At 39.5% G+C, this 72,089-nt stretch overlaps 3 protein-coding genes, 1 long non-coding RNA gene and 1 other non-coding gene across 9 annotated transcripts; 2 read left to right on the top strand and 3 right to left on the bottom strand.

Annotated features, from left to right (window-relative positions):
• The first annotated feature begins 7,774 nt into the window (after positions 1 to 7,774).
• LOC134821949 (uncharacterized) lies at positions 7,775 to 11,355 on the top strand. The gene is made up of 5 exons (XR_010161092.1): positions 7,775 to 7,867; positions 8,806 to 8,889; positions 9,013 to 9,085; positions 9,845 to 9,995; positions 10,730 to 11,355. It is a non-coding gene; the product is annotated as an uncharacterized LOC134821949 (long non-coding RNA).
• A 2,344-nt stretch (positions 11,356 to 13,699) lies between these two features.
• Positions 13,700 to 46,324, bottom strand: LOC134822458 (NADH dehydrogenase [ubiquinone] flavoprotein 2, mitochondrial-like). The gene is made up of 7 exons (XM_063833556.1): positions 46,320 to 46,324; positions 16,493 to 16,625; positions 15,828 to 15,953; positions 15,393 to 15,521; positions 14,771 to 14,907; positions 14,446 to 14,518; positions 13,700 to 14,270 (listed from the first exon to the last, which is right to left on the bottom strand). Exons 2-7 carry the CDS (start codon positions 16,617 to 16,619, stop codon positions 14,113 to 14,115), a joined length of 750 nt encoding a protein of 249 aa, XP_063689626.1. The 5' UTR covers positions 16,620 to 16,625; positions 46,320 to 46,324; the 3' UTR covers positions 13,700 to 14,112.
• LOC134822456 (uncharacterized) lies at positions 17,033 to 61,671 on the bottom strand. 5 transcript variants are annotated; one of them, XM_063833547.1, is made up of 47 exons: positions 61,516 to 61,671; positions 61,091 to 61,214; positions 60,726 to 60,818; positions 60,319 to 60,479; positions 59,631 to 60,126; positions 58,992 to 59,131; positions 58,740 to 58,888; positions 58,263 to 58,362; positions 57,924 to 58,043; positions 57,627 to 57,708; positions 53,850 to 53,946; positions 53,441 to 53,581; positions 53,099 to 53,242; positions 52,078 to 52,270; positions 51,806 to 51,894; positions 50,130 to 50,281; positions 49,816 to 49,970; positions 49,447 to 49,515; positions 40,156 to 40,264; positions 35,026 to 35,138; positions 34,723 to 34,823; positions 34,382 to 34,531; positions 33,958 to 34,059; positions 31,050 to 31,222; positions 30,807 to 30,889; positions 30,604 to 30,689; positions 30,145 to 30,297; positions 29,784 to 29,855; positions 29,553 to 29,645; positions 28,987 to 29,322; positions 28,606 to 28,831; positions 27,931 to 28,470; positions 27,597 to 27,689; positions 27,259 to 27,395; positions 26,906 to 27,046; positions 23,814 to 23,930; positions 21,607 to 23,634; positions 21,318 to 21,446; positions 21,060 to 21,130; positions 20,670 to 20,767; positions 20,307 to 20,396; positions 19,924 to 20,083; positions 19,620 to 19,739; positions 18,651 to 18,774; positions 18,387 to 18,479; positions 17,898 to 18,098; positions 17,033 to 17,681 (listed from the first exon to the last, which is right to left on the bottom strand). In XM_063833547.1, the coding sequence occupies exons 11-47, from the start codon at positions 53,889 to 53,891 to the stop codon at positions 17,613 to 17,615; spliced, it is 6,993 nt and encodes a 2,330-aa protein (XP_063689617.1). In that variant the 5' UTR covers positions 53,892 to 53,946; positions 57,627 to 57,708; positions 57,924 to 58,043; positions 58,263 to 58,362; positions 58,740 to 58,888; positions 58,992 to 59,131; positions 59,631 to 60,126; positions 60,319 to 60,479; positions 60,726 to 60,818; positions 61,091 to 61,214; positions 61,516 to 61,671; the 3' UTR covers positions 17,033 to 17,612. The 5 variants fall into 5 exon arrangements, with proteins under 5 accessions (XP_063689617.1, XP_063689618.1, XP_063689620.1 ...); XM_063833548.1 differs by having other exon boundaries at positions 23,814 to 23,927; XM_063833550.1 differs by having other exon boundaries at positions 27,931 to 28,017.
• Positions 51,493 to 51,574, bottom strand: Trnas-aga (transfer RNA serine (anticodon AGA)). Its single transcript has one exon. It is a non-coding gene; the product is annotated as a tRNA-Ser (tRNA).
• On the top strand, positions 54,463 to 55,937 carry LOC134822260 (G-protein coupled receptor 83-like). The gene is made up of 4 exons (XM_063833166.1): positions 54,463 to 54,662; positions 54,815 to 55,000; positions 55,310 to 55,608; positions 55,885 to 55,937. Exons 1-4 carry the CDS (start codon positions 54,463 to 54,465, stop codon positions 55,935 to 55,937), a joined length of 738 nt encoding a protein of 245 aa, XP_063689236.1.
• Positions 61,672 to 72,089: the final 10,418 nt, after the last annotated feature.

Raw genomic sequence — 72,089 nt, 5'->3', positions numbered from 1 at the left:
AAAAAGCAAGTTACTTTGCTCCTCTTGATTGACTTTAGCAAAGCCTTTGACCTTGTGGATCACTCCATACTCCTGAATAAGCTCGAGCACTATGGCATAAGAGGTCTAGCTTTAAACTGGTTTAAATCATATCTTATGAACAGAAACCAGTTTGTATCAATTGGATCCTCTGAATCCTCAGCCAATCCAATTATTTACGGTGTACCCCAAGGTTCAATTTAGGGACCTCTCCTTTTTATAATCTACAGGGTGGGCCAAAAGTCAGTACCCATACGTTGGCCTTTATAGCTCAGTCACTGAGTGCCCAATTTAAATACTTCTTTCTGGTATGACTTAGTACCACCACTGGTTCGAGGAATTTGTCAACTCGAAAAATATTCGCGTTCATTTTTTTCAAATGGAGGTTCATTTTCACATTTATTTGATAGTTTGGATAGTCGGATCAAGCTAAATGTTATTGAATTGTGTTTGGCCATTCGAATTACGTTTGTCCTGAAAGAATTAGAACTGTAGCTTCTCAGATGACCGAGATATGAAGCATAACGAGTTTATTCATTACGTGTGATCAGGTGATTGGTTTACCTAATCACGTGATAAGGTCCCCCGTTAACTACCCCGTTAAACATTATGGGAATTGTTAAGGGTGCCCAATTAAGGTGTCGTGTCACGGTGTCACATAATCACCCAGTCAATTTTGTTAACGAGATACAGAAAATGCTTGATAACTTCGTCATTTCTAATCCGTTTTGCCTCATGTTTTCAGATCATATGCAACATTTGATAATCTACCGTCTCTGAAAAAATTAGGCGTTCAGCATGTTCAGAGAAAACAATATAGGTGTTTTAATATTGAATGGGCGTGGTCTAAAATATTCGAATTTTCAAATTTTGACGACGGAATCCTCGAACCAGTAAATACAGTATGCCATCTGCAAAGCAACAGCTCTCAAATATAAAACACGGCGGAGCTGTTAAGGCCAACGTATGGGTACTGACTTTTGGCCCACCCTGTACATAAACGATCTTCCTCAAATATCAGAAATAGCTAATTTCATCATGTACGCAGATGATGCAAACATTTTCCTAACAGGAGAAAATATAAACGAGGTTTATGATAAGCTCAAAATTCTTAGCGATGTCTTAGTTAAATGGGTAGATAACAACGGATTAGCTCTAAATCTTAAAAAACGAATTATATGATCTTTTCTCGACAAAGAAACCTCATTTATCGCGATGTAGTAATTTCTGGTGTCACAATCGAAAGAAAAACAGAAGCCCGTTTCTTAGGTGTTATAATAGATAACAAACTGAACTGGTCGCAACATATTTCTGCCATGAAAATGAAAATGGCCAGATACATTGGAGTCATGTACAAACTTAAAAAATATTTGCCTCTGGAAGCACGTTTACAAATATATCACAGCTTTGTGCAGTCTCACCTTAATTACTGCTCCCTCGTCTGGGGTTTTGCTGCCAAATCCCATATAGAAACACTATTTGTTAAACAGAAAATGGGTCTTAGAGCAATACTACCAGGTTTTGTTAATTACTGGTACAAAGATGGTACACCACCAGCAAGTACCAAGTCTGGTTTCTATGTACACAAAATATTGACAGTTCAAAGTATCATCGTGAAGAACGCATTAGTTTTTATACATAAGCTAAAAAACTTCCCAAGTCTAGTGCCTCCCTCTATAAAGAAAACAATACCTAACAGTGCACCAATATTTAACGTCGCCGATCCGGATTCGAGTCTTACAACTTTATGGTCAGATGAATACGGTAAACACCCTTACAATAATTCAGTATTCTACAAAGGTCCACTATTAGCAATAAACAGATATAGTGTCGCAGCAACTTCCTTGCCAAGTCTATTCAACCTTAACATCTACAAAAGGTGCATAAAAAACATGCTCATTGATCAACAAAACGAGGGCATTGCAGACGCGAATGGCCTAACTTTATGTTATACAATATAACGGGACTAAGGAAATCAGAGCGCAACATCAACCGTAATGCTAATAATAAATCTGTCTCATAAGCACGCCATCACAGAATCAAGTTCACTGCATACCATCTCAGTTACACTGCCATCAATTCGCCAGCAAAAACGGCATGACGCTATGCGACTGATAACAGTCGTTAAATTTTAAAAATTTTGGAATAGCTAGCTAGCAGTAGCTATGCGCCTGTTTCCACTCTAACAACTCTAAAAGCATATTAATATGATAATTTCAACTAAAGGCAACTTTATATGTGCTCAGCTATGTTTTGTTTCGACAAGCTCTATTATATACATTTTAATCGTTTTAATGAGATCTAATCTTGTATGAGTTTTGAGTTTGAATTGATAACACTTATTATATATATTATTTTTTGAGTAAACATTGGCTGGTACTTCGGGCCGGTCCCCAACAAAAAGTATTTGGTCTCAACATTCCTCCTTGTCTGCTAACTTGTATCAAGATATATCTGTAGTCGCGTAGTTTAAGCGTAGTTAAACTGTGATGCACCCTGTTAAAAGAGCGAGGATTGTTTAGTTCATATGATCTAAATTGTTAAATTTAAATTTGTAAATGTTCAAGTAAAAGAATGCCGTTCTAAATAATAATTCCGCTGTAGTTTGCTTGTATCAAGATACCTTGCTGGCTTGTATCAAGCTATTACTTATAGCGGGCGGGATGGGGGGGGGGGATCAAGTACTAATTGCCGTACGTGACGTTGACTAACTCTAAGTGCAGTTTTGGAATTTACAAAAAGGACCCACCCACCCCCTTTACGGTACTAACTGCTTTTTCGGATAATATTTAGGACACCCACCCCCTTTTGCCGGCTTTTGCGGTACTAACTGTTGAGAAATCACGGTACTAACTGTGTCTTGGTATATAAAATAAGATACCCACCCAGAAATTGCTTTAAACAGCTCATTAAACATTTGAAAATGGGCAAATTGTACCCACTATTTAGTAGGGGTTTTGTTTTCAATGTAGTCGAATTAGATAAATGTTACAAAAAACATTTAAAAATTATAAAAAACCCAAAAAAATTCAAAAAAACCTCAAAACCCATTCCCAAGATTGAAATTTGAGGTAAAATGGGTTTTTTTTGGGGTTGGACATCCCCTTTAGTACCATGTACTAACTGTTTTTTTGGGAAATGAGCAGCATACCCACCACTTAGTACACAAGTACTAACTGCGTTTTGGAAGAAAATATGTGCATTTTAGGTCAGGAATGGTCATCAAAATAGGTTTATAACAAGGTCGCAAATTTTGTCAATTATTAGATGTAAAGTACAGTGCAGCTGTACTTACACTTACATTCACAAGCATGCTCTGGTGACGTCATAATCACGTGACCCCAGGCTCATAATCACGTGACCTCAGACCCAATCAACTGGGTTCTTACCCTGACCCTGACCCTGACCCTGACCCTGACCCTGACCCTGACCCTGACCCTGACCCTGACCCTGACCCTGACCCTGACCCTGACCCTGACCCTGACCCTGACCCTGACCCTGACCCTGACCCTGACCCTGACCCTGACCCTGACCCTGACCCTGACCCTGACCCTGACCCTGACCCTGACCCTGACCCTGACCCTGACCCTGACCCTGACCCTGACCCTGACCCTGACCCTGACCCTGACCCTGACCCTGACCCTGACCCTGACCCTGACCCTGACCCTGACCCTGACCCTGACCCTGACCCTGACCCTGACCCTGACCCTGACCCTGACCCTGACCCTGACCCTGACCCTGACCCTGACCCTGACCCTGACCCTGACCCTGACCCTGACCCTGACCCTGACCCTGACCCTGACCCTGACCCTGACCCTGACCCTGACCCTGACCCTGACCCTGACCCTGACCCTGACCCTGACCCTGACCCTGACCCTGACCCTGACCCTGACCCTGACCCTGACCCTGACCCTGACCCTGACCCTGACCCTGACCCTGACCCTGACCCTGACCCTGACCCTGACCCTGACCCTGACCCTGACCCTGACCCTGACCCTGACCCTGACCCTGACCCTGACCCTGACCCTGACCCTGACCCTGACCCTGACCCTGACCCTGACCCTGACCCTGACCCTGACCCTGACCCTGACCCTGACCCTGACCCTGACCCTGACCCTGACCCTGACCCTGACCCTGACCCTGACCCTGACCCTGACCCTGACCCTGACCCTGACCCTGACCCTGACCCTGACCCTGACCCTGACCCTGACCCTGACCCTGACCCTGACCCTGACCCTGACCCTGACCCTGACCCTGACCCTGACCCTGACCCTGACCCTGACCCTGACCCTGACCCTGACCCTGACCCTGACCCTGACCCTGACCCTGACCCTGACCCTGACCCTGACCCTGATGGTTACCAGATCATATGACTGCATAATAACAGTACACAGACTTGCTTGCGATGATGTGAACCGGCCCTTGACAAGTTGACACTGAATCAAGCAGGGTTCACATCATCCAAAGCACGATCAACGGTTGGTTCTCATAATCTTTTACTTGAACAGTGACACATTTTAATTCAATTTAAATTTATCACAGATCATAGTAACAGACTGAAGTGTAGCACAGTTTACTACCATATTAAACTTAAAGAGAACTGAATGGTAGTGAACTGGAAGTGGAGCAGCTATATACGGACAGCTGTGCTCATCATATTTGGTCTCAACAGTCAACATTCCTCATTGTCCGCTTACTTGTATCAAGATATATCTGTATTCTCGTAGTTAAATTGTAGTTAAACTGTGCTACACTTCAGTCTGTTACTATGATCTGTGATAAATTTAAATTAAATTAAAATTTGTCACTGTTCAAGTAAAAGATAATGTGAACCAACCGTGCTTTGGATGATGTGAACCCTGCTTAAATAATTTGACATGATGTCGCCCAACTCACTTCGAACATTGGTAATTTTCATGGTACTGTGCTTTGAAAATATTCCTGTCCCGATTTTTTGGTGTTATATTATGTTATCATTTTCAATTCCCGAATTTTTCCGTTTACAAAACGATTACAATTCTAGTTAGGAAGACACAGAAAATTTGTTTATGGATAATTTGTTAATCTAATATCGGAGTTAATTGAACCTTTTTAGTCAGTGGTCATGCAACTTGAACGTGAGTAATTATAGAAATGATTTATTCTATAAGGTTACTTATGAATTTATTCGAGAAATAATCTGGAAGTATTATCGGCATCTTTTCACACATATATGACTACGAGCACATAGTCATACATTGTATCACGTGGTGACCCCCACTGTCGCTTCACTATAGCAAGGCCGACCAAGACAAAGCTACTTGTTTATGTTACTGAAGGAAGTTGGGACAAACTCTAAAAAGGAACTGCGAACCCTGATGCGGGACAGGGATATATGGAGGTGGTTTTCTGGCGTAGATTTGTATCACGTTGCGACCCCCACGGTCGTTTCACTATATGGCGATACAGGGGGAGCCGTGCACTCGTGTGCGGCGGGTCATGCAACGTATGACTTACCATGCGGCCGCACTCAGCCTGTCATTCCGCCGAACCTCTATGTTAATGAACATGATAGCCTGAGGTCCCCAGGTAACGTATGACAAGCGTAAATCGCACTTGTGCTGGCCGAAATTAGCGCTAAAAAACCATCCTACAGTCGGCACGCGCGGCTCACTGTCGATGGCGCACTACCTTAAATTAGCAAAAGTTTAAAGTTCGTTAGTGTAAATAGTTGGGCTCTTATGGCGTAGTTCGCCATTCGTTTGTCTAGCTGCCTGCTTGTGAAATGCCTTGCATTCACAGGCCGTCCCAGGTTCGATTCCGTCTTTGTCGCTAGCCATGGGGTGAGCGTCGTTATGACGCTCTGCTAAGGGTTTCGTTGGACCTATGCAGGCGCCCATCAGTCTACTCTGTATAGGTAGTGCGCCATCGACAGTGAGCCGCGCGTACCGACTGTAGGATGGTTTTTTAGCGCTAATTTCGGCCAGCACAATTTTCTTCAAACAAATAGATATTAAGTATCCTTCCCGACCTCCGATTGCAACAAAAATTGGTAAGCTTACTGATAGACTTACAAGGAAAGTGTCCGAAAAGTTTGAAGCATATCCAACCATCAAACATTATGTTACAGCTAAAAGCAGCGTATTTTGCCCCATTTTGATTACTATATCATATATCAACTCCGATATACACCAAATTTTTCGGACAGTTGTGAAACACTGCCGCGCGCAGTGTTGTGACCCCTCTTCGTCGTATTTTACAAATATTTGGACGTTGGCAATTTATTCAATTGATAATTTTAAAGTTTTAACATTTTTAATATTAAATTCTTTTTTAATATAGTTCTAAAACGATTTAGCTTGCTTTCTGTGAAAATTTAATGTACTTTCGTAAAATAATTTTGATGTGGCAGCGATTTGAAAAAAAAATTAGTTAAAAATGATACAAAAAAATTGGACATTTTTTGATATTAAAACATGTATAACTTGGGCTGTGTTGACAGTAGAAAAATAATTTAACCCTTGTCCGAAAGGTTTACAAAAGTTTTACGCGCCGCGCATAATTGCCGCGCAATTTCGCGTGTCAAATCCGTCTAAGAGTGAACATAATTGATGAAGGAGCACTTTGAGCTTTACACCTCGTGCGTTCACTGTTCGCGTCTTAATTGCGCCCAGTTCACTGTTGCCTCGCGTTATTCCATCATCCATATTTCTGCTCTTAGTTGCTTTATAATGTGTCAGCAGTAATCAGCCCTGCTGTATTATATATTGTGCTTGATTGTTGATACCTAATTAATTAACTGTTTACGATGGCAGTTATGGTGGATGATGATTAATCACTCTACAATCGCCTGTCACGTGACTTCTTCAACCCGTTCTGTAGATGGCCCTAAACAACTATTCGAAACCCGGAAACCATAACCCTCTAAGCAGATCCCAACCCTAACGGCATAACCCTAACCAAATCCTTTACAAAAGCATATACTGAAACACTATAGAGAAATTAGGCTAACTTCCTTATACGGTCATATCACGTGATCGAGACAGTTTTTCGCCAATATCTCGTTAGGGGAGAATTTTAACCTTATGTCATGGGGGTAATAGGTAAGTACTTAGTAACCTCTTTGCTTTTATTCGAGCCTTTTATTAAATCGAAGTTACAGTTCACGAGGTTGATCCTTTGGGAGATATTAAATCCTGTTTTACTATTATTTATAAATTCTAACGTTTAACTTTAATAATAATAAGTAAGTTTGGACGCAGACTAGAAACGAGTTTAATCGACTAAGTTTTTGATTTTGTGTACCTTTTTATCATACAACTTTTTAATTTCAGCAAATTTTAGTTAAAGAGTAAATCAAAGTTAGCAATCATTGAACTCAATAGTTAAAAAGGTGACTGTAAAAATAGAACTAAGATTTCGATACTTTTAAATGAACTTCTAGTTCTAATGATATAATTTTAAATTATTAGATGTTTAAATTTTCCTGATAGCTGGATCAGTCATGTAGAAATTAGGTTAAACATTGTCATGCAGAAATTAGGTTGAAATAATTTTGTCCATAGAAAACACAGTCACGCCTTACATTATTACAAGCTTTAAAGGGCTCGTGAGTCGTGTTAGTGTTACTATTACTTTTGAGCTTGAAAGCAGACAAAACTTTGCTTATTTGTTTGTTTATTATTTTGTTTGTTATTAGAGAAAGAAGACAATATTACCTCTCTATTATTTCAGGAGAAGCTAAAAGCGGTGAAAGACGCTAAAAGCGCTACAAGAAGCATCTCCCGCAGGAGCTGTTGAATCAGCACGCTGAAGAAGTACAGAGACTGGTGAACAAGCTGATAAACTCAGACAGCAGCAAAAACTTCAAGTGAGCTTCGTGACGTCATTGACATTACCGTCGTTGTGACGTCATTTTCGATGTTGATCGAATGAATTTATTTGTATTCTAGAGATTCTATTTTAGCATTTGACAAGTAACAACTTTGGCTCTGTTTACTGTGCTGTAATGCACTGAACGACCGGGATTCCCGGCGCCGGGGGAGGTGTTTATTCCCGGCCCCGGCCAATTTTGAGTTTTTGGCCGGGAATTATAGATTAAAAAGTCACATAAGAACATAAAAACTACTGTCTTATTTGACCCACAATTCATACTTACATTTACAACTTATCTTATATTGGTAAGGGATCAATTAGCCGAAGTTAAAATGGAAAGTGCCAGTTTTACTTTAAAGTCTGAAGCACTGAGCGTGAAAAGTGATATTAAAATGGACTCTAAAAGTGCCTGTGTCTTCATACTATGGTGTTCCGCCTCACTTCTATACTACTATAATCGAGCACAGGACTTGACAAGCACACTAAAACAAGTTGTGTAAAAAATACCACCAGTTCACGGCCCAACCACATTGTTTATTTATACACCCAGTGAATTATTCCTTATATGGCGCGGAACATTCCTGGCCTAACGTGTGTGCCGTGTTTCTCCGCACTATCAGTTGACTACCATTCATGTAGTTGACTGCCACTGTACTCGCATTTATGTGTTACTTTTTTTTACGTGTTTGATTTAAATTGCTCGTGATTAGACACACGTTCGGTGAATGGGGAGGGGATAGTTTTCACTTTTCAGACAAGGGAAGGGGCAAGGAAACGTGTGATTACTTGATTATTGATTTTTCACGTTTTAAGTTAATCTCGACACGTGTTCAGTAATTATGTGTTTTATAAATACCCTACTGTTTACACTTTTTAAATCCCTTTAAAGCCAACAATATAATCCACAAAACAGACTCCTGGCACTAATTTAAGGATCTAAAATAGGCCCGGGCTTTTTTTAAAGTTACTGACATGACGCTGGTCCTCACTTTTTGGAGTCTACTCCCTCATTTCCAGGTTAGTGCACTATTAGTGGGGAGGAGGTGTATTAACTTTATCAGTCACGTAACCTCATGACACTCCCCATCACGGGTAACTTGTAATGGTAACGTTGTCATGGTAACAGAAATGTGTTTTCAGGCTGAACAGGAAGCTGTACAACAACCGGTCTGACAAGTTACAAGTGGTGGACCTACATCATCTAGATGTACAGGTTCGTTCATTTACTGATTGATAGCTATTTTAATGAACTTATTTGTTTAGATTTATGACGTGTTTCTCAATTGACAATTTTATACCCTCGAGATAATACAAAATTCTATGAAGGATACATTTTTAATGTTCAATTACATAAATGACAAACTTAAGTTGACTAAATCGCTGCCTGTATTTGGATTATTTAAAAAAATCAATTTGGTGTGACCACAGTACCATAAGTCGCACTGAGCATAAAACCTGTGAGCGAATCACCATACTTAAAGAGTGTGTGCCAGCTCATGTCCGTCTTCATAACCTCTTCCCTCCACTGTCCCCATCTTGACTGCATCTCAAGAGAGCCGCATTGAACTTCACTTTCATGCTCGAGGTTTCTTTTAACTCTCTGAAGGACCTCAGCTTGTTGTTCCCGGGCGTTCATCTTCTTCCACGGTTTCTTCCATTCTCCAAAACCAATCCTTGCCCTGCTGTACGGCTGGACCATTCCTCTCACCGCTTCACAGACTAAGTCCCTCTCAGCACAATCTAGTTCCTTGTCTGGTCTCCAAACTCTCCCTGACCTGACTTGCGGTTGAATCGCCCTTATCATGTCATCAAAAAACTGCTGGTAGGACTGTTGGAGTCGACATTTCTCCAGCTTCCAAGTATCGGACAGGCTGCCGATGGGCAAGGCCACACTAGATGTTTGACTAAATAAGCAGATGTTACTCAGTTTGACCCACATGTGAAGGTCGCTAAACTAAATGTAATATTTCAGGTACAAATTCTACTAGTACGATTCGATGCAGTGGAAGAGGTTGAAGTTGACGTTTAAGCAGTCACCCTGCCGAACAAGAAATCAGTCAGGCAAAGAGGCTAGGTTGACTAGAAACTCAATCACTATATCCGTGAAACTTGCTGGAAGCTATGTGAGTTATTTTACCTCCTTATTTCAAATGACCTCCAAACCAATTACATTGAACTTTGAAGAGGTGAAGAAACCATTAATATTTACTGAATTAAATGCGACTATAAAACCGAAATAGTAATACACTGCTGACTACAAAGAAACATCTTACATGGGGCCAGGCTCATATAAGTGTTCATATGTTAGTGTTCATAGCCGTTGGAAATATGGCGGAATGACAGGCTGAATGTGGCCCAGTAGAAGAAAAAAACATTATAATTCTTTCCGACCATAATAGAAATACAATTAAACTAGAATGAAACAAAGAGTATTAAATTTTTAAATTAGTCGAGTCAACCAAATTTCACAGAGAAGCTGGACATTTATACGACAATTTAAACGCAATGTGTATGCGCCGTGATCAATGGTCACGGCGCAGAACCATTGCGCCGTGACCGTTGATCACGGCGCATAACCCGTAAGATGCTGCGCACATTTTTGATTTTAAAATGGCGGGAACACATTTCAACTGCCATTGTTATACGATACATTGAAGTGCATAGTGGAGTGTGTGGTCTGATAGTAGACAGAGGATTTATTTGAAACATTCCCGGTGCCTTCAACTGTTCTTTGCACTGACTATTTGATTGCTTAAACGAATAGGCGAGCCTTCAAAAACATTAGTTTTCATAGTTTTATGATGCAAATATGATTTTTCCATTTACTTAACTGATAATACCCCCAATATCTTTTCAGGTGTGGAGGTCGGACCGAAACTGTAATCAGACACTAAACATTAACGAGGACCAATTATTTTACTCCCTTAATGATGAATAAAGATCGCTGATTGCTTTTACTAATATATAGTGTTAAAATGAAAAAGAAACTGTTGAGACGAAAGAGAAAAACGCACTCATTTATTTATAGTTTTATGTCTTAACAATGTTATTCGAAAGCTAATTTTAAAAGCTGGCTCTGAATCCTTGCTAAATGATTTGGGAAGGTGTAAGGGCTAAATATGCCTGTAGACATCATTTTCAGTGGGTTTTATGAAGTTTATGATTAGGGTATATTTTGGGACTGAAATAAGCGCAAGACCTTCGACGTTTCTATTGCTACTGTTTTTTTAATTTAGCAAATATACAAACAAATTTTATACTGTCGTAAAGATAAAATATTTAGTTATCGGATAGAGACTTGAAAATTAAGTATTACAATAACCAAGCTAAAATATTCAATGTTAAACTCAAAAATTTTCACGCGTTTATGAAAAAATATTTAGTTCTGCGCGTAGTTTTTTGGTCACATCTACGGCAAATTTTCGCCAATTTTGTTCATAATTTCAAAATGTTATTTAGTAGACAAATTACTTTCGGACTACATCCATATTGTTTATTTAAGTCTAAAAGAAACCACATTTATTTGACTTCAAAATTGTTCAATCTGAATACGAGCTAATTACGACGAAGGGAGGTCACGACACTGCGCGCAGGAGTGTGAAAGCCCTATTGGAAGGTCGTCGCCAATTTTCAGAATGATCTCATTCAAGGAACTGAAGATATATCCAAATAATACGACAAAAATCAACGAATTTGGTCAAATTTGGTCAAATTACGCGACTTTTACAGCTAATTTTGCTCCAAAAGCCGCGCACCATCAAATATGGCACCTAGGCGAAACTCACTGATCTTTCCAAAAAGGTATGACAAATTTGGTATTGTGAAAATTCTCACAGTCTCTAGAAAACAATGGTACAAAAATTTTTAAAATCCGAGCAAGTTTATTTTTATGGTGCACGCCCTACTCTGTACTCAGCCGAATGCTCGAGAAATCGTGTGTGATCTGAGGGTTAAATGAGGAGCTGGACATGATCAATACAGTGAAGCTTCGGGCGAAGGAAGCGTGGTATAACACCTTAGTTGATACATGTTACGTATCACAAATATCAGAGATCATTTTAACCTTATGTCATGGTGGGTGATTCGGAATCAGCGTCCGAAAATACATCGATTGAAATTGGTTACAACCGTCGGGGGCCCTTTTTATTTAGAACAATCTCGAAGATCGACTGTAGAGTGATTTAGCACGCTCGGCCCGGTTTGCGTTCCTATAAAGTCAGACGACAGGATTAAACAAGTAAACATTAAGTTCAAGTTTCTCATGGAAATGTAAGTGTCGTCACTCGTCCATCAGAAATAGGTAAGAGAGAAAGAACAGAAAAACGATGCAACAGGCAAAAGCAAACCAGGCGACGGAAAATAAAAAATTAGAGGCTTCGTAATAACAATCTAACCAGAATTCTCAAAAGATGAGTTCAAAAGATTGGTAGTCACCAAACAAACAGGCAACGTCACGAAATTGTAAATTTTGGCTAATGAAGGTCCTGCAGTTAAAACGTAATAAAAGAAATTTGTATGTCCTGCGGAGTAAATCTAATTATTGCATTTATAGTGCGCGGCTTAGTGTTACAAAATTTAGTAGTTTTGAACAAAACTACAAGTTTTTACATTTTAGTTTACACAAATATTAAAACATTCACATTTTTATTTGCATGAAGGTTACAATGACTTAATAAAGTCGTTTAAATAATAAAAACAGTACAAAGATACCAAGTAAATTCACAAAACTTGCAACAGCAACGCATTTAGCTGTTTTCGTGGCGCGCGCGCCAGCTCACTCAATTACTCCCATATTTGGTCAAATAGGATAATAGGGACGCAAAATATGCGTCCCTCCAAAATGTCCGATTCCCTTTATTGTATGCCCCTTTTTCCGCCTTCGGCGGCGCGCGCTTCGCGCGCGAAAAGTGGCATGCAACGTATGTCAACACCTTAGGCTTAATAGGTAGTGCGCCATCGACAGTGAGCCGCGCGTGCCGACTGTAAGATGGTTTTTTAGCGCTAATTTCGGCCAGCACAATTTTCTTCAAACAAATAGATATTAAGTATCCTTCCCGACCTCCGATTGCAACAAAAATTGGTAAGCTTACTTATAGACTTACAAGGAAGGTGTCCGAAAAGTTTAAAGCATATCCAACCATCAGACATTATGTTACAGCTAAAAGCAGCGTATTTTGCCCCATTTTGATCACTATATCAACTCCGATATCCACCAAATTTTTCGGACAGTTGTGGAAGCCCTATTGGAAGGTCGTCGCCAATTTTCAGAATGATCTCATTCAAGGAACTGAAGATATATCCAAATAATACGACAAAAATCAACGAATTTGGTCAAATTTGGTCAAATTACGCGACTTTTACAGCTAATTTTGCTCCAAAAGCCGCGCACCATCAAATATGGCACCTAGGCGAAACTCACTGATCTTTCCAAAAAGGTATGACAAATTTGGTATTATGAAAATTCTCACAGTCTCTAGAAAACAATGGTACAAAAATTATTTAAATCCGAGCAAGTTTATTTTTATGGTGCACCCCCTAGGCTTAACCGTCGCTGGCGTTAGACTTGATCCTTCGGTTTCCTGTAAGTGCCGGTTTCATGTCGTAACTAATTACTAAATATATAGCCATGGTTGCCCAAAGTAAAGGGTGGTCATTTCACCTGATGGCCCTGCTGCAGCGCAGCTAAAACAGCAAATAAGTAAGTAAGTCTCATACTGTAGGACGCGCGCAGGTCGCTCTCGGTAAAATATGTCTATGCAATATTCGATTTTGAAGAGCACTAAATAGTGAACATCTTATGTACACGGTCTAACAAATAAAACACAACTGAAGTGGATCCCGCTACACTGCGGGAAAAACTTAATATCATAAATTATTTACAAACTTCTATCTATTTCTAAACTCATGTATCTCCTCAATCACAAAAATATGAAGATCGCGGTGTTTTTCGTTGTACTTATGATTTATGATGTCAATAACCTCAATAACTAACATAATTATCTGACCAAGTGATCGTAGTAGAAAAAAGTTGTAAATAATCTCAAAAACCCAAACTGAAAATCGCTGGTTTTTAAAGCAATGAGAACATCAACATTTCCAATTTCCTTGACTTAAACATTTCACGTTTATTCTAATCACTTATCATCTGCTATAGGCCGGGTCAGGACATGGATAAACCAACAATCCACAATATTAACAAGGGACACGATAAAGCACCAGAAAAACAACACCTCCTAAACATTACAAATCCTCTCTCATTCCGAATCCAGGACCCGTTGGTGGACTAGTTAAACTCGTGAGTCCGTTGATTGGTTCGCTGGCGAATCTGTCTATTCTGCTGCCTGGTTTCGGAGTTCTGCCCTCACGGAGCCCATCCAATATCTCGTGTACGTCCTCCTCTGTTGGGGAGCTGGCTTTTAAGGTGAACTTGAAAATTGAAAAATTTCAATATTAAACCGAGAATTAAAAATGAAAAGTAAAATGTAGAATATATTGCTAGCGATAACTTAGTTAATCATGATAGAGAAGTAGCTCAGACGGCTTTGTTACTGGTTACTATTGGTTACTGGTTACCTGATAAATCCTCGTAGTAGGCATCGTTAACCTGCATCATGGGGGCGTTCACACAGGCACCCAGACATTCCACCTGATATAATAACATTAGTTTTAATTAGATAATATGCTTAAAATATAATTGATTGAGTTAACTTAATAACTAATCTCATCTTGCAGCTGGTTCATTAGAATTTAGAAAAACGAAAATCTGAGAGAAGCAAAACATTGCGTGTCCAAGATGAGCTAAATCAGTGGTAACAATAAGAACTAGTGACCTTAATATTAAAATAAGAACTTAATAAATAAATAAAAAACAAAAATATTAAATAAACAACAAGACCACCTCGCAAACAGTGAAAAGTTTGTCAGCAGTGGTCTCTCCCATCCCGATACCCAGGTTCTCCTTACAAGCCCTCACTACCATGTCACTGTCACGTAGCATGCACGGGGTGGTGGTGCATATCTGCACGTGGTATTTACCTGGGGACAGTGAAATAGTGAAATAAAAAGAGAAGTCATGTTTACTGTATTGAAGGCGAAAGAGAAATCAGCCTCAATTGTTCACCAGTTAATATCAATACAATTCAATGTAGCTACAAATTTGAAATGGTATGAGAAATATGCTCCCTTTATACCACTTACACCCTCTTATCTTCAGTTGGGGGCCTTCAGTTTAATTAATTTGCTAACTTAATTTCTACAGTCAGTTAATAAGTTACTTTAATTCGGCTACCGGACAACTGAACCCAATTTGGACTTTTCCTAGACAGGGTAGCTTGGGAAATTAATTATAAACCCAATCAGACTACCTAATTAACTTTGAAACGACAACTGAACCCAATCGTCACTAGAAATCACTAACAGTTTACCAGGTTTCACCCAATTAAGCTGATTGGGTGCCTGTTAACTGCGTGGGAACTAGGTTCAATTGGGTTCAGTTGTCTGCCACCCTTTAATTCACTTACCAACAGGGTTTCTGTTAAACATGGTATAAAAAGTAGCTACTTCGTAGATCCTCATGGGGGCCATGTCTAGTACTGCTGCTACGTGGTTCATTGCTGCTAGGGGCAACCATCCTCCGTGCTGTCTTTGAGCTGAGATATTGATATGTTTACATTTAGATGCTTTTTTTTCGAAATTGCTGTTTACTTGCTTGAGGCAACCATGCTCCGTGCTGTATTTGTTCACTGATTTGTTTTGTATTAATTGGTAATGGTTATTGTTTGTATTTATTTATAGATAGAGCACACAATTCATAACCTTCCAGAGTTCCAGCTAGCATACTATCCGGTGATAAATGAGAAAAATTTATCGTATAACTTTATTAAAGGCTTAGAAATAAAGTATGCTATTTTCTATCTATATGATATAATTTATTACTCAAAGAGAAAGTAAAATACCGAGATCGAGAAGAGGGATAGCAGCAGCTTGCTGGTGTCCGTCAGGGTACTGAGCTATGATTCCCGTACATCGGTCCTTGTTCTCTTCCGTAAACTCCCACGCCATGTCCGCCTTATTCTCATCCTCTGAGGGAAGTGAGGGGGGTTAAATTAATTAATAAGTTAAATTAAATGTTTGAGTACGTGTATAAGTAAATGTTAAAGTAAATGTTAAAGTAAAATTATAATTTAATGTTCATGTAAATGTTAATTGATAAAGTAAATGTTAAAGTAAATGTTTACGTAAAATTATAATTTAATGTTTACGTAAATGTTAAAGTAAATGTATAAGTTGTATAATGTATAAGTAAATGTTTATGTAAATGTCCAAGTAAATGTTTATGTAAATGTTAAAGTAAATGATAAAGTAAATGTTAAAGTAAATGTTTATGTAAATGTATAAGTAAATGTTAAAGTAAATGATAAAGTAAATGTTAAAGAACATCTTGATGACCTGATAAGTCACCAAGAGAAAAATAACACAGAATAAACTAAATCATGCTTAACTCTCTCCATGCTTTTCTATCTGTTGCAAAAAGTCTTAAATGGTATAAATCGTCTGTATTTACAAGTCTAAAGTTTCTGTCAATAAATACACAAGTAAATAAGTAAATATAAGCAAATACCCTCAAGATGAGATAGGAGAGCGTTGTGAGGGCCAGCACCACTCTGTACCACACCAGTAGTGTGGAGACATCTTGCTGCCTGGGTTACTGTCAGCTTTGCTAGTCGCTTCAGGTGCGAGCTCAACATCTTGCTATTATAGAGAGTTGTTAAACTGGATCAGCTGGATTTGATAAGATAGCTACGTTTAATGTTGCTACGTTTAATTAATGCTGCTTTTATGAATAAATATAATATATGGAACTGCTGAATTTCAGTTTTCCTAGAGCTATTTGTTATGAGTTATCACATTTGAATTCATTTTTAAATTTTTGGTATATTTTTTCTAGAAGTTATGTTTTTCAGGAGTGGCTGATTATGATTTAAATGTAATAAATTAGTTCATTAGAGACACTACCCTTACGAGGGGCTTCAAATCAATCGAGTATCTCTGCTGTCATCTTATATTGTAGTGAGATTTATATTACTTTGTAATATTAATTATTATTAATCAATCATTACTAATGACGGAGAATACTATTGACAGAATAAGACAAAGCCTCTTGAAAATTCTAACATTATACAACTAAAAACGAGCTGAGAAGGGAACAGTATTATGTGCCGTATGAAAGAAATTGAAGAATGTATGTGAGCTATAAAAATTCGAAACGTTAAAGGTTCATCGCAATTAAACGGCTATTTCAAAGAAATAACGCAATAATAACTTAACAATAAGTTAAAACTGAAATAACTTAAAAGCTTTAAACATTAAAAACAAGGTTGAAGGAATAGCAATGATTTCCGAAAGACAAAGTAGTAAGCACCCCATCAAATTTCACTTCAACAAACAAAGTTTTGCGCTCTCAGTCAATAATGAAACAACCTAAAACTATATAAATTGATTATATTATCAAATATCAAGATTATTAACTATTTACAAAAGATAAAAATGTTCCTTTCATCTTTTCGTCTATATTAAAAATACTTTTCGGAACAGACGCTCCTCTGACGTCCCTTGTATCACGTGTTCATTCTGAAGATGCAAAGATCTTAAAGTCCCATACGTAGTTTTCTGAGTCCACTCTGCGACAATACCTGTCGCTAATCCGTCAATGGATCCGTAGTTTAACCCGTTTTGTTTGGCTAATTCATCCACTTTCGACATTTCTCTGTACCACACAAGCAAGGAATTTTCACATCTTCGGAGGGGAACTGAAATGAATTGAATGAAATTCCTCCTCCGTATCTAGAGCGGAAACTGACAAATATCAATTAATTTTCGTCAGAAAAAAAAACGCTCGAAAATATTCTGAGAACTATCTTGATTGTTTAATAAAAAATACGAGTAAGCACATCTCGGCCATCTAAATTTCAGCCTACCTCTGAGTTACAACATTTCTTAAATCCCGAAATTATCCCAGTTCTTACCTTATAATCATAAGTGAGCTCTTCTCCCCTGACAATGTTCCTTTCAGCGAAGATAATGATCTTCTTCTTGCCCTCCACGTTGATAATCCGGGAGTAACAGTTGGGGTCGCAGCAGTGGTTAATGAACCGGGCCATGGAGCCGGACATGGTGGCGTCTACTACTTCCTGACGGTCTATCCTGAACATGTAGCTCCCTATACCCTGCAAATAAACAAATAAAATACTAATTAGGGGACGTTCACATATTACGTAATCACTTTTTGAACAATTTTTACCCCCCCCCCCCCCTCTGTAATCAGTTTTATACACGGCTATTGTGTCAAAATTACACTACCGTCATCATTTGGAAACCCCACCCCCTTGGCTGATTACGTAATATGTGAACGACCCCTTGGGGGACAGCGACCATGGTGGTGATGTGTATTTTCATCATAACATTAAGCTTTGTTTTAGCTGGAATAAAAGGGGGTTGCCTCCCATTACGTTTACCTTGCTGTCATAGTACTTCTCTCTGATGTCACACAGACCAGGTCTGATCAGTGTCCCGCTGTATTCTATTATCATCTCTCCCATAGATATATCCTGTAAGTTAAGAGTTTAAGAATCGATATAAAGATTTCAATTTTAACATAATATACACACTATATAGGATATTCAAAGCTTTGTTATATATCAGAATCCGTTCAAAGCGTGTCACGACTTACTAGATCTTTCATCTAAGCGCTGACATTAATAACCCCACGGCCCAAATACCTGCATACAGTAGAGACCTCTACCGTGGATGTGACTAGGACATACACAGAGCACCTCCTTGACAGTCCTCATTATGTGGCGGTACCTCATAGCCATGGGCAGGTCCCCTAGAGAGGTCGTCCTCCTGGTTAGAGTGGGAGGTGAGATGAGAAGTACGTACCCTACCCGATATAAAGTACGTGCCCTACCCGATATAAAGTACGTGCCCTACCCGATATAGAGTACGTACCCTACCCGACATAAAATACGTGCCCTACCCGATATAAAGTACGTGCCCTATCCGATATAAAGTACGTGCCCTACCCGATATAAAGTACGTGCCCTACCCGATATAAAGTACGTGCCCTACCCAATATAAAGTACGTGCCCTACCCGATATAAAGTACGTGCCCTACCCGATATAAAGTACGTGCCCTACCCGATATAAAGTACGTACCCTACCCGATATAAAGTACGTGCCCTACCCGATATAAAGTACGTGCCCTACCCGATATTATAAAATACGTGCCCTACCCGATATAAAGTACGTGCCCTACCCGATATAAAGTACGTGCCCTACCCGATATAAAGTACGTGCCCTACCCGATATAAAGTACGTGCCCTATCCGATATAAAGTACGTGCCCTACCCGATATAGAGTACGTGCCCTACCCGATATAAAGTACTTGCCCTACCCGATATAAAGTACGTGCCCTACCCAATATAAAATACGTGCCCTACCCGATATATAAAGTACGTGCCCTACCCGATATAAAGTACGTGTCCTACCCGATATAAAGTACGTGTCCTACCCGATATAAAGTACGTATTTATGTACGCCTTTACACTGCTTTTATGTCAATCAATGTGCAGCTTCACTTTTAAAACGACAATTACCTCGACAGTTACTGTAACTTTCTCAATAACACAAAATTAACAAAACAGTCGAGCAAGAAAATCTTGCAACTATTTAATTAACGAATAACAAACCTGCTATAAAGATTAACACTGTCTCCCATAGCAACAGCTAGTTTATTGTCATCAATACTCGGCGGTTTTATGTTACGATTGGGATGGTTTAAAAAAGAGAACTGATCGATGTAAGACTTCCTGAAATGAGAATTAGGATTCATTTGTTTGTGATGCGAAAATATATATGTACAATTCAGGGGGGTTAAAATCCGCCAAAATTAATCACGTAAAATGCGAAGACGAACTAAAGACAAACTGAAGACAAACTAAAGACAAACTAAAGACAAACCGAAGACAAACTAAAGACAAACTAAAGACGAACCTGACGACAGGAAGTGTTCTAGCACAGCCTCCAGGAGGTACCGGCAGGACCCGGCTCATGTGGGAGCGCTGGGGGCCGTGTTCAGGGAAATGGAAACTATACTCCTCTAGTCGGTGGGTGTTTGGTAGTTGTTCTATTATGTGGACCACTGAGTCGTGTGCTGAGGAGAGAGTTAGGTTAGGGACAGTGAGCTTAAGGACAGTGAGATCAGGGACGGGGGAAGGGGTTGGTAATTAAATCAGGGTCCTTTTTTGTTACTTTCAATACATAGTATACATAGAAAATGTATCATCATCATGAACTGAACGAAACATCGAACTAATTTAGTTAATAATTAACAAATAAATCATTCTATTATAAATAGAATGGTATGTTCCTCATACCGAGTGTCCACATAGCGAGGCCATGTAATACAGATTGGTGTTTAGCATTTCGTATCCTCTGTAGCAGAGTGCTGATAATCGTCCACGCGTCTGTCGGATGTGAATAATAGTTTCAATATAAAGTACTCCTCACGATAGGATTATAAATATTTCCTTGTGTTCGAAAAGAGCATCAGTTAGCGCGTTATACAATATACAGAGAAACCCCCAGGGTCTCAATCTGATAATATAGCCAGTGGCACATGTCCCACTGGTTTAAGTACCCCTGCGCGACTCATCATCTGCTCATTCAAAGCTGATATCTTGTGCTTTATATACAATATATTAAAACATTTCCTTGTGTTTGAAATTGGGTATGCTTACCGTCTGCATCATCCGTTTCGACATAGATTCCGTCTTCTGTGGCGACGATGAAAACTGGGAAGGTTTTCTCGCTAGGGTCTCGCTCTTTTCGTTTGCATCTGAAGATAAGTAAATAAAGACACTAAATTAAGGTCTATTTTTGGGCTATTTTTGCTTATCTAAAACGGTTAAGTTTTAAGATCATCATCTCTCGAACGAAAACGTTTGACATCCTCAGCTAAGTGTATTTTCTTTACTGCAAAATTGTCTTCAGAACGGTAAAAGAATGGCCCTAATATGATGGCCCTACTGAGTTTAAAACCACAGCACCAGTCTCACCCGCCTAAATGGACGAGGAATATTCTAAAGCGAAATAGGATTTTTAAAACCTAGTTTAAAGTTTAAGTTTACCTGATATATGTCCTATTATTGGCCTGTCTGATCTGTAGTCTTAACTTAACCGCGCTGCTCTGAACTGACCTCTGAAATTGAAAGAAAGATAAGAAATCATAAAACTTCTAAAATAGCAACACTTTTTCTATGAAATAAAGAATGAGCGTTCCTGTTTTATCAATTGAATATTTTATCATGCAAATTGCACACTCAATAATCTACCCTCGACCGAAAACAAATCAGTGAAACTAATTTAGTGAAATTTACAATCATTACCATTCTTATGGGAGTTTTGGTTGGGCTCTGTTTGAAGGTGTGCGTTTTAGCGGGGGACTGTATGATAGTTGGTCTGTCACACTTCCTCTTGTTCTTCCGTTCTACCGGATCCTGGTCCAGGTCTTCATCCTGAAGTAGTAAAGTTTATGAGAAAGTGAGAATTTCATGAAAAAAAATGTACTGGATTCAGATATGTTTTAAACAAGTGAGCTTAATTTGGCTGTTGGCGACTCTTGAACGAGAGTTTGATTGTAAGAAGTCTAAAAGATCTACAAAACTGAAAACTGACCTTGTAAACTTTCTCGACCAAGTTTTGCGAGGCAATGATAGCTGATTTGCGTTTAGACCTGATACTAGAAGGACTCTCCTTTTTGACCACTGCTTCACCTGGCTCCACTTTTACAATGGTAACAGTAGGTGCTGGGTCAATAATCTCAGATTTGATTTTGAGGTTGTTATATTGGAAGTTTAGGAACTCGTTGAGGCAATGTTTTGAACAAATGTTTTTGTCAGGTAATCGTATGCAGTGATTTGATACACTTGATGGGGAAGAAGTGCTGGTTTGAGAATTGTCTTCTGTTTTAGGAAAAACTGTAGATCCAAGATTCGTCTTACTGAATAAACTTATCTGACTATCACTGCTGGATACGGATCTAGCGAGGGAAAACAAAGGAGGCGCCATGATGGTACTCTCGTGGCTAAAACTGGATGATGAAACGTGACTCATGTTCATGTTAGATGTCACGTGACTGATAGAAGGAGTCACGTGACTGATACTGGAGGTCACGTGGCTGATACTTGGACTGACTTGACTGACACTCGGTGATGAAACATGGCTGATTCTCGGAGCTGTAGATTCAGGATAAGTCTCACAAAGTTCCATGGAAGTGGACAGAATACTGCCGGTCTCCTGTAAGGACACTTTGCCAGGAGATGCCTGGTATCCAGCCTGAAGGATGGTGATAGTGGGTTTGTGCCCTGGTTCTGGACTTACGTTAGAGTTAAGTTCAGCTAATAAACTGTGCTGGTTGGAGTTTTGAGGAAGATGAGCGGGTAGCTGGTAGTTGTCAACTGATTTTAAACTTTCAGTGAAGGATAAAGGTTTGGAATGTTGACCTGGGAGTCTGGGTGGATCGTATGAGCTGAAGGATTCGATAATTTTCTTGTTTTGTTTATTACACTCTTGGTCGGGTATCGGAGTGGGTTTATGGGGATCATTAACTTTAGACTTCCACGCATTCACGTCAAAGAACAGGGTTTTCTTTATTTCTCGTTCTTTGATGAAATCCTTCAAGAGCTCTTTCACAGGAGAAGGTGCTTTAGGGGGAGCGTTGCTCATTGCTTTAGGTTGTAACTCTCTTAATGATCCTGACATTTTGTACTTTTTTTTGGCTTCTGAAACTTTTTTGCCAGCATTATACTCCGGAGGAAAGATTTCGTCCAAGTGGTCATCAACTGTTGACCGAGCCTGAATATCAACGGTTGACCGAACCTGAGCTGTAACATTTCTGGAATTCTCAACAGAATGGAAAACTCTAGAAGCTGTTTCGGTCACTCTAAGTTTAGGTTTCGCAGGTTGAACTGTCTCGAGGCCACTGGAAACAAAAACCTTTCCGCCTCCAACCGGACCTTTGTCAACATGCTTGACTCTCTTAGAGCGGTAAATAGTAACAGCATTTCCCACTCCTGGGAATAGTTTATCAGGGGTGGAATGTTGTGATATCTTCACCTGCTGAGACACCTTCTCTTCTACCTTACTGGTGAGACTTGCTCTGGAGAGGATGATGGGTTTTGATGGAGGTGGTTTTGGAATTGATCTCTCCATGATCTTGTTGGAAGTTAGAAGAGTCGGAGAGATAACCATTGGTCGGGGATCTTCCTTATCCTCTTCATCTTCATCCTTGATTGTTAGAGATTCCGGTACTTTCGCTCGTTCCATTTTCTTAAGAGCAGCGTCAAATTCACCGAGGAGGAAATCTCTTGAAGTTTGCTTGGGAATTGGCTCGATATCACCAGGAGCTTCACGAGGGTACTTATGGTCCGGCTGAGAAGCACGGTTACCAGGGTTACCAGGGTTACCAGGTTGAGCAGCAAAGAGTCTGTACTGCTCTGGTGGTCCGGTCAGTATCGGTCCAGTAATATGTATAGCACCTTCCCCTGACTTGGAGTTGTAAGGAAACCCTGTCTGCTCGGAGACAGTGTGAGGAGTCTCGCTTTCTTGGCCACGTTGTTCAAGTTTATGCGCTCGTTGGTCTTGTTCTCTTTCGGTGAGCCAGGAATTTACATCTATCTTCTCATATTTCTTGTTTTTCAATGCCTGAAATGATTCAGTATTTTTTAAACAGTTGTATGGTATTCTTCATTAAATAACGTAATATGTACACTGTACAGCATTTTTGATTCAAAATCACGAAATTGTCTGCTTTCAGTTTTCATGGCCCAATTTAGTTCACTTTGACTACACGGGACGTTATCAAGTAAAGGGATTCTTTTTACCTCTACTACAACCCAGGATGGTTTGGTAGAACTGGACAACTTGAGAGAGACGCTGGAGGAACTGGAGGTCCTGCTACTCTCATCTTCTGACTTCTTCTTGTACTTCTTCTCGCGCTGCTGGGGAGATGTTATCAGTTAAAATATCATGTCGATAATGATATCTAAGGGAATTAGTGAATTGTGGGAGAAATCTCAAATGATGGAGTAGTTCGCTGTTTATGAGTCTCATATTTGAAATACTGATAGTTGGATAATATCCGTTTGAAAGAGACAAGAACAAATAAAACAAGAAGTTAGGAATGTATGCAAATTTTCGGCGTCAACGCCATCTTCAGGCTAAAATTGGTACAAATGATAGTATACAATTATAAATGGTTCTAGATACTAGTTAAAATGCTAAATTAAAATTACACACACTGAATACAGGTTACATCGAATGGTATTCTATATTACATAAAATTGTGATGTATTTTACACTGTACTCTGTCCAAGCACATATATCTACCGAACATAAGGGTCGAGTGCTAATTGTTTAAATTTATCTCTGAATATGTTGTAAAAGAAATCCCTTAAGCTTCTCGCACTCTTCTTCATTATTGATACTAGGTTTAAATAAATTAATGTAGTACGCTTCTATCACTTTTCGTTTAACGGTGCTATACAAGTTAATTTCTAAAATATTGAAATAAATGTCTGCATCTAAGTTATTGTGAAATTCAAAATAATGAGCAGCCAACGCATTGTCAGGACTAGCAGGAACCCGTATAACCCTAAAATGGTGTCAAGACTCATGAGACTAAAATAATTATTACCTATTTAATTCGCGGTTTTGACACCACTTGGGGGTCCATAATCCATATTTTGGTATCTAAATCTCCTATTTCTAGGTCCATTTTTTATTTTTTCATGCTGATTTGGAGGCCATTAAAGCATTTGACCCAGTCAAAAAAGTTTCAGTTGTATATCGTTTACGGTTTTTGCGGAAAGTCGCGTTAAAGTTGATGCTGTGGTGTCAGTAAAATGGTACGGAACCCCCATATATATCGTCTCGCTTCATATATAGTAAGATAGGTTAAAGGCCTGTTGACTGCTCTTCGATGCTCTGAAAATCTATCGTGTGGGAGAAATCATAACAAGAACTTTATGATTATTGTTAACTTTAACTTTCTACCGACTTATAGCACAATTTGAAATGGTGAAAATATTTCCGACATCAGTGAAAATTAATAATTATATAGATGTTACAGGGAAAACAAAGTTTGAACACACTAAAGTATGTAATAATAATTATATTAATTCAAGCTGTTAAATCTAGTATACATAATATTTTTAATAATGATAAAATAATGAAGTTTAACCATGGGAACCATGAACTATCCACAAATAACATTGAAAACTTATCGTATTAAAAATGTCCATTGAATATACCGCTGTTTAAGCTCTGGATATAAAGGATAGATATTCTTCCCATCACCGAACAACAGATGAATATGTCCGTTTTCGAAGTCCGCTACAGTGGATTTGTGAACATGCAAGTCTGCAGGATACATACTATTGTCAGTACAAAGTTCAATATTCTGGGTTATATTGACAATCGACTCCTCGGCGATTTTTGGATTTATCTTTAGCATTAAGCCACATTTCCCCTTCTTTTTGCAATCTTTAACTCCATGTACAAATGATACACTAAGCTCTCTAGGAATTCTACCACGTAGGCATGAGAAATTGACACCGTTTGACAAGAAAGAACAACCTAAATCATTAGCCTTGCCAATCATTCCAAGATCGTAAAATAAATCACTAAGTAACCTTTTGAGATGCCCTTCACGTTGATAAAAGTTTGTTACGCCGAGGGAAGCAACATACTTAATCTTCCATCTTCTTTTTCCTATTTCAGCTATGAAACGATCTTTTAACCACTGGGAAACCGGTGGATGTTTTGATTGATTCAAATCCACATACCTCCAGACTGCCTCAGCAAAAATGAATACGTTTGTAACTTCTTCGTCTGCTACGACTTTTAAAATGAAATCTTCAAATTTAATTGTAAAATCGATCCTGTTAATGATATTGGGAACTTTCATTTTTATGAAAGCTGGATATTTTTTTGCCACTGGTTTTAGTTGAAGCTCACCTGACTGGGTGGGATCTTTAGGAACCTCTTCAATAGACTTTCTGTGCAGAGCAAGAACCCACCTGAGATCATCAACAGAGCATCCTTCTAGAACATCAAATAGTTCGTCAAAAGCTGCCTTATGATAAGTCCGGCAAATCCTCAAATCTGAAGTATCCAAGAAATGCCGGAAAATGTCCGACATAACCGCACCCTGCTCAGCTAGATGAGTTTTCAGCTTCCCAGTCAGTGACTGAACCACAATACCAAGATCTCTCCTAGCCAGCTCCACAACAAGGTCCAACTGTCTAGTGGAAACGTCCGTTATATCTTCCAGAAACTTACGGAGGAAAAGAGTCTTACACCCGGTATTAGATCCTATCTTTGCAAGGGTAAGGTTTATCATGCCACGTTCTTTGAGAATTATGCAGACATAGCTTGCCTCCTGGAACAGATACAACATATCTTCATAGCTGCCGGTCATTCCATCAACCAGATTCTTGAAGTACCCCGAACACCTCCCTGTCAACCAGGCCACATCAAACACTTTCGCCATCTTATTAACCTCTCTAAAAGTCCCCTTATCCATCTTCTCGATATCTCCCGTGTAGAGACAATCCACAAAACATTCCACAGAACCCTCCTGGAAGTCAGCCATATCCAGGCTGGTAATCTCCAGGGTAGCTACAAGACGTTCTATCACAGGACTGTTAAAGGAGAGTATGAGAGAGTTAGCACGTGACTTTCTGTTGTTGTTGAGGTTGAGGGTGAGGTTGTTGTGGGTGGGGGAGGAGAGGTGGTGACGACCAAAGTTCATGGGGACCTGGACATTCAGGGCCATGACTATTACTGGGTGGTACATGAGGTTAGTAATAAACTAATGGTTGTGTTTATTGTTCTGCTAGCATTCCACACGATACCAGTAAAAACAGTAGGTTTTGGAGAAACCAAAATTCCTTAAATTCCTAACATGACTCACCTTTAAAACGTTGTAGTGATCGGAGGAACACTTCCACTTATCCTCGTGTTCCGCTGCTTCTGAATCAAACTCAAACACATCAAACTCGTTGCGTGGTTTCTTGCGGACAGGACTGCTGGTGAAAGGTCTGGCTATGGCTGTCTGGAGAGAATGGATACTCGCATTAGAAAATGTTGTTCTTCTAATTGTGGATTCTACACCTCGTTCCAAAGGAGACAAAAAGTGTGCTAACATTTTTTAAACTAAACAAATTAAAGCTAACTAATCATTAAAAATTGAATAAATATCATAAAATGACTGATTTAATGATCACTCAAATGAATGATAATTTACTATAAGTTAATGAAACTCACTTCTTTAGCAGCAGGAGAGGTACCCCGACTACCAACACACATGACCTTACCACTACTGTTCTTTAAAGAATGTCCAGCAGGAGGGTGGGTTGAGGTGGCCATGTTCTTGATAACAATGCTGCTCGTTTGCATTGTACCTGGGGGTGAAACGGGTCAGTTTTGTAGATTCTAGGAGAACGAAATCTACCTTTTTGAAGGGGTTAATTAATCCTATGGACATTATCACTTATATGATACCCCAGATTGGTGCATTTTAAAGTGAATCAAAGGACCGACAATTAAATGAGACACTTCAAATGGTGTAAAATTAAGTGCTATAAAATTGGAAATGTCCCTACCTTCTGCTTCAGATGTGTCCTCTAGTCCGTGTCGTTTAGGCTCATTTACCGTAGTAGTCACCGGTCTATCTGTTGTAACCCTTTTATCGTTATCTAACGAGGAAACAATATGATGAGATATTTAATCAGGATGAGGTGGTGCAATAACCCAAATATTTGATATTGGATTCGTGGGTACTTGGTATCATATCGAAAGTATTATATCGAAAGTAATTTACTGGATTCACGTAGATATCGTTACACAGCTGAGGATATACCTGTATACAGATAACAAACATGCGTGTACAGTTAACAACGCACATGAACAACGCACATGAACAACGAGCAAGCTCACCATTGGTTAGACGGTCACATGTCACCAATTTGGGTCTATTTATCAGACTCTCCCAATATTGATAGTCAGGATTTCGTAGAATGTCCCCTATTGGAACGGCAACAATGTCGGATTTTTCAGGAATTTTCATGCCAGAAAGAATACTAGGAAAAGGAGGTAGCCTTGGTAATAAGGACACAGATGGTGCATGAATTCTTGTTGATGATGTTTTGTGGGTAGGTGATGACGTCACGTGATTTGAAGATGGCGTCACGTGATTTGAAGATGAACTCATTTGGTTTCCCGATGACGTTATTTGGCTTGACACTGACGTCACAGAACGTTTTTCTGATTTATTAAAGGAGGCAGTAAGACCGACTAAAACTTTCTCAGATTGTGTCAGCGGTTCAACTGATAGTGAGTGCTCTCCACCCTGCCCCTCATGAGAGGGAACATTAGTTGTGATCTCAGGGTGGACGTGTGTAGTGGATCTAGAAGAGATATCAGATATCCGGGTGGGGTCTTCTTGGTGTGGTGATTTTGGGTCTGTGAAGTTATGCTCTGAAATTGTGCTATGTTAATGCGAGAGGATGGTAATACAGGGAAGATGTGGAATGTTGGAAGACAGTTCTGAGTCATAAAAATGCTGGTACAATAATGGGCAAATATTTGAAGAACAGGAAGCAGGTAACTTACCATCTCGTTTAGCTATGTTTTCAAGAGCTGCACTAGCTGGAACCATCTGCTTAGCAGGAGAGATTATCATCCCGGAATGTGGTCCGGAATGTGGTCCGGAATGTTGTCCGGAATGTTGTCCGGAATGAGAGGTATGTGGTCTGGTGAGTGTTTCTCCGGAGACAGTCCGGTTAGTAGGGAACTTAGGAAAGTCGGACACGTAGGGCAGAACTAGCCTGGGAGACTCCTGAAGAAAGAGGGTTTGGTTCATTTTGCATATTTTAATTAGGTACTCACTTTTAATAATATTACAGATTAAAACTAGCCTCCAACCCTCCATTGTACAGCTAAAGGAACTCGGAAGATTTGGACAATCGAAATGAAAAGTCAGCGTGGACTTACGCTTGGAAATATGGGTTTCTCCTTGGGACTTATACTCTTCTTTTGACTTCCCAGCACTCTAAAGTGTTTGGAATTCCCACTGAATACCCTCACATTACTCCCCGGTAGCACACTAGAACCACTCTGAGACTGTCCTCCATACTGAGCCGCATGTTGTCCGGCATGTTGTCCGGCATGTTGTCCGGCATGTTCATGTTGGGGCTGGCCGGTGTACTGCAGGATCGGGACAGGTTGTCCGTCTGTACTCTTGTACTTGCTGGGACTAATCTGTTTGGTGGTGGGTAGCTGGGTGATAACTCGGTGGAATGAGACACTCCCTGGTTTCTTGTTGTACTCCTGTGGAGTTCAACTGAGTTTATTGTTGGTTCATTATAACGGCAATAGCTGAATTAGCTGGTTTGATAAGTATCCTACGGACTGATCCATCTCTAGATGTGTCGGTGAGGGTACTGTAGTCGAGAAAATGATTATATCCGTTGAAATAAGTATAAAGTATGCAAATATTCTCCGTTATTTCCCTCACAATTTAAAGCTCACAATCTTAAGATTCCTTTAAATTAACTTACGGCAGATTTTTGGTCAACAGATGAAACATGGTAAGCTTTTATCTGTTGCATCACTCGACTCTTAAACTGATTATTATTGTACAGGGAGGCACTCTGAAAGCAGTCGGTTTCATTTAATCATGTAAATTTAAATTACAATTATTTATAATCTTTCTAATTACAGTAATTATGTAAAATTAATTGTGTTAATTTTATTTTGTTAAAGTATCGTCTCGCATTAAGGAAAGTTACCTGTTGGCTGTGTTTAATGTCATGTCTGTGAGGTTTCCTGTGTAGGAATGCAGCAGATCCGGGCACCTTTTTCTGGAAAGTAAAGTGGATTAAAAATTAATCGATTAATTGATAAATTCATGAATTAATAAATCTATATTATATATAAGGGGAAGACCACATCTCACATATATTGACATTCTTCGGAAGGACACGGGGCTTGACGACAGCAAGGAGATTAACAAACTCATGCTGGATAGACAGATTTTGAAGAAAACTATCTCTGTTCGGACGTTGAAGTCAAGTCAGTCGTAAGTCGTATTATATAATATATGGTCGATTGGTTAGAAACATTTCCCTACTGTAAACATTTCTTAAGTACCTTTTTGTTGTATTTGTAGAGAACAGACTTCACTTTCTTTCCTCTTGTGGGCATTTCAGCATCAAACTCGTGGTCTGGAGATCGTTTAGGTGCTACCGGAGGTGCCATTTTGATGCACCTCTTTCCTGCAGCATCCTCAAACATAAACACCACCTGAACAGTGAAAGTAACAGAGTGAAAGTGAAAGTAACAGAGTGAAAGTGAAAGTAACAGAGTGAAAGTGAAAGTTACAGATGCAGATTGAAAGCGAAAGTTACACGGTTGTCTTAACTAATGATCCAACATTTTAAGACATAATCGTAAACTAAAACGTAGAAATGTATAGTAGACTGAAGACAATATGCACATGTAAGGAATAGCAGCGCGATCGCATATCATTTTCTTTATAATCAAGTTTACTAGTATGAAAGTAGTTAATATCATAATTTTTGGGAAATAGCAAATAATGAGTTATCATACTTTCGGATCGATGTAAGGTATTCCACAACATCGGAGGGAGTCGTCACCGCCCACTCTTTGTAGGAGTGATTTTATACCTTCATTAGCTGAAATTATTACATTAGTCAGCCAAAAGTAACACGTGAAACTTTACAAAAAAAACTGTTTTTGCTCACCAGGAATGAACATAAAATTACAACATTATAAATCTTGGCGGCTATTACCTGATATACAGTCAATGTAATACCCTGGTCTCACTTTTATCGCTTCAATATGCTCCTCGTACTCGTGGACTACAGGCGTCTCCCTGTAATAATTTATAGTTTATAATCGTTTAAAAGTTAATTTGATCAAGATGATTTTAGATCACAAGTCAGAATCTTCAAAATAATTAAACAACATCTACAGAGTAACGATTATCTACCCCCCCCCCCCCCCCCCGGCCCCCAACACAACAGAATACTAACATGTGTTTGTGAGCTACACAGTACATGTGATCCAGCCGAGCATATCTCCTCACTTTCAACATGGTCTCCTGCTGCAGTCGCAGTTTCTGTAGCTCCAGCGCAGCTTGGCGCGCACGCTGAAGCTCAGTGTTGCGTTGTTCTTGACGCGCAGCGATGTTTTGTTCCGCTCGTACCTGTCAGGTTGTTGTGAGTATATATTAAACATTACTGATTGATACGCTTTTTCTTTTTAAAGTTGGTCTATTGAAGAACCTCAAAAACAAATATTTTAAATACGGCCCAGGGTGAGTAACTGTTAGTTATCTTAATCTAGCAGTTATAATCCTAATATTTTACAGTCTGTGCTCACACGGCACATGGTTCTTTATCCTGGGTACGTTTAGCTCTATAACAGGTCGGGTCATTATTATACACTATCTGCGTATTACCTAGACCTTGAAACCTGTAACATTCCATTCAAAACTACATATCATTGTACGTATTGGAACCAGTATTTCCGTCCGAGAAAGCTTTGACGGAATGGAAATTTTGAAAATGTCCTACCGGTAGGACATTTTCAGATTTCAGCTTTCTGCGACCCCCCCCCCCCCCCCCCCCCCCCCCCAAATTTAAGTCAAGTCAGTCGTAAGTCGTATTATATAATATATGGTCGATTGGTTAGAAACATTTCCCTAGTACTGTAAACATTTCTAAAGTACCTTTTTGTTGTATTTGTAGAGAACAGACTTCACTTTCCCTCCCCCCCCCCCCCCCCCAAATTTCACTGTTTTGACTGAATTTTTCTTGAATGATCATTTAGCAAGGTCACTGAAGATGGCACAAGACACGATTGAGCCTTGAGGTAATGAAAGTTCTATTCCCAAAGAAAGCCTCGATTAACGGAAAATCATCAGAATAGAATTTGAAGAGATTTTAGAAGAGAAGCTTTTCTGCCGTCTCCTTGACCGAAATTTCGCGGTTTTGGCTGAATAGTTTATTAATATATTATACCGGGTTTCATTGATTCACCACGGTAAACTAATGATTATGAGGAACCCATAGTGTTACAATTAATCACAGTAACTCCACCTCCACTCTAAACAGTCTCAATAACCGTAAGTAAATGAAGGTGATGTTTCATACTGTTAGTTGCTACCCCCCCCCCCCCCTGCTGCCTCATGCACCACTGTGTAGAGATTATTAGAGACAGTATGTCACCCTGTAAACAGTTGTATACTGTCAAGAACCTATGTTTTATAACTATCATTCTGTTCGTTCATAAGTTGGTGTTGGTAGTTTAAGCTGACTCAGTACAGAAGGTTGGAGTTGAAATCAGCCACTGTACAGGGTCCCTTCTAGTTGAAATCAGCCACTGTACAGGGTCCCTTCTAGTTGAAATCAGCCACTGTACAGGGTCCCTTCTAGGCCGAATGTTTGTTTTAAGGTTAATACTTGTTGTGTGGTTCCTGAAGAGTGCCAGACTCCAGGAATACGATCTCACAAAGAAGAGAGTTTTCAAGATACGAGATCTGTTAGATAAGATGGTTGTAGTGTTTGGTGAGACGGTAGAGAGAGCTTGTGACCCACTCTTAGGGATACAGGTATTATAGTCAGCATGTGTCTATGTGTCTCTGTGTCTCTGTGTTTATGTGTCTATGTATCTATGTGTTTCTGTGTATCTGTGTCTCTATGTCTCTATGTCTCTATGTCTCTATGTCTCTGTGTGTATGTGTCTCTGTGTCTCTATGTCTCTGTGTTTCTGTGTCTTTGTGTTTCTGTATTTCTGTGTCTCTGTGTCTCTGTTCATTTTGATAAGGGCGAGATTTTTCACTCCAAGTGCTATACTCCTGCACTATTTTTATAAGATAACTGTTATGTATGTTGAATCGCTAAAACTAAAAGAACAACAAAATCTGCATACATGAATTTTGTGATTGCAGGGATATCTAGAGATACGAGATGGAAGTGAGTATAACCCACTCCTCCCACTCTCCTCATCTTTACCCTTCTCTTCAGAGGAGACAATACCTCTTTTACTGATCAACATCAGGAAATACCAGGTTTTTTGACACTTCCAGGGTATTTTTAAATTTTACACTAAATGTTACATTAAAACCATATAAACATAGTTGCACTAGAGGGTTAGATGTGACTTCATTAAGATCTTGATTCTTGATGAGTTGACAGTCCGACTTAGTTTCAGCTGAATCCCCATCAAGTGGACCACACTACATGGCACGCTCTGGGAGAAGTAACCGAGTCCATGCCATTCCAGATAACCATGGAGATAACAGGGGAGGAGATATGTGTCAACATCTCAGGAATGGTAGAATGTGAGGAGGTGGATTTGGCACGAAGCCAGGGAGAGGTGGAACTGGTGTTCTGCTCGTCTGAGTGCAGTATTTGGAGAGTGATGACGGTGACAGCTAGGCCAAGTCTCAGGGTTAGAAGTAAGTTTTGTGGTCCCATTTTAGTCTTATTCATAGTGGGCAACTAGATTAACTTTGTATGTCATTGAAATCATGTGGGAAATGATTTCAACTTGTTTTTGTGTCAGCCATCTATTTGATATAATATTATTCAGTGAATTCCTCTATCATAATATTAATGGAAGTTCAGCTAGAAACAACCGGGATCTAGCGATTATTATAATAATTATGAATATCTAAACTAAAATGAAAAGAGATAATTTTTCTTATAACATTGCTCCTCTAGTACCAGGGACAAAAGGATTTCGCGATTATTTTGGCCAAAAATCGCGATACCGCTATTTTTAACAGACTATACATTAAACTATACATAACATTTGTCGCAAAGAATGGGAAAAATCGCGATTCCGTACATGCCGCGATTTCCTTTTGTCCCTGTCTAGTACTGGTTTATATCCTAAATGAGAAGGAAAAGGTGAGACTGTAGAGTGTAGACGAACCTTGCGAGCTATGATGCTATTTGCATCTGCTTTCTTGTGTACCCTCTTTATCCTGTGCCTCTCATCTTCATTCTTAGCTTCAGGTCGGTCTAAACGCATCCCCTGAAAAATGTGTTTTAATTTACAGTTATTTATTTAAATCACACTGAGCCAACACCGATCAAACAATCAACAACAGGGACAAAAGGATTTCCCGATTATTTTGGCAAAATTTCGCGATACCGCGAATTTTAACAGGCTATGCATTAAACTATACATAAAATTTGTCGCAAATAATGGGAAAAATCGCGATTCCGTACATGCCGCGATTTCCTTTTGTCCCTGAATTCAACAACCAAATGCCTGGTTTTATCGGTACTTGTGTATTGATCTCAGTAATGAATTGTTTATTTGGGAAATATTACTTTAAATTCCTGAAGCATACCTGATTGTCTCGAGGCTTCCTGTTTTTGCTCTTCTTAACCTTCACCCCATCCAGATGTATAACCGGTTCATCACGTGGTTGGCGGATCTGAGCCCTGACTTTCACTGGTGTTTTCACTGGTTTCACTTTGTTGGGCGTAGCTATCCTTGACTGGGGGGAATTGATTTAAAATTGCAATTTGACATGAATTACATTGATAATTAATTAACTTATGTAAGTTATTTTAAGTTATATGACGAATAAATGCGTTACAGACATATCGTTACAGATATTTGCATGTTAATTCATCATGGTACTTCCTGAAAAATAAATTTGATCTTTAATGCAACTGAATCACTAACCTTCTCTCCCGCAAAAGAGTCGCTGTTAAAAGAGTTGAGCTTAGGTTTCTGGATAGTTAAAGTTAGCTCGAACACTACCTCTCCCCCTGGCTTAAACGTGCCTGCAGATAATATATAAGTGAACGGTTGAGCGGGACTTAAATACAGATTGCAGGTTGATAAAATGCAACAAAAATTAGAAAAATCTTCGCCAAAACTGTGGGTGTAATAGCCTAGGTCTAAAATTTTGAATCACACATTTTCCTGCTATTTTATTCTTTGATAACATATTAAATATCGGTTATATGATTAAAACTAACATACCCGAGCTCCGTTCCACCCAGTCTGTAAAAGGCATGTCCAGAGAGAGAAGCTCGTCCGACAAGTCGGTGAAAAACACGTCAGGATTCTCTGGAATCTGCTTCACGACCGTACACCTTAAAACGTGGGTATAGATAAATATATGAAATTTCGCTGTTAACATTTAACTGTGATTATCAGACACTACTTAGTGTTTCCGAAAAATAAAACTTGAATTTAAATACTAGATGAATTGTTTTTCAAGTGTTTTCTTTCAGTTAACAGCAGGTAATCACTCCAGGGTCTAATATCAGTCACAAGCTACGTACATTGTACAAGATAATATCCACCTGCATCTACCTACAAGATAATATCTACCTGTATCTACCTACAAGATAATATCTACCTGTATCTACCTACAAGATAATATCCACCTGCATCTACCTACAAGATAACATTTACCTGTATCTGCGGCTCTAGACCAGTACAGGTCGAAAAATATAACCGGGACATCTGTCTCGTTAGGACTGCATGCGGTTCATCGGGTGCGAAGGGCCAGCATCCCTTCCACCTCAAATAACAACGCTACTGAAACAACACACACATCAAATGGACGGAGTGCTACTTCCAATTCAAGGACGGATGGTTCCAGCATGACGGAGGCTGAGCAAAGCCTACGGGACCCCAGTCGCCTGATGAGAAGAGGGGGTACTCGTCATCCGACCAGATTTATTAGTCAACAGATCATCCATGTTGACCCTGCTTCCAACAAATCCAATCCAGTAAATTATTGCAAACAGTTTTTACGTTTTGGAACATGGAACGTTCTATCTCTTGTCAGCTCATCTACACAGCTCTACCAACTTAGTCAAAACATTGATCAGTACAGATTGGATCTTTTGGGGATCACCGAGACTCACATGCCTGGATCTGGCACCACTCTACTGGACAATGGCAGTCTACTCATCCATTCCGGTAGAGTCGACGGGATCAAGAGACAGGGAGTCGGTCTCAGTCTTTCAAAACGAATCAGAAACTCCCTGATATCGTTCACTCCCACATCGGAGCGGGTTTTAACTGCTAGGCTGCATAGTAAGCAAATCAACATCTCTGTTGTTGTGGCCTATGCTCCAACTGAGGGTGCAGAGGAGAGTGAGAAAGATAAGTTTTATAGGACACTCACAGATACATTTGATGGGCTACCTCGTCACGATATCAAGTTACTGCTCGGCGATTTTAATGCAAAAGTAACATCAGGCAGATATGGAAGTGAAGCGGTCATCGGTGGGGAATCACTCCATAGCTCATCAAATGACAACGGGACAAGACTTGTGGATTTCTGTGCGACGAACCAGCTTGTCATCGGGGGAACTCTCTTCGAGCACAAGAACATTCACAAGGGAACATGGCGGTCGCCCAACGGGCTCACCGTCAATCAGATAGATCATATCTGCATTGGAAAGCGGTTTCGTCAGTCACTTTTTGATGTTAGGGTATGTCGCGGGGCAGACATCGGCTCCGATCATTATCTGGTTCTAGGACTGCTGAAAATCAAACTTCAGTCAGTGACAAAGATCAACGCCAACAGGCCCAATGTGCCTGCCATTGAGCGCCTGAGGGATAGTACTACGGTTACAGAGTACAATGTGGCTCTTCAAAACCGATTTGCAAGTCTGGATAGTGAGGTCGACCTCGAGGATATGTGGCGTAATCTCAGTCAGACCGTCACTGATGTCTCACTGGAGGTACTAGGCAAAAGACCCCGGAAGGCAAAGGAGCAACACCTGTCACGGAAGACCAAGGATTTATTGATTCAGCGGGCACAGTTTAAGCGCAAAGACCCAAACTCAGACGCTAACAGGTCAGAGTATTCTAAACTTAATAAGTTAGTCAAGAAAAGCAGCAAGCTAGACGACAATAACTGGGCAGTTAGAGTAGCTACTGATCTTGAGGGAGCAGCGAGCAAAGGTCAGCAGCGTGAGGTATGGGCAAAGATCAAGAAGATCTCTGGTAAGAACAAGAAGCCTCAAGCATCTTGTGTCCGGGACAAGGACGGTAGGAAGATCACGGATCCCCAACAGCAGAGGGACAGGTGGAAGGAGCACTTTACTGAACTTCTGAACCCTCCATTATCAAGTGTCGACCTTGCCGACCTTGATACAGTACCACCCCAACCCCACTTTAACTCTCTCTCTTGTTCGGATGGACCACCCACCAGAGACGAGATTAGTTATTCCCTGACAAAGCTTAAGAACAACAAAAGCCCAGGAGTGGACGGGATAACTAACGAGCAACTGAAGTATGGTGCGAGTGCTCTAGTTGATCAACTAGAGTGTCTATGCAAGAAAGTGTGGGAAGAAGAGACTGTTCCTGAAGATTGGTTAAAGGGTGTGATCATTGTCATTGGGAAGAAAGGAGACACTTCAGTCTGCGGGAACAACAGAGGGATCACCTTAAGGTCTACAGCATCCAAGCTTTTTCAGATGATTCTTCTTAAGCGGTTACATGCTGGTATGGAGTGTCTCCTCAGGGAGAATCAGTGCGGATTTAGACAGAACCGCTCATGTATTGATCAGATTTATTCTCTCCGAACTATTATTCATAACTGTCTTGAGTTTAACATTCCTCTTTACATTAATTTTGTGGATTTCAAGGCAGCGTTCGATTCTATCAGAAGGGACTTTATTTGGTGCAGTATGAGACACTATGGGCTGCCTGAAAAATATGTCAGAATATTTCAGTCATTTTTTGGGGGTACCATGAGTGCCGTGAGGGTTAATGGGGAGCTGACAGAATGGTTTGATGTTAACTCAGGCACAGGTCAGGGTGACATTCAAGCACCTCCTGTCTTTAATTTCTGCCTAAACTTTTCTGCATTTCTGGCTGAGACCAACAAGATCATCAGTCAAGGCGCAGTGCTGCAGAAAGAGATGAAGACGGTCGAGGAAAAGGTCATTCTGGACACCGATTATGCTGATGACATGGCTATTATGGACAACTCAGGGGAAGGCCTACAGGAATCAACTGATCTATTAGTTCATTACAGCTCCTACGCTGGGCTCAGAATAAATGCAAAGAAGACCCAATGCATGGCTGTAAGCAAGTGCGCCTCCCAGCGACCTTTCATCAAGGATGATTGTATTGAGCTGTCGGTTGAGGGTGAACCCGTCGAGCAGGTTAGCAACTTTGTCTACCTGGGTGCAACTATCAGTGGGGATGGGACAATCAACAGAGACCTGGATGTCCGTATCCAGAAGGCTAATGGCGCCTTTCATCAGCTCTGGAACATTTGGAATAGCAGAACTATAAAGACTCCAACCAAGATCAGGATCTATAGGGCTGCTGTCCTCACCATCTTGTTGTATGGAGCTGAAGTCTGGAACACCACCAAAAAGCAGATGAAACGCTTCGAGGTTTTCCATCAAACCTCCTTGAGAAGGATCCTTAGGATTAAATGGTTCTTTCATGTGACCAACGACGAAGTTCTTAGGAGGGCTGGCATCAAGTCAGTTGAGACTTTCATCAGTGCTGCCAGGCTACGTTGGTATGGACATGTAGTTAGAATTCCAGACTCTAGACTACCGAGGTTTCTGTTGAACTGGAAGCCAAATTATGGAAAGAGGTCAAGGGGCAGACCCCGTAAGAACTGGAAGTCCTGCGTACTCGAAGATGCTGCTAAGTTTACAGGTGTTGAAAACATCGACAACGACACAACAGAAGCTTTGGCTATCAACCGAGTACAGTGGAGACATATGTTACGCCGCCAACGCGATGTGTGTGATGCAGGCCACTCCAACGACTAGGAGGAGACCTTACCATGTAACATGTGTATGTATGTATGTATCTACCTACAAGATAATATCTACCTGTATCTACCTACAAGATAATATCTACCTGTATCTACCTACAAGATAATATCTACCAGTATCTACCTACAAGATAATATCTACCTGTATCTACCTACAAGATAATATCTACATGTATATACCTACAAGATAATATCTACATGTATCTACCTACAAGATAATATCTACCTGTATCTACCTACAAGATAATATCTACCTGTATCTACCTACAAGATAATATCTACCTGTATATACCTACAAGATAATATCTACCTGTATCTACCTACAAGATAATATCTACCTGCATATACCTACAAGATAATATCTACCTGTATCTACCTACAAGATAATATCTACCTGTATCTACCTACAAGATAATATCTACCTGTATATACCTACAAGATAATATCTACCTGTATCTACCTACAAGATAATATCTACCTGTATCTGCCTACAAGATAATATCTACCTGTATCTACCTACAAGATAATATCTACCTGTATCTACCTACAAGATAATATCTACCTGTATCTACCTACAAGATAATATCTACCTGTATCTACCTACAAGATAATATCTACCTGTATCTACCTACAAGATAATATCTACCTGTATCTACCTACAAGATAATATCTACCTGTATCTACCTACAAGATAATATCTACCTGTATCTACCTACAAGATAATATCTACATGTATTTACCTACATGATAATATCTACCTGTATCTACCTACAAGATAATATCTACCTGTATCTACCTACAAGATAATATCTACCTACAAGATAATATCCACCTGCATCTACCTACAAGATAATATCTACATGTATCTACCTACAAGATAATATCCACCTGTATCTACCTACAAGATAATATCTACCTGTATCTACCTACAATATAATATCTACCTGTATCTACCTACAAGATAATATCTACCTGTATCTACCAACAAGATAATATCTACCTGTATCTACCTACAAGATAATATCTACCTGTATCTACCTACAAGATAATATCTACCTGTATCTACCTACAAGATAATATCTACCTGTATCTACCTACAAGATAATATCTACATGTATCTACCTACAAGATAATATCTACCTGTATCTACCTACAAGATAATATCTACCTGTATCTACCTACAAGATAATATCTACCTGCATCTACCTACAAGATAATATCTACCTGCATCTACCTACAAGATAATATCTACCTGCATCTACCTGTATCTACCTACAAGATAATATCTACCTGTATCTACCTACAAGATAATATCTACCTGTATCTACCTACAAGATAATATCTACCTGTATCTGCAGCGATAGGAGGGGTCTCTAAAGCTCCAGAATAATCTCTCCAGTGAGTATCCGATAGGAACTAATGTGTCAGGGTCGTCTGATATGTTCATTATGTCCCCTGAGATTATTACGTTAGCTTTAAAAATCGGTTAGATAATATCTATAATTTTACCTGTATAAGAAACGCTATAAAAATGGGCGTGGCCCATGACGACATTATCCGAAACACTAGAGTCAAAAAATTTTTTTGGTTGTTCCTGACCCTATAGAGCAACTAATAAGATAGGGTCTCTAATTATTTGAACAACTTTTGGTAAAATGAACCGGTCTATTAGATATGCTCATAATGTTTATAATGTCCCCTGAGATTATTACGTTAGCTTTAAAAATCGGCTAGATATGCTCATAATGTTTATAGTGTCCCCTGAGATTATTACGTTAGCTTTAAAAATCGGCTAGATATATGCTCATAATGTTTATAATGTCCCCTGAGATTATTACGTTAGCTTTAAAAATCGGCTAGATCACAGTGCTGGCAAGCACGACCGTTGCATTTATTGTGGGTATACTATGTTCCCCATTTACTATTATACCCCCTTTACTATTATACCCCCTTCACTATTATACCCCTTTTACTATTATACCCCCTTTACTATTATACCCCCTTTGGTACACGTTACAAGCCTCTTTTGTGCACGCGAAGCGTGCACTCCGGCCGGAGGCGGCGGCCGAAGGCCGCCGCCTCCGGCAGGAGTTTTCCAGGCATTAAGACTCATCGGAAGTCGTTCAGCAGATTTATTTTTAGTTCAAAACATTCTAATTTGATGTCAAAGATGACAGGAATAAAAAATAGTTATGTTGAGATTTTTAAGAAATTTGCATAAAATACTCGCCAGCACTGTTATACGAAATTCGGTAAAAAACCCAAAATCGCCATATTCAGGTGCCTTAAAAACCATGTTAAAATTGAGTTAGAGATCTGAAACTTTGCAGGGCGTCTAGACGTTGACCAAATCGACTGCAAAAAAAGTTTCAGGTTTCAGGAGCATCGGGAAATGGGTTTTCTAGAACCCCTGTTTTACGACAGATTGTCGGGACATATCACAGTGCTGGCAAGCACGACCGGTGCATTTATTGTGGGTATACTATGTACCCCCTTTACTATTATACCCCCTTTACTATTATACCCCCTTTGGTACACGTTACAAGCCTCTTTCGTGCACGCGAAGCGTGCACTCCGGCCGGAGGCGGCGGCCGAAGGCCGCCGCCTCCGGCAGGAGTTTTTCAGGCATTAAGACTCATCGGAAGTCGTTCAGCAGATTTATTTTTAGTTCAAAACATTCTAATTTGATGTCAAAGATGACAGGAATAAAAAATAGTTATGTTGAGATTTTTAAGAAATTTGCATAAAATACTCGCCAGCACTGTTATACGAAATTCGGTAAAAACCCAAAATCGCCATATTCAGGTGCCTTAAAAACCATGTTAAAATCGAGTTAGAGATCTGAAATTTTACAGGGCGTCTAGACGTTGACCAAATCGACTGCAAAAAAAGTTTCAGGTTTCAGGAACATCGGGAAGTGGGTTTTCTAGAACCCCTGTTTTACGACAGATTGTCGTGATATCTATATACATATATATATATATTCAGGGATAGACGCTTTGCCAGTCAGTTGGGGGGGGGGTCCAACCCGATCATTTCCGATCATTCCGATCCCGATTTTGGCCTCATCAACCCTCATATCGGAAAAATCGGGAAAATTTAAATCTTCCCTCTGAGGTTTCTAGGCGATATAGGTAGCTATTTCTGTACTTAAATATGACAAGAAATCGATTGGTGGTGGTCCCAGAACCCCAAAATGGTATCTTGTTCCAAACAAGAATCGTTTCGTCCGAAAAAAACAACACACTGTCGTATCAACTCTTGTTTGACAGAAACATCCACCCCGGTCCACAATTGAAAGAGGTACGGTTGGTAATAACAATCGTAACAAATAGCGAACGCTTTAGTAACTTTTGATTTAAATTGTCTCCACAATTTGTAACAGGCTATCTGCAGAAATGGGTAGCACGGTTAATGACCATGGTCCTTTCTCAAACTTCCAATCCTCAGTTATATACAAAGAATAGTCTACACAATTTTTGATAACATTAAAAGGGATGAAAATCACTTTATTTATCAAAATCTTTATTTATCATGTAACAACTTTTCCATAGTACTGGAGAGTAAAACTCTGTTAAACAAAAATATTCTCGAGCACATTTTGAGTCAGTAACAGTAACATGTCAATATGTTACAGACTCAAATGCGTTTAAAAACATTTTAGTAACAATAAATTGTGTTAACTGATGAGGAGGAGGAGGAGGACTGAGGAGAAGGAGGACTGAGGAGGACAGAGGAGGAAGACTGAGGAGGACCAGGACGAGGACTAGGAGGATGAGGACGAGGACTAAGGACGAGGACTAGGAGGATGAGGACGAGGACTAAGGACGATGAGGATGAGGACTAAGGACGAGGAGGAGGACGACTGAGGAGGAGGACTGATTAGGAGGAGGACTGATTAGGAGGAGAAGGAAGAGAAGAAGGAGGAGGGGGATGAGGATGAGAACTGAGGAGGAGGAGGAGAAGGAGAAAGACTGAGGAGAAAGAGGAGGACCGAGGAGGTCTGAGGAGGAGGAGGACTGAAGAGGAGAGGGGGGACTGAAGAAGAGGAGCAGGATTGTTGTGGAGGAAGACGAGAAGAAGGAGAAGGAGGAGGACGAGAGCGAGGACGAGGAGGAAGACTGAGGAGGAGGACTGTTAAAAAGGAGAAGAACGAGGACTGAGGAGGAGGACTGAGGATGAGGAGGAGGAAAAGGAGGACTGGGGGAGGACTAAGGACGAGGAGGACTGAGGAGGAGGACTGAGGATGAGGAGGAGGACTGGGGAGGACTGAGGAAGAGGAGAACTTGGGGAGAAGGATGAGGAGGAGGAGACTGACGAGGACGAAGAGGACTGAGGAGGAAGACTGAGGAGGATGAGGACGTGAACTAAGGACGAGGACTAGGAGGATGAGGACAAGGGCTAATGAAGAGGAGGAGGACGACTGAGGAGGAGGACTGATTAGGAGGAGAAGGAAGAGGAGAAGGAGGAGGAGGATGAGGAGGAGGACTGAGGAGGAGGAGGATAATGAGGAGAATGAGGAGGAGGATGAGGAGGACTGAGGAGGAGGAGGATAAGGAGGAGAAAGAGGAGGAGGAGGAGGATGACTCAGGAGGTGGAGGAGGACGAGGAGGAGGACTCAGGAGGAAGACTGAAGAGGAGGAGGAGGACTGATGAGGAGGACTGAGGAGGAGGACTGATCAGAAGGAGAAGGAGGAGGAGGAGGACTGAGGAGGAGGACTGAGGATGAGGAGAAGGAGAAGGAGGACTGGGGCCGGGGAGGACTGAGGAAGAGGAGGACTTGGGAAGGACTGAGGAGGAGGAGGACTTGGGTAGGACTGGGGAGGAGGAGGAGGAGGAGGAGGATGAGGAGGAGGAGAAGGAGATCTGGGGGAGGACTGATGAGGAGGAGGACTGGGGGAGGAGGAGGACTTAGGAGTAGGGGGAGAAGGAGGAAAAGGAGGAGAAGGAGGAGAAGGAGGAGAAGGAGGAGGAGGACTGGGGACTGAGGAGGAGGAGGACTGAGGAGGAAGAAGATGAGAAAGAGGACTGAAGAGGATGAGGAGGAGGAGAAGAAGGACTGGGGGAGGACTGAGGAAGAGGAGGACTTGGGGAGAAGGATGAGGAGGAGGAGACTGAGGAGGAAGACTGAGGAAGACTGAGGAGGATGAGGACGAGGACTAAGGACGAGGACTAGGAGGATAAGGAGGAGGAGGACTGATGAGGATGAGGAGGAGGACTTAGGAGGAGGACTGAAGAGGATCAGGAGGAGGAGGACTGATGAGGAGGAGGAGGAGGACTCCAGAGGAGGAGGACTCAGGAGGAGGAGGAGGAGGAGGAGGAGGAGGAGGAGGAGGACTGAGGACGGGGAGGAGGAGGAGGACTAAGAGGACGCGAGGACTAAGGACGAGGAGGACTGAGGAGGAGGACGAAAGCGAAGGAGGAGGAGGACTGAAGAGGAGGACTGAGGATGAGGAGAAGGAGAAGGAGGACTGGGGGAGGACTGAGGAAGAGGAGGACTTGGGAAGGACTGAGGAAGAGGAGGACTTGGGGAGGACTGAGGAGGAGGAGGACTGGGGTAGGACTGAGGAGGATGATGAGGATCAGGAGGAGGACTGAGGATGAGGAGGAGAAGGAGGAAAAGGAGGAAAAGGAGGAGAAGGAGGAGGAGGAGGACTGAGGAGGAGGAGGAGGATGAGGACTAAGGAGGAGGATGAGGAGGAGGCTGAGGAGGAGGAGGACTGATGAGAAGAAGAAGGAGGAGGAGGACTGAGGAGGAAGACTGAGGAGGAGAAGGAGGAGGACTTAGGAGTAGGATGAGGACTGAGGAGGACTGAGGAGGACTGAGGAGGAGGAGGACTGACGATGAGGAGAAGGACTGAGGAGGAGGAGAAGGACTGACGAGGAGGACTGACGAGGAGGATGAGGACTAAGGAGGAGAATGAGGAGGAGGAGGCTGAGGAGGAGGAGGACTGATGAGAAGGAGAAGGATGCGGAGGACTGAGGAGGAAGACTGAGGAGAAGAAGGAGGAGGACTTAGGAGTAGGAGAAGGAGGAGGAGGACTGAGGAGGAGGATGAGGAGACTGAGGAGGAGGAGGACTGTTGAGGAGGATGATGAAGATGAGGACTGATGAGGACTGAGGAGGAATACTGAGGAGGACGAGGACGAGGACTAAGGACGAGGAGGAGGACGACTGAGGAGGAGGAATGATTAGGAGGAGAAGAAAGAGGAGAAGGAGGAGGAGGATGAGGATCAGGAGGAGGAGAAGGAGGAGGATGAGGAGGAGGACTGGGGGAGGACTAAGGAGGAGGATAAGGAGGACGAGGACTAAGGACGAGGATGAGGACGAGGACGATCATGAGGAGGACAGAGGATGAGGACTGATGAGGAGGAGAAGGAGGAGGAGGATGAGGAGGAGGAGAAGGAGAAGGAGGACTGGGGGAGGACTGAGGAGGAAGAGGAGGATGACTGAGGAGGAGGATGAGGATCAGGAGGAGGACTCAGGAGGTGGAGGAGGATGAGGAGGAGGACTCAGGAGGAGGAGGACGACTATGAGGAGGACTGAGGAGGACGGATGGGGAGGAGAAGGAGGATGAGGAGGAGAAATGAGGATGAGGAGGAGGAGAACTGAGAAGGAGAAGGAGAAGGAGGAGGACTGGGAGTAGGACTGAGGAGGAGAAGGGGATAGAGGAGGAGGGTGAGGAGGACTGAGGAGAAGGAAGAGGACGAGGACGAGGAGTCAGGAAGAGGACTGAAGAGGACTGAGGAGGAGAAGGACTCAGGAGGAGGAAGACTTAAGAGGAGGAGGAGGAGGACATCTAAATGTTTTGTCTGTTTTTGTCCGTTTTTGTCCGCCCTACTTTTTGTCCGTTTTGAAAATACAGGGTACCGAACGGACACAAAACATGATCCTCCAGCCAAGCATGTGTTACGATACAAATGTACTTGACTATACATTTAAGGTGCAGTGTACTAGTGATTTTATGGTATGTTTAAAGACCGGACCACAAAATATAACCCGGTACCTAGTGTTGTACTAATACATAATAACAAGTAACAGGGATAAAATTAATGAGCAGAAACAATCGATCTCACGTCAAGAGGCCAAAGCACTCGGGTCTGGGAGTACATGACAACTCCAACTAGTAGTGAGCATACTAGCCCCTGCAGTGGAAAAACACATAAAACATACTATTGGAATGTCCAATTGGTTTGTTTTCTCATAGCAATATAGCATTATATGTAGGGGTTCTGGTTGAATTATATCACTTCTGAGAGGTTTTAGAATTTAGAGATCGATTCTGTAAATTTCTCAATTTTCCGATTTTTCCGATTTTTCCGATTTTTCCGATTCCGATTTTGGCCTCATCAACCCTCATATCGGACATCGGGTTGGACCCCCCCCCCCCCCCCCCCTCAGTTGTAGCCTGTATTTAATTGTCCATAGATTCAAAAGTATAAAAGATACAGCCATTTCCGACCACAGGTCTTGTAAATAATTGTTTACACTTTAGTTTACATTGTATAAACAAATTATTTGACGTCATGAACACCCCTTGATGACGTCATCAAGTTAACCGTTTTTTAAACTTGATTTTTGACAAAGTAATAACTTTTAAAAATGATTTTACACCATTAAAAAGTAATTGTATTCAAAATCTGAGGAAATTTTCACCTTAGATAGCTTGTTCAAGCATTCTGAAAATCTACCGGAAAGTTTTTCTAGCTTGCTCCTTCATAAAGATATTCGTCATTGAAGTTTGTGCTTTTTTGAAGAATTATTTTATAAAAACGTCAATTTTGCGATTTAGTATTCTCTGGTGTTGGGCCATGCCTTGGGCTGTGGAGCTCAGTTCTGCTTCCTGTAGGTATAAATTGTGCATTAGGCTAGTTTTAAAGTTAAAAATCGAAAAGTTGCACACGTGGGGACACGCCCAAATTGATAGAAAATTGCTAAAATCACTGAAAATTGCTGTTTTCGTCATTTTCTGTAAACTTTAGAGTGCCGTTGTGATTACAGCTCTTCTTGAAATACTTTGAAACTTTGCATGCTTATCAAGCTATATATAAAACAATTACATGCAAAAATTTACGGCGATTCAATATTGGATGCGCACGCAACGTCCGCTCAAAGTTTGCACGTGCGAAAGGTGAGAATTTTGCTCATTCGTGATTTCCAACAAATTCTGCTTTGCCACGACAGTTTAATGTCATTATAAATGAATTTAATGCCAACTTGAATGAGTATTAAGTGGCATATTCAGTCAGTGATCGACCGATATACTTACCTAAACACAAGGAAATGTTTTTAAAGGAAAAATTTCGAAATTGTTGAAACTTCCTCCTTATTAATGAAGATATCAGTTTATATTTCGACTTTATAAAGTACCCTGACATTATAATCAAAAAGAGATGATATTTGACCAAAACCCATAATCATGGGTAGAGTGGACCGCTGCCAGTGTCTCTCTTTCCCAAACAAAAGGAAATGATATTAATTTGATTGACCGTTCTCAAATGCAAAATGATACCGAGAATGAAATCGGTCGCTCGCTTTTCCCATTCATTTACAATTGTAATAGATTAAGAAGAACTACCCAAAGGCAGCTGTACTCGGCAATAAAGATTCAATAAACTTCAGCTAATTCAATAAGTAATAACTACCACCCTTACCCCGAAATACTAGGTATCGACCCGAACGCAACCCAAAGAGATTTTTACAGCATCTGATTGATGTACCTCATCAATCGAAACTTATTACAATTCGTAAGCCGTGAATGAATGGGAAAAGCGAGCGACCGATTTCATTCTCGGTATCATTTTGCATTTGAGAACGGTCAATCAAATTAATATCATTTCCTTTTGTTTGGGAAAGAGAGACACTGGCAGCGGTCCACTCTACCCATGATTATGGGTTTTGGTCAAATACATACATACATATATATTCAGGGATAGACGCTTTGCCAGTGGGCTATATTCAGGTGTCCATAGATTCAAAAGTATAAAAGATACAGCCATTTCCGACCACAGGTCTTGCAAATAATTGTTTACACTTTAGTTTACATTGTATAAAAAAATTATTTGACGTCATAAACACCCCTTGATGACGTCATCAAGTTAACCGTTTTTAAAACTTGATTTTTGACAAAGTAATAACTTTTAAAATTAATTTTAAACCATTAAGGAGTAATTTTATTCAAAATCTGAGGAAATTTTTATCTTAGATAATTGTTCAAGCATTCTGAAAATCTACCGGAAAGTTTTTCTAGCTTGCTCCTTCATAAAGATATTCGTCATCGAAGTTTGTGCTTTTTTGAAGAATTATTTTATAAAAACGTCAATTTTGCGATTTAGTATTCTCTGGTGTTGGGCCATGCCTTGGGTTGTGGAGCTCAGTTCTGCTTCCTATAGGTATAAATTGTGCATTAGGCTAGTTTTAAAGTTGAAAATCAAAAAGTTGCACACGTGGAGACACGCCCAAATTGATAGAAAATTGCTAAAATCGCTGAAAATTGCTGTTTTCGTCATTTTCTGTCAACTTTAGAGTGCCGTTGTGATTACAGTTCTTCTTGAAATACTTTGAAACTTTGCATGCTTATCAAACTATATATAAAACAATTACATGCAAAAATTTACGGCGATTCAATATTGGATGCGCACGCAACATCCGCTCAAAGTTTGTACAAGCGAAAGGTGAGAATTTTGCTCATTCGTGATTTCCAACAAATTCTGCTTTGCCACGACAGTTTAATGTCATTATATATGAATTTAATGCCAACTTGAATGAGTATTAAGTGGCATATTCAGTCAGTGATGTACCGATATGCTTACCTAAACACAAGGAAATGTTTTTAAAGGAAAAATTTCGAAATCGTTGAAACTTCCTCCTTATTAATGAAGATATCAGTTTATATTTCGACTTTATAAAGTACCCTGACATTATAATCAAAAAGAGATGATATTTTACCAAAACCCATAATCATGGGTAGAGTGGACCGCTGCCAGTGTCTCTCTTTCCCAAACAAAAGGAAATGATATTAAATTGATTGACCGTTCTCAAATGCAAAATGATACCGAGAATGAAATCGGTCGCTCGCTTTTCCCATTCATTTACAATTGTGATAGATTAAGAAGAACTACCCAAAGGCAGCTGTACTCGGCAATGAAGATTCAATAAACTTCAGCTTGTTCAATAAGTAATAACTACCACCCTTGTCCCTTACCCCGAAATACTACTAATACTAGGTATCTACCCGAACGCAACCCAAAGATATTTTTACAGCATCTGATTGATGTAATCAATCGAAACTTATTTATACAATTCGTAAGCCGTGAATGAATGGGAAAAGCGAGCGACCGATTTCATTCTCGGTATCATTTTGCATTTGAGAACGGTCAATCAATTTAATATCATTTCCTTTTGTTTGGGAAAGAGAGACACTGGCAGCGGTCCACTCTACCCATGATTATGGGTTTTGGTAAAATATGCTCATAATGTTTATAATGTCCCCTGAGATTATTACGTCAGCACAACGGTTCGTCGGTCTCTAAATTCTATTCTAAACAGTTCCCCTGGTCGATAACTTGGCAACATCAAAAGTCATAATATGGCAATCTAGAAGATGTAGCCGGTTTAAAGTTAATTAAATAACAAACCTAATCTGGTTATGCGAGATGCCCCAACATATGAGATAAGGGATGAACTGTTCATAGGACGCGTGTTCCCTGAAAATGAGCATGTTGTTTTAATTGAAAACCACGGGTTAATTTATTGTCGTAAAACTCACTGAATGAATGTTTGAAAATGAATTGCAAGGAAAGCTTTTTACTGAAATGTTTTGATTCAGAAAATTGTTGTAACTATATATTTTCAAATATTTTCAAATATTTTCAAAATTCTTCGTCTACACGTCTACCATTACTGTAAAGGTGCTAAACTGCAACTAATTGTAATGCACAGTTTATTGTAAACTGTACTTATCACGATATTATGATGTGCCGGTTATATGAATATTTAAAGCTCACTTTTAGTGTTCCCAATTTTAGAGGGATCTATGTAGATTCTCCGGCTTATAGTAAAGTCGTGTTGGACCATGTGGTCCCAATGTGGTTTACGGTGTTTCTCTTTGTGGAGCTTACAGAACAATCGCTTGTCAGACAGGAAAACTGCTCCTGATTTTCTGAAAGTACAGAATAACAGAATGCTACATTTCCAATTTGGGATCACAAAAACGATACTTACTATGTATTTCAAACATGATATTAATGAAAAATATCAACAAATATGTAAAGTATGTTAAAATATAATGTAAAATATTATATTGAAATCAATGTCTTACATGCCACAGTTGAAATGGAAGGATCTAGGACACGCCTTATCACAACAACCCACAGTAGCATTGTAGATACGACAGTGATCACATCTCAGAGAAGAGCCACGGTTTACTGCCATCTCCACGTTCATTAACTTACCGTCTGATTCTTCAAATACCTGGGGGTGAAAGTACGTGAGGCGTAAATTCTTCTTCATTTCCGATATCTAATTAATGGGCAGTAAAGCAGTTCTGAAATCTAGGGTTTAGATTTGTTATTGTTGACGTGACAAGAGAGGTATGTGTGTTAGAGTAATAGCGTGATTCTAGTTAAATCAACTGCATCATCGTAAAGCAATACAAATATGTAGCAATGCAATGCGCGTTTTGGAGCTTGGTTTTAGGTTATTATTTGCCCTCATTTACGACGAAGTTTGACTGGTTTTAATTATGCCGTGTTTAAAATCAAATTTGTCCATTCTAATTACGCTGTGATAAGTGATTGTAAAATGCTAGCGGTTATAATAAAAACTGTTAAAAGGGGCTGAGATTATCTGGAACGTATTAAATAATCATTAATATACAATGTACAATGTACAATGTACAATGTATATTGTATACTTGTTTTAAGGGGGCCGGGGGGGTCTTCATCAAAATTCTCTCGAAATCGAGTTTATATTTGTTTCTGATAGAGGGGAGTGATATCTATCAGCTGCTTTTGGTCCCATGGAAAAATATTGTTCCTAGCCGAAATTATCGCCGGCCAAAGGTCAGCGCTTATGAGTAATTGTATTGCGTGAGCGATTTTCAATCGCGCGTTCTGAAAATCGAGTCTAAAAATCTATCTTCTCCTACATTTTTTGAGCAATCACCCTTAAACTTTCAGGATATGTTCTTAGGATCAGTTAGAAGAGAACTCTAGAGCCAGAATTTTGAGATAGGCCTTTAAAGATTTTTAATTCGATTTTGAAAATCTTGGACCTTGATTTTTAGAGGTCCAAGATTTTCAAAATCGAATTAAAAATCTTTAAAGGCTTATCTCCAAATTCTGGCTCTAGAGTTCTCTTCTAACTGATCATAAGAACATATCCTGAAAGTTTGAGGGTGATTGCTCAAAAAATGTAGGAGAAGATAGATTTTTAGACTCGATTTTCAGAACGCGCGATTGAAAATTGCTCGCGCAATACAATTACACATAAGCGCTGACCTTTGGCCGGCGATAATTTCGGCTAGGAACAATATTTTTCCATGGGACCAAAAGCAGCTGATAGATATCACTCCCCTCTATCAGAAACAACTATAAACTCGATTTCGAGAGAATTTTGATGAAGACCCCCCCCCCCCCCCCCGGCCCCCTTAAAGAAAAACGATCCATGCTAAAACATTACATCGCGAACGGTAGGATTCGAACCTACGCGGGCAGAGCCCAATTGATTTCTAGTCAATCGCCTTAACCACTCGGCCACGTCCGCATGTTATATTGTGAAAGTTTATTAACGAATATAGTGCACACCTGGAATACATAAAATACATGCATGTATTTTTAGTAAATGTAAACTAAAGGTTTGCGAACAATAGGATTCAAACCTACGCGCAATTTATTTCTAGTGACCAATAATACAGGGAGATATTGCATGTGACCCGTCACTGTTAGATTTGGGATTTACCAGGCAACAACAATCTGTTACCAGATTGACACGTACCTCTGAGCTCCACAGGGCGCAGTTAACGTGAATCCAGTTGTCTACTCCACAAGCCAACAGTCTACCACAACTTTTCTCCGGCAAATCACCTGATAATTAATTAGTTAATAATATGTAATTAATAATTAATCAATTGAAAGCTAGAATTAGAATTTCATAGATAAGGGATAAGGGAAAGATTAAACAGGGAAACAAGAAAAATTTCTTCTACCACTTATCATAATATTTAACGGCCATCGAAACAGGTGCCGCACAGATAACTGAATTCTCACCTTTCTGATTGCACAAGACGCAAGTTCTACAATCCTTCTCAACGAAAGTAGAAGTCTCGTACTTCTGTGGTTCTTTGTGTCGTGTTGAGGTCTTGTTGAACCAGTGAATCTTCTTGGGTGTTTTGACAGGTGTTTTTACGTCAAATTGTCCCTTTTTTACTTTGGATAGCCAGGGGAAACACTCGTTAAGGACCTGAAAATAATTTATATTAACTAATAAATGTATATGTTTAAAATGTATCAACAGCTCTGTTCGAAAAGTTCAGAAAATGGATTGAACACCCCTTTCACATTATAATAGTAATGCTAATGTTTTGCAGGATAAATGATAACGCAATATCCTACACACAGTAGTAATATTCAATACACCCATTTGGTGACAGTTGACAGGTCTATTATAACTGCACCAAGGCATAAACGAAGGAGAGAAGGGGGTTGTACGCTACTGGGGGGGTCACGCTGGTTCTACTCACTGTTCTAGTGAGGGGGGTTGTACGCTAGTGGGGGGGGGGGGGCAACGCTGGTTCTACTCATTGCTCTAGTGAGGGGGGTTGTACGCTAGTGGGGAAGGCAGCACTGGTTCTACTCATTGCTCTAGTGAGGGGGGGGGGTTGTACGCTAGTGGGGGGGGGGGCCAACGCTGGTTCTACTCATTGCTCTAGTGAGGGGGGTGTACGAATTGGGGGGGGGGGGGCAACGCTGGTTCTACTCACTGCTCTAGTGAGGGGGGTTGTACGCTAGTGGGGAAGGCAGCACTGGTTCTACTCACTGTTCTAGTGAGGGGGGGTTGTACGCTAGTGGGGGGGGGGGGGCAACACTGGTGTCTGGTTCTACTCACTGTTCTAGTGAGGGGGGTTGTACGCTAGTGGGGGGGGGGGCAACGCTGGTTCTACTCACTGTTCTAGTGAGGGGGGTTGTACGCTAGTGGGGGGGGGGCAACGCTGGTTCTACTCACTGCTCTAGTGAGGGGGGTTGTACGCTATTGGGGGGGGGGGGGGGGGGCAACGCTGGTTCTACTCACTGCTCTAAAGGTCCCCACAGCACCAGGAGTTGACGCAATGTACCCAAACACATCATTCTCAAACATTCTGATGCTACGTACTGTAGTGTACTTGTGCAGTCGTATTTTGGAGTGGTCTACCACTCCCTGCATAGCTTCCAGGCACTGTAACGTGATTCGTTAGATAGTGGTTTGGAAAATGTTTTCATATATTATAATATGTATCTTAGAGTTAAATTGTTAGCCACCCACCGTGCTGGTATTAAAATTTGAAAAAAAAATTATCAAATCATCAAATTTGACTGAAATTAAAACCTACTACACTATATATATTAACGTTAATTAATTATCCAGTTAACTTACGTGAGCGAGGTTTTCTTGTACGCACTGCATCATTTCCTGTCTCCACACGTTATCCCTGCAACACCGTCTACACACGTACACGACCCTGTCTTCAGGCAGGTTACTCATTGCTTCATACTCTAGCTCCGATATGTTATCACACTGTCGAGATTAATTAATTGTGTAATTAATTAGTCGATTGATTACTTGATGAGTCAGTTGTTTGATCAGTTAATTCAACATTAACAATATATTATATTCATTGGTTAGTTAATTGAGCGATCAGTTAATAATCTTACCTATTTTACAATTGATTTACTAATTAATCCCTTCCGATATAACAATCAATTAGCACGATCGATAACTAATTGATTGCAGGCAATCAATTAGTTTATTAACAAAATTACCAATTATTTTTAAAAGTGATCACCTCGATGTGTACCCAGTGTTCACAGCTCACACACGAAACCATGGGAGTGTCGTAATCTTCATCCTCATACACCGCTTCACACAGGGACAGTAGTTACCTTAACATGGACAATTGTTTAGTTAATTAATAAATTAAGTAATAGGTTATTTAATCGATTTATTGGTGAGTAAGTTGATTCATCAACTTATTTTCCATATTTGATTTAGGCCTTTAAAGAATTTTGTTGTCCAAATTCCAAAATTTGCCGGGCTCCGGGGGAAATTCAGAATTCAAATAAGGTTCTGAGGCGATTCTGACTTTTGAGTAGGTGTCAGGTTTCTTATTCTCCTACGTTTTTAAAGAGTATCAGCTTTATAGCAGAGGCATTTAACGTACTGTATTCCCGTATGCAGTTCAGTTGCATTTCTTTGCAGAACAATTTAAACATCTTGAATTATGTTTTTGTTCATAGTTATAATACACATAACAGAATAGACAAACACTTTCGACCATATCATCACTTTCTTTCTTTAATTTACTAAATTTCTTACAACGTCTTACCAGTACAATGAGTTTCACAGTGCCTGATTCAGTACGATATGCTCTTATAACATGGAGTGTCATCTCAACCATCATGTCACTACTCGGCAACACCATCGTGTTGATATCCTCCCGTAAACACAATGCTCTCAAGCTAGACCAATACTCAATCAGACTGATAGACAATCTGGCAGCAGCGGATATTGGGTACACTCTAACAGGTACTATCCCCACTATCAGTGCTATTGCTGCTGAGGGTTGGATCTACGGGCACCACCTCTGTGTAGCCGACAGGTATGTTTCAAGACTTTTCAGATTTTTTAGGGATTTTAGATTTTACTTGCATGTTTGACGACAGCCTGTAAAGTGTAAATTGATAGTTTGATCTCAGTATATATGCAACAAATCATTTAGTTTGATTGTTGATTCCTAAAAAATTTCCTCAGGTACCTTACCAACGTTTTCTACAACATAACCCCACTGCTAGTGGCTCTGTTGTGTGTCAGCAAGTTGACATGCATCATGTTCCCACTTTCAGTGGTCACACGTGACACAAAACACGTACTCCTAGCTGTGTCTGCTATCTGGGCTCTAGTGGTCACATCTTGTCTGATCAGCACCTTGGTCTACAGGTATATGGTTTGAAATTTAGATCCTTAACTGCATCTTTGGTCTACAGGTATATGGTTTGAAATTTAGATCCTTAACTGCATCTTTGGTCTACAGGTATATGGTTTGAAATTTCAATCCTTAACTGCATCTTTGGTCTACAGGTATATGGTTTGAACTTTGAATCCTTAACTGTATCTTTGACAGTCCTTACTATATACTTACTTTAGGTAACAATAATAATGGTACGGAGTTTATCAGTATGTATCGCTATTATTATAGTGCTGATGCATTTTATTTTATCTATGTATTTATTGGTTCACACTCCACAGGGACAACATCTACTACGACCACATCTCATACCAATGTTGGGTTGACTACACTCACAGAGAATACTTCGGCACCTTTCTAATCATCTACATGATTCTAGTGGCAGCAGTGATCATCACTACAACAATATGGCTGATTGTCCTCGTTAGGAGGCTCACAGGAGGGACTCAAACAAAAGGAGCTACAGCTATCATTGCAGTTGCAGCTATCTACTCCCTTGCTACTGTACCCACAGCAGCTATGATGGCAGTGGAACTAACAGTGTGGTACGAGTCCTGGAGTGATGATGCTAAAGCGCTCGGTAAAATTATTACCATGTACAGTTTTTATTTGACTAACTTTTGTAATCCAATAGTTTATTACTTCTCCATTAGAAGCTTTAGAGAGTTTGTGGATAAGAAGATGTTCAGAAGAGGGGAGCTGCCTTCTCCAGGAAACACTCCCGATAATAAGACAGTTTCTACCGCAGTTTCTACCGCAAAAACACCTTTGCTTGGAGATAATAAGACAGTTTCTACCGCAGTTTCTACCGCAAAAACACCTTTGCTTGGAGATAATAAGACAGTTTCTACCGCAGTTTCTACCGCAAAAACACCTTTGCTGGGAGATAGAAAGGACCATATTTCCTAATACGCTTTTATTCAAGAACATTTCCAATTAACTTTTGAGAGATTGACAAAAATTTGACGCTATTGATATTTGATTGCTTATTCTTTTACACTGATTTAATATTATAATTATAATGATGGTCAGTTTACCTCTGATCATATCTCAGATATCTTTCAAGACTCAATGGGGGGGGGCCAATGGCATAAAATGGCATAAAATGGCATAAAATGGAGACTTTTTCTATGGAGAAAATGGAAAAACCCATGAGTAATTCTCCATTTTCTCCATTTTATGCCATGAATTTTGTCTTCGAAATTTCATCTTTAACACCATTTAACACCTAAATTGGACATCCTAACATGTTTATTTACGCTTACTAGGGACGTAACAAGCTTAGGAAAGCTCATAGTAGGCTACTAGATGCTTATACTAGGTTAGTAGAGGCACACTTCAGGCAAACTCATAATTACTCAAGCCTAGTGTAAAGTTATTTCTACAGGCTACAGCAGGAGTGAGTAATAGGGGAGAGTAATAGGCACTGAGAAGTGAGACCTACATCCTCGAAAGTCGAAACAAGCTCGCACTGCAAAGGGGAGGCCTGCCTTCCGAGATCGCATTACCACTTACCAGGGGAAGGCTCGAGTCCAAATATGTGTATCGAGGGGTAGGTGCAGACTTCGATAAACCGAAAAACCAAAAAAATATTTTCGGCTAATAATGAAGAGGGTAGCATGAAACGTGGAAAAAAGTGGTTTTTAGAAAAACTTTGAAAAAAGAAAACAACAATTTTTCAAGAAAAATTTTTTGACTTAGAAAATTTCCGGCCCGAGTCATTCTCGATACGTACCTCTCGCATCGAGAGCTCCCGAATCCGAGCTCGTGTTGCAAAGGGGAGGTCTGCCTTCCGAGAACGCATTACCAGGGGGAAGCCTCGAGTCCAAAATTGTGTACCGAGGGGTAAATTTCTAAGTCAAAATTTTTCAAAGTTTTTCTGAAAAACACTTTTCTCCACGTTTCATGCTACCTTGTTCATTTTAAGCCGAAAATATTTTTTCGGTCAAAATTTTTCAAATTTTTCTGAAAACCGCTTTTCTCCACGTTTCATGCTACCCTGTTCATTATTTGCCGAAAATATTTTTTCGGTTTTTCGAAGTCCACAACTTCCCCTTGATACACAATTTTGGACTCGAGATAATGCGATCCCGGAAGGCAGGCCTCCCCTTTGCAACAAGAGCTCGGAATCGGGAGCTCTCGATACGGGAGGTACTATCGAAAATGACTCGGACCGAAAATTTTCTAAGTCAACATTTTTCAAAGTTTTTCTGAAAACCACTTTTCTCCATGTTTCATGATACCCTGTTCATTATTGGCCGAAAATATCTTTTTCAAAAATAATTTTTCTCGAAATTCTAAATTTTTCAGGTTTTCAATGGCATAAAATGGCATAAAATGGCATAAAATGGAGACTTTTTCTATGGAGAAAATGGAAAAACCCACGAGTAATTCTCCATTTTCTCCATTTATGCCATTGGCCCCCCCCCCCCCCCCCCCCCCCGACTCAATATTAAGTAAATCATGAAATTAGTCATGAGGGTAAATGTACAGTGTACACTTAATTAATATTAGAGATAGCAACCAATCATTGATTTTATTAAACAAATTAAATAATAGAATTAACATAATTTAATTGGTATTAAAATGATATATTACCTTTACTGTAAAGCTTTCCACACGGTTTACACACTGAGAAATCATACAGCCATTTTGTTTCACTGTTACCCTTAGTTCCACACTATGAAAAATGTTAAATAAAACTTACTTGAAAACTACCAAATACAAATTAGGTCAAAACGGTATTTTTTCTTATGTCTGTTCAAACGATTAATTCTAGCTGAGCGTATAAATTTTCGTGAGAGAATAAAAACTGCATATTTAGGTTATTTTTAAATTTCAACAATTATACTGAGGCATAATTTGGTCACCAAAATAAGCTTTAAAATCACAAACCTTCCTACAGAAGAGGCAAACTGGACACTTCCAAATTCCGTTCTTACTGGGAACTTTGCAGATGTCAGAAGGGAGACAGGATGCATGGTAGGTGTGGTAGCACTCACAGCACTTTAACAACTGGGAAATAAGAGTATATGGTGAGCAGATATTCAAATCAGAGGGGGAAGGGGGGGGGGGGGGCAATTTGGGCATGGGGTTGACCAGCGCGAGCGGAAACAATATACTGTCCATGTATTTGAGTTTGTTAAAAAAACAACAAGCTATTAGCCTATAATAACTTTATCACAATATTATCTTATATTGACCTCCCTCTCACACTACAAGCTATTGTCTTACCATTTCCTCGGTGTTTTTACTGCACACGTGGCACATTATACACCGCTCACACTTCCAGTCAGCTGATATCACTTCGTCATCCTCAATGTCAACACAGTATCTGCGATACAGATTGAATAAAATGGGGGGCCTTTGATGTACGGTAGGGAACATTTTGAGTAGGTACAAATACTATTGTTTTGTTTTAAAGACCCGAGGGCCACCCTTAAGGGCTTTGAAACCATTTTATTGAGTATAATATAATATAAAAATAAACTATAATCGTAACATTCATGTCGATACTAACTGAAATAATATAATCTGTAGTTATGATAATAATACTTACTGTCACTTAATTAAGATATATGATATAATAAAATAAATATCTCTTTTATTTCCACACTAATTCTCACACCAAGGTTTAATTCACACACCAAAACTTTAAATTTTATCAAATATTCACCCAATTCTGGTTAAGAACGAGACATATAAGCTTACTTGTGAAAAGGTTCCGCACAAGCAGAACAGAATATAAATCCGCCCAATCCCGAACTGCCACATAAATAACAGAGCTCAGGGCAGCTAGAACCGTAGTGGGTAGTTGGTATAAAGTATCCTTCCGTCCAAACTTGATCCATACTGGCTTCCTGATGAGCAATGATTTTAAGATTGATTTGGGTTCAATTATTATATCCAGATAACGAGAGTGTGCAAGTGATCAATGCGACTAAATCAATTAGTACGACTTACTCTCCAAAGTATTGTGACTAAGCCACCATCCAACTTGTTAAAAGTCTGCTCCTCCTTTTTTGCCTGTTTCTTTGGCTGGGATTTTCCGCGTTTACCGACCGACCCTTTGTATCTTCTACCCCGCTTTTCAGTTTCCTCCGCTGTGTAAAAATGTGTAGAAATGTGTCAATACAAGTTATAATAGCACAAGGCATGGCTTCCGTTCAATTGAAAATAATTTAGCCCTTAAGGGCACGCATAATTTGGTGAGTGAACACAGCTAAATCGTGCAATACAAATGTGTTCTATGATAGCCAATCCTGAAAGTTGAGACGCGTGAAAAAGCACGTGCTTTGATTGTAAGCGATTAACAAAATTCGTGGGTTCAACACATCTTAAATCAAGCTCTAATATGACGTAATCGTTAAGATCATGCGTTAATAGTTGTTGGCCAGTAATTTCCCGCGATTGTGCTAAAGCAAGCGCTAATTAAGGCAACATTTAAAATTCTACAATAGTATAAGATGAGTGTACGTTGAACCGCGCCAAAAATCCGATGCTGAAGCCAACTTTCTATAATAGCGCGCGCAAAATTTTAGGTTAAATTTTCACCATTTGCCACTGATCGTCCCACAAGATCAAAACATTGAGGTTATTTACCTGGTTTGGCATCCATGTCATCCTTGGTTTTCACGCTATCAGTATCTTCTGATTCAAGATCAGTGACGTTTAAAACTTCTGATACTGCTCCAGCTATGGAACCACTGCTTGACTCTGTTTCTTTCTTCACAATTGTATTGTCCTTTTCAGTTGGGTTTTCAGCTCTTTTCCCGGTTAAAACTTTATCATCGGATTCAGCTGGCGTTTGATCCTGTGCTGCGTGTGAAGCTGATTGCAACTCTTCAGAAACGTCAATTTCTGTTTCGACTTTACTTCCATCTTTTGTTGTATCTACTTCTTTTGAAACAGATATCATCGGGGAATCGTCCAATTCACAACTTCCACTGGGCCTGGCAGTCTGATCCACAGGATGATTAGTTGTTCCCGAAACTGAATCAACAGGCTCCTCTTTGATTTTAACCTCATCAGAGGTGGAGATGTCGGAAGACTTTTGAGGAGTTTGTGTCAGCATTTTAGGTTGCTTGATTTCTACTCTCTGCAAATAAAAGGGGTATTTTTCGGATACAAGCCAAATAAAATGTAACAAAATATCAATAATACAACGAAATCAGCCTCGAAGGTCATATTTAGTAATCTATAACAACTCGGTTTAAAAAATCATATTATTACAATTAAACTGATTGATTGAATAAATGATGAGCTAAGCATGTAGCTCTCTGTGTCTGACCTTATCTAAGTGTTTTGCCCAAGACGTTAGAGTCTGAAAAGACAAGTTCATATATTTAGGACAATTCAGACCGTGGTCAACTAAACACTGAACTAGGGTTTCGGGCAGCTCGCCACTGAGAAGCACTTGTGTCATCTTCTTTACTTTCGGCATTCTAAGACCTGGAGGTATGGAGCTGTATGAGAAGAAGTTGTGTGCAAAACTAAGCCAAACACAGTGCCAAAATGGTACATGTGTTTCAATACAGCTGAAACTATTTACAAAAACAACCATCTCGCCGTGTTTCAGAACAAGTATCTGCGTAGAATTGCGGTTTTTTAATTGTATTGAGCGATGTACGACGAAAAATGAAAGTCTTGCATACAAATAATAAACCATTTGTTAAATGGGGTCCAGTTCCAATTTACCTCTGGATTGACACAAGGGCGAGAGATCGTGATCACTTTTAGTTAAGAACAAGTACAGTCCTTCTAACCATATAGGTACCGTAACAAACAACCCTGCAAATATCATCATCACCGTTATCTGGAAGTTTTTATCAAAGGTCAAAAACATATCACTAAACCTGCTTTGACCTCAGAAAGACTACAGTGCTTAGTTATTGTTATTGAAGTGATGTACGAAACAATGTTCCACTATTTTCAACAATCCCGTAGCCTCTGACGCGGTGAGGATCAACAATTTAAACAGCCTCTCAGCTCCTCCAACAACTGTGAAGATGATCTAAAGTAACCACCCCTACCCTCAAACCCCCACTCAACAAGATACTAACCGAGAGTGTGGTGTGTATAGCCTGTGACGTCACTAATCACCAACTTCTTCAGCAACATCACATCCTCGTGAAGGGGGGTTTTCTCGGCTGCACTCCGCTTTATTTCGAGCTTCAGCTTCTTTGACTGAACGGATGGGTTATTAAATAACCATCCAATTTAATTGGTAACCTTTACTAATAAAAATATTACCAATTCTATAACTTATCACACGCACATACAAGGTGTTTCATAAAAAGTCTTTTTTTTAAACCAAAAAAAAATTATACGTAGTCCGAGGAGTCCTAATCCTTCTCGCGTCCTAAGATGACGTTTCTCTTGTCTGATATATAAAGGAGAAAATAGGAGCAGAATAGGAGCAGAATAGGAGCAGAAGGAGAAAATAGGAGGCAGAATAGGAGCAGATAGGAGCAGAAGGAGAAAATACCTTGTTGAGATCAGAAATGGTCTCCTTAGGATATTTCTTCAGAATGTCCATTATTCGCTTCCTGGCTGTGTTACTGTCTACTGAGTGTTCAGCCCCAACTTGGGGTGTTTTGGGGAGAATTGATAACAGGTCTGTTTTACTGTTTGATAGTATCTGAAATTGTGTTTGTTACTGAGAATAAGTCGGTTGCCTTGAAGACGAAAAATGGGTTTGTTTAATTCGAAATAAGTTGCTATATGCAGAAATTACTCGGTTTGAAACAGATTTGTAAAGACTATTACGTATTTAACTTTAAGTATAATTTGATCTGACGTAAACTGTAAAGCCTCTTAAGAAAATAATTCTTGCTGTTAAAGATCATCAGTAACGTTTATTCTATTTTGGTTTCTAACTCTAAGACTAAGTTCAAATAAGTACGGTTCAAGACAGGTTGCACACTTGGTGATGGTTTAAATACTAACCTGCTTTATTGGATAAGTAGTATTACCGTCATGTGCTAAATTTGCAAACATGGAATTTGCCCAATTATAACGAGCAAAACCAATTATTTAGAGGAGCTAAAACTTCCACGGAATACCCTATTTGATAATTACCATAATCAAAATTAGTGTACATGTCTGTACAGGCGAATTCCTACTGTAATACTTAAATTGTTATTTCACTGCCAGTGCGACAATATTTAGAAGTATGCAGTACAAAAGGGCAAGAAAAGATTACAATCAATAGTCAGTACCTCAGTGGTCAACCTCATCGATGCTCATGCAACAAACATTTGCGGTAGAAATGGGCAAAATGAGAATCGTTTCAACATTTGTCGGTCAAAATCAATGAATATCCCCCTAATACCATACTCTTACCCCCCCCCCCCCCTCCGGTCCCCAATCATATATTAACGCATGCCTGTATTCCTTCCATGGTCATGTTCAGTAGATTAGCCAGAGACACCAGCTCTTCAGGACTAGGTTCCGGCCTCAACTTCCAGTACCTGATAAGAATAGATTATGATAGATGATTAACTACTAATGAGTTAATTTAATGGAATCAACAATAATGATTATTAGCTACATTAAAGTGGATCTACTTGTGATATTGCCAATCAAAATTGAAGGTACCATTGAAGGCAACAAATGGTTCCAATAAAATTCTTTTTGATGATTGGATTAGCAAGCAGATGAACTAACTTATAAACGAGCAAATCTTTAAAGAGAGCCTCCTTGTGTGCTCCTTCATAAAGAAGTTTGTTCAACATCTGATCTAAGATATCGTCCTCGTCGCAGTTGTCTTCTTCATCGTCGGAAGATGTATCGTATTCTTCTGTCAGCTCTTCCTTGATACTTTGCACCCGCTGAAATATTGGCACATATATCTTTCAGTATTTAAATTTACAATTTGATTTATACTAAAGAATACGACATCAAGTAACAATATCAGTACAGGACTTCAGATCAATGTTTTTTTATTGAGTTATTTTATTTGTTTTCATAATTGAGATAAAGGTAGTTTTATAATTTTGAAAACAACAATATATCTTTACATACCGTATGCAAGTTCTTTGGAGACTTCAACACGCATTTCCTGGATACACACTTCCTTCTCGACTTGTTACCATTGTATAGCTTATCAAGACAGTACCGACATGTACCACACGGCGGCCTCTTGCAGTTCTCGCACTTGTTGCAACTCTGAAACTTTCTGCTCCTGAAATTAGGTGTTGTTAATTCACTTTGAATAGTTAATTAATTACAAATATAAGTTAATGTAATATAGTAGATATGTGTGATAATATAACATTATGCGGATAACTGAATTCAAACTATTCACAGAAATTATACTAATATCCACAAACAAATACAATCAGAACTGTTCAATACAGCTATTTCTGCTGTGAAGTATATATAATAACCATTGAACTATGTATCATGGAAGGTTAATAGCCATAATAATTACTATTATTTACTTACTTTTTCTCAGACTTCTCGACACGCTCTTTAGACTGTTTTCTTAACTTTTCAACTTTTTCTTGGGATTTGATACTAGACTCAGGAATGCTACATACTGTATACTTCCAATAGTTTTTAGGACAATGGATGCTATCATCAAATCCAAGGAATTGATCCTAGGATAAATTAGGTATTTTAGAGATGCATTAATTAATATCCGATTAAGATCCATATCGAATGACACATTTATCTTCATAATTTTAAGTACAACATTAAATATTTAGATCCAATCATATTTTACATGATTATATAAAGATAGATTTGCTGTTTAAGTTAACATTACACAGAGGAAAAATCATAATGATCACTGTGAGCAGATCCAGCACTATAAAAATGTAATCAACTGCACATTAAAGTAACTGCATATTAAATTATAGTTTAATGTTACCTTTTCTTTATCTGACATCGAATATCATTACATCTTATGCTGGATATCACTTTGACATGTAACCTTTGCTGAATAGTTTGTTATTTCAATGAACTCAGAACTGAAACCTTTTTGTCTACATTTGTGGACATTTCTTTAGCTTTAAAATGGTAAAATGATAACAAAATATGGATGTAGATTATGTAGATTGTGCAGACAAAGCGTTTTATATTTTAAATCAAAACAGTTGGACAGGTAGATTCAAGGACAGAAATATGGCACAAACCCTATTCCACACATGTACATTGTAGTGAATTGATCGGTGCTTTGCTATGCTATTTAGCTTGCTGAAACAAAGGGACGCCACACACACTTTTACTCTATTCTTAACCTCATGCAATGTTACATGCGTAATTACAAAACCTCATAGGAAGGCTTGTGAAATTTATGTACATTCTGTGAACCTATGCATATCCTCATCTAAAAACAATGATAACTGAACTTCCAATTCAAGACATCAGCAAATGTATGTATAATAATGACACTTTCTTGAATTCTTCTTGTGCTGAAATTGATTTGTAAATGTGTAAAGTTCAATTGTATGCAACAATTTATCGCTAAATATTCATAACAATTAGATAAGGAACTATCACACTGTAAAGGATGCAACATACTGAATTGGGAAAAATGGGTATCATTTACATCAGTTTTTGGTCAAAATTTTGATACCACACTATTAATCGAGCAGAAGTGTAGCTCTACTTGCTAATAGGAGGACACCAAACACAATGAAGATATATCATAGCAGATGATAGATGAGCCCAATAAAAGACATTACAACAAAGAGTAGTTGTACAGGAAGAGGAATGCAGTTTAAATACGTAGGGTCTTATACTTTTAGGTAATGAATTGTTTCAAACAGTATACACATAATGTCACAATGACCCTATATAACAAGAATTGCGCCAGTTGTTTCATTTTAGCGGACGCTAGATTTCCATTCCACATTTACTATAAATTTAAGTATAAGCTCCAATCATGGCTCACTTCAATCTTCATGATAATAATATTGATAAATTATGCATTAAGTACGGGAAACGCTTGAATTCAGTTCAATTGCCGTAGAAGTACTAGTAGAACTTAACTTGTATCTGTAATTCAAGAAATTGTAAGCAAAGGTAAACTATATACTCGTATACACATCAATATAATAATACACTACGCGTGCAAATTGGGTTCATAACCTAATATTATACATTACATCGTATACATTAAAACACAGTCGCGCCGCGCATTCATAGATCACAGGCTATCTATACATCACATCTCCGCAAACAATCCTCGCGCGCGCTCAACTTTTTCGTTGCATGGTAACGGACGTAAGGAAGGAAGGAAGGACACACGACATATTTAAACCCACCTATCTCGTTCTCCACATCATCGTTTTTCTGCAAAAACCTTCATTCGTAACCTTTCACTATTGCTTTTTTACAAAAGGGTGAAATGGAAAAAATAACCCTTTGAAAACTCAATATTTTGAAAATCACCCTTGACCTTGTGGCTCCAAGTTCAAATCTAAACTGTCTATATTGACAAAGTTCTTTCTCGCCCCTCTGTCTCCCCGGAGAGAAATTACCGTTGTTCTTAAGATTTCGAAACGAAGGCGCTTCCTAATGTATCTGAGTACCTTTGCCCAGTGTGGTCTTATACCGATGTTGTGTTTCATGTTTGAGACTTACATTTGCATTGCTTTGCTGATGAAATACTGTACCTATTCCGTCAACTACATTTGACAATTCGATTTTAGAGGACACACCCAATCAACATTGAATTGCTTGTTATGTACTCGTGTTTGCGAACTTGCTAGAAACTCCATTTTAACATATTGTAATTTGTTATTAAATGAGGAATATGATCTGAAAAGATGTAAAATGTATTAAAAATGACGGAGTTTTCGAGCAATTTGTTAAATCTCGTTAGCTAAATTGATTGGGTAATCAAGTGATAGCGTGCTACGATAGCGTAATGAGGCTTTTGCGTGATTCCCATCGGGCGGATTTAGTCTCAATCACCTGACACTAGAATTTAATTTTTTAAAACAATACACTAGTAAGTTGGCAAAATAGCAAATATAAATATTTTTGTTGTTTTGATTTGGTTCGATTAAAATCATAATCATAAATTAATGATTATCAAACACCTTGACAAATAATAAACAAGTATGAAGAAATTAAGACAGATGCAATTTTTATACGACGCTGGTTCAACCATTAATTGACAATGCAGCCGCGACATCTATCCAAATTGCTGTTTAGCAAAGCAACAATATCGCTTGTAGCGCAATGCACTACTGGGCCGCGCCGCGCATCAAATAATGTTTAAACTTATTGTAGTGCAATGCATTACTGGGCCGCGCCGCGCACTCAATTATGCTTCTCGCAAGATCGGCGTTAAATCGGCGAAATTCGCTATTGGACCTTACCTGGGGACCTCAGGCTATCATGTTTATAAACATTCCGAATAGAGATTATAATTAGGCGGAATGACAGGCTGAGCGCATTTTAGTAATACTAGACCCTGCCGAGCTGCGAAGAATTTACGTCGTCAATTAAGTTTACTTACAAATATAGGGCCTCATCGAGCTGCAAAATATTGACATTGGGAATCAACGATATCACAACTCAAAGCAATCATGATAATTCGCGCGGCGCATCGAAGCGGTGACGTCTTCAAAGTTTAAACGGGGAAAAAAATGTGTTTTCCTTTAAAACTGATTTGTGACCATTATTTTGTGTATTGCATTTGCTACACGTTGTATACCTCTCGTGCACGCGAAGCGTGCACGCCGGCCGGCCGGCCGGCGAGAGAGGCTACACAATATACGTCGTCATTAGCGCGGCGTCAGTCATGACTGACGCCGCGCTAGTCACGTGACTTATTGCGCAACAAAATTGTAGAGTTACCTTGACGCTAAACGTTTCGCGCCGGCGGTATATGTAAAGTTTTCAGTCATTATATGTTCCGTGAAATATGTGCAGACCCGATCGCGATATGGTGAAGTATAAACGGTGTAAATGCAAGAATGTGGGAAGAGATTGTGAAGAATTTGTGAATGTGTTAAATCAATCTGTGAATGTGTTAAATCAATCTGATGCTTGCAAAGCTGTAGCTCATCACTGATTTAAATACGTTTCTGATTGAAATACGTTTGCAACAGTATTATTAAGGTGAATTTAAACGCAACCACCTAACTTTTTTGTTTTTCGCTATTTTGGAATCAATCTGTTTGAATCAACAATCAATCCGTTTGCCGAGGATGCCAAGGTCACACAAAGCTTGCTTGTTGTGCGAAGAGTTCTCCTCGAAGTAACTAAATTATTTTGGTTGACAAGCTAGTTTCTTTTAAATTTCTAGATAGCCCGACCCCTGTTCGTGAACACTTGTTCGTGAACACCTTTTCGTGAACACCTGTTCGTGAACACCTGTTCGTGAACACCTGTTCGTGAACAAATGTTCGTGAACACCTGTTCGTGAACACCTGCTCGTGAACACCTGTTCGTGAACACCTGTTCGTGAACACCTGTTCGTGAACACCTGTTCGTGAACACCTGTTCGTGAACACCTGTTCGTGAACACCTGTTCGTGAACACCTGTTCGTGAACACCTGTTCGTGAACACCTGTTCGTGAACAGGGGTCAGGCTAACTGGATGTTGCTGCACTTTAAATGAAGCATGTATATTGTATAAGCAGCTTTATTTTGATATAAGATTTGTTAACTTGGTTCTGACAATCCAAGAATATAAAAAAAGGTGTTGGTACAACTGTTTGATAGAAAGTACAAAGACTCGTTCTTATAGCGACTTTAACCTAATTTTCACTTCAGCTGGAAGTTGTACAACGTTGATGATCTCCCTATCCCAATTACAGCAGATAAACCAATCTTTTGCGAAAAGTGTTGTCGAGCTGTTAACAAGGCTAATGAAACGGTAAAATTTGTTCATTTTTTCATTATTTCTAGAGATGCATTAGGAAACCTTTCTAAATTAAAAGTGATCTTTAGATTTATAATGACGGTGTGTTGAAGTTGTCGTTCCAAATTAATCTATTACCTCTCTCAAAACTTCAAGTCAATTGTAAAATATTGCCGAGTTGACGTTTTTTAACACTGGCTGATACAGGATAAAAGTCTCTAAAGTTGCACGTATTGTACAACTGCTCTACATCTAATTGTATAAATTGAAATGCAGCGATGAGCGAATTCATTTTCCATGAAAGTTGTCGTGTGAACGTGGTTTTGTGCATTTTTTTGCAATTGCAAGCACTGTACCTTTCAGCCCAAGTTTAAAAGTACGTACAGTACAGCTAATTTTAAAGGTACGTACTGTACGTATTTCTCATCTTAGAGTATATAACAGCAAAACTACGATTTACCACAAAACCCGATTTACCGCGATTAATTAATGGTATTTATATTGTATTAATCTTTGACTTTAGTATAATCTTTATTTGATTTAATTCTGTAGGAGCTAAGCTATTGGCAGATCAGTACTAAACGAGACGAATCTATTTTAGGTAAAGAGGTTAGAAGAAAAGATCGGTACGAGAAAGAAGATGTGTACTAGAGCTGTGGTGCAGAAAGAAGTTTGTACCCAGACAGAAAAAACAGTCACAAGGACGACACAAAGTCAGACACTCATGTTCAACAACTTGCAGTCGCAGAACGATCCCAATAGATACGTTAGTTTTCAAACATCGTTTCAAGATAACAGTGTGTTCATTCTAACATATTTATTCCGTGATGGTTCTGCTTTGAACAATACAATGTACAATACTTTGAAAATAACAATGCCTGGTACGTGGACGTCTAATAGTAATACGTATTTTTTCAACGGTATTAAAAGCGCACGTGCTACGATTTACGAACGACATTTTGATCGGTTTTGTGGTAATTACGTTGTGTTCAGTGCGAGCTACATTTTAATCGGCTGTATCTTCGGTTGTGACGGATATTTGTTGATGCTATAAAAACTGACTACCAAATAAATAGAAAACTACTAGCTTCATCCCTGTTACCACGGGCTTTCTAGTATATTATATTATTATTATAATATTATATATATATATATATATATAATATTGTAATAATAATATAACTTGTTATATTGTTAATTTATAGTTTCTATGTACAGAGTTGTGAACTCGACGCTAATTAATCGTCTCTAATTGATGATGTGATCTTAGCTATCCAAGTCGGTCACCGGGTAAATGAGGAAGCAATGCTTAAAAAGTTAATAGGTTCAACTTCAATCGCCAAGATTTTTAATTTGGGCTACAAAGTTTATTCACAGATTGCAGGAAGAGCTAGTTTATAATATTTCAGATGGCGGAGTTGAAAGTGATAATCGAACAGGAAAGAAAAGAAATTGTCTCGGAGACTCGACCATCAGTGTTAAGAGCTGCCAAGGGTGGATTGACCAGTCCAGGTTCGTGCAAAATACAAGTTAAACTGTAAAAATTATTGTCAAAAGTTAAGTGGGGACTGGGGATGCGGGTTTGAGTTCAAGTAAGTTTGGTGTAATCAATATTGTCTTTCTCGTGTGTAGATGGCTTCAAGCCATTGTGTGAATCATCCGAACGATAAATGATTCAGTGAAACGTCTGAACTCCTAGTAATTCGGTTTGACTATCCAATATCAGTTATAAAATTTTTGATTGCTGAAATCGATTTAGAATATTTTTAGATACATATTATTACACGAAGCTGGTGATCCTTTAGACAGACTTAGACAGACAAGTAATGTCCGTGATAATTATGACCGATAGGCGATAAGGTAAGTATAATAGATCAATATCAGTTATAATTGGATATTATATATCCAATTAGATGTTATAACAGCAGTACAAACATAAAGTATAAAATAAGACATACCTTTTCACGTAATAACATTACCACTGTAAATATTTGTATCCCTGAACGTCGAGTCTATTAATAGTGCGTAGGCTAAGATCAGGTAACATGTTACTAAGGTTAGATATACGGCCCGCTGCGAGTCGACAATTGGTGCTATAAGAAGCCTAAGGTAGTAGATACGACTCAAGACTTCTCCTCTGGAGAAAGTGGAGCAGAGGTTTTCTTCTTCTTTTCTCCTTCTATTATTCTCACGATAATTTTATTTTTGACCAGATGCGAGACAACAGATATTGGGCATTGTTCCATATAAGGTACGGGAAGAGTTTAAAGAAAGGGCGCCAGTGACAACACTTGTATTGGAATGCCTGATAAAATCGAAGAGAAGGTCATCATATGCCATTACAGGCAAGGTATGGAAATATTCATTAATCGTTGGTCAATCACAATATACCTGGTCACAATTTTTAAGCACGAAATCTGTAAAAAAATCTGTGGAAACAATTCGTGTGCGATACAAATTGAATATTAATGCAAGGCGATTATATTGATCACACCAAAGCTATCCAGGAATACGAGCTCAATACAGACCGGAAAATTGGTTTCGTAGCTGCAATGATCGGAAAGATGGCAAACAAAAAACTCTCTTTATTGGCAGCACAAACTACGCTGGCTTTAAATGCATCCGGTAAGTCCCGAAATTGTAGGGCGTAGAAGTTGTAATGCATTGTTCTAACTTGTCGAAAATTACGATTACAGAATACATATTTATTGAGTAGCTTGTGGCAACTTGATAAATTACTAGTACTTATAGTTATAAGCTAAAAGTAAAACCCATGTTAAATGTAAGTTGTAACCCTAAAGTGGTCAAGATAAAAAAATATTTATCTACTTTGTGATTTTGACACAAATTTGGAACCTAAAGTTTTATTTCTTGGCCAATTTTATATTTCTTCATACTGGCAATGAAAACCCGAACAAAAACATTTCGATCGTATAGGTACCTCTCACGGTTATATATAGTCTCGCATTATAATATACCTTATCGGACCTTATTTGGACGGACATTTCTTGACCGCTGGAGGCCCTAGCGTTCATCTTAATGTCCGTTCAAATAAAGTCCGTTCAATTAATGTCCGTCCAAGTTAAAGTCTGTTGAAATTTTTTCAAAAATTTTTCCATTTCGAACTTTTTGTCCAGAACATGACAATTTTGAGAACTTTATTGTGCCGTAAGTTAACGACGGAAAAGTTCTCCTTGGTCTGCCGGAGGCACAGAAAACTTAACTAGTATATGATGTTTTCAAAGGTCACTTGGTGGAAAAAAGTCAACGAAATTATGGCACTCAACAACATAGTTCATGAACTAGTCCCCGCCAACATGATAAACTTGTTCCGGCCTCTAGATATTACGGTAAATCGTGTTGCCAAGGACATTGTCCGACGTTGTTATAGCTCATATATTACTCAGGGGAGGTAATGAAACAGATAAGTGCTGGGAAAGCTCCACGTGATGTTAAGGTTAACCTTAAGTTGTCTAAGATAAAACCACTTCACGCCGAATGGCTTGTAAAAGTTAACACTGAAATGCAGGACCGGGGTAGTTTGATAGAAAAGGTTTCCATATAAAAGCTAGAATTCACTGATGCTTTAAGCATGGACGATTTCATGTACGAAAACCCATTTGATGAAGATGATTTGTGATATTAGAAACTGATCATGTACACATATTTTAACATTTTTACTGCTCAATGACTGCTTTTCTTACTGATTGTATAAATAATGGATTTAAAAATCATTTGCTGAAATTAAAAAACGTCAAAATTGTTTTTTTATTCGGATTTTTGATGGTTTTGAATGCCTTCGAGCGTTCATATTGATGTCCGTTCATAATTATGTCCGTTCATATAATGTCCGTCCAAATAAGGTCCGATAAGGTAGTATGATTCACTACAAAACTACCAGGGTTATCTCTGGAAGCCATAAATGGGCTCGAGTTTTATGGCTTGACAGTGAGCAACGAGACAACTAGAATGCTCCTTAAGAATGAGGTTACGCATTATGATGCTATACCAAAGGCAATCAAAGCTGCGCATGACGGAGGAGACGGTAGAGTGGATTTGGGTGAGCTGCAAAAGATGTCTCATATCTACCTTGGAGAGAACAAATTTCCAGAGAAATTTGTTAAGAATCGTAAGTAAACAAAAAAATAATAAAATTATTGTCGTTCTACTTGTTGATTGACTGAGGTCGAGAAAGAACGACAAATTTGTCTCTCTAAACCAAAACATGCATAATT

The sequence above is a fragment of the Bolinopsis microptera genome, chromosome 10, assembly GCF_026151205.1.
Source record: "Bolinopsis microptera isolate Bmic1 chromosome 10, MBARI_Bmic_1.0, whole genome shotgun sequence".
Taxonomy (NCBI): Eukaryota; Metazoa; Ctenophora; class Tentaculata; order Lobata; family Bolinopsidae; genus Bolinopsis; species Bolinopsis microptera.
Note: the sequence above shows the minus strand (reverse complement) of the source record. Positions and strands in the feature narration are given on the sequence as shown.

Bases quoted from the DNA above. Each gene is read 5' to 3' on its own strand.
- LOC134822458 (XM_063833556.1), bottom strand. From the start codon at position 16,619: ATGTTGAGCTCGCACCTGAAGCGACTAGCAAAGCTGACAGTAACCCAG. The intron at 14,908-15,392 runs GTAAGTGAATTA...CACTGTCCCCAG, and splicing joins GTTTAACAGAAACCCTGTTG to GTAAATACCACGTGCAGATA. The intron at 14,271-14,445 runs GTAACCAGTAAC...GCTCCCCAACAG, and splicing joins CTACTACGAGGATTTATCAG to AGGAGGACGTACACGAGATA.
- LOC134822456 (XM_063833547.1), bottom strand. From the start codon at position 53,891: ATGGTTTCGTGTGTGAGCTGTGAACACTGGGTACACATCGAG. The intron at 53,243-53,440 runs GTAAGTTAACTG...ATCACGTTACAG, and splicing joins TACAAGAAAACCTCGCTCAC to TGCCTGGAAGCTATGCAGGG. The intron at 28,832-28,986 runs GTAAGTCCACGC...CTCTTTCTTCAG, and splicing joins AGAAACCCATATTTCCAAGC to GAGTCTCCCAGGCTAGTTCT.
- LOC134822260 (XM_063833166.1), top strand. From the start codon at position 54,463: ATGTCACTACTCGGCAACACCATCGTGTTGATATCCTCCCGTAAACAC. The intron at 54,663-54,814 runs GTATGTTTCAAG...AAATTTCCTCAG, and splicing joins CACCTCTGTGTAGCCGACAG to GTACCTTACCAACGTTTTCT. The intron at 55,609-55,884 runs GTAAAATTATTA...TTTCTACCGCAG, and splicing joins TGATGATGCTAAAGCGCTCG to TTTCTACCGCAAAAACACCT.